Source organism: Hylobates moloch, unplaced genomic scaffold, assembly GCF_009828535.3.
Source record: "Hylobates moloch isolate HMO894 unplaced genomic scaffold, HMol_V3 SCAFFOLD_19, whole genome shotgun sequence".
Classification (NCBI taxonomy): domain Eukaryota; kingdom Metazoa; phylum Chordata; class Mammalia; order Primates; family Hylobatidae; genus Hylobates; species Hylobates moloch.
Window position 1 is genome coordinate 41383176 of NW_026652294.1, and position 72089 is coordinate 41455264.

Consider the following 72089-nt stretch of genomic DNA (forward strand, 5'->3'; position numbering starts at 1 on the left):
AGTGGTGGTAAATTCATCACTATACCTGATAAGTTGTTGGGGGGTATCATGGCAGAGTCCTCAAAATCTCTACCTAAATTTTGGTTTAAATCTTTTCACATTTTTTTCCATGTTTTTATGTATTCTTTTTTGTTTGTTTGTTTGAGACGGAGTCTCACTCTGTCACTAGGCTGGAGTGCAAATGGCATGATGTCGGCTCACTGCAACCTCCTGACAAGACAAGCCTGACCAAGACAAGGATAGATGGAATCAGTTTGAGATCTCCTAGAATGATCCAAGCTAGAATGATGATGAAATTCCCACCTGGAACTGTTAATTGCAAAGCTGTAATACATACATAGGGCTTAGCAGAGAGCTAGCAACATGGTAAACATGCATTCATTCATTCAACATTCATTGAAACCTTACCATATGCTGGGAGGATTTTAAGTACTGGAGAACAAAATGGATAAAGTCACAAACAGATATATCAATTAAAGATAAATGCTCTGAAGGAAAGAAAAGCAGGATAAGGAAACAGTGGCTGTGTTGGAAAGTTTCTCTGAGGAGGTAATATTTGAGCAGACACCTAGTGAAGTGAATGAGTAAGCCATGAAAATATCAAACGGCGACAGTATTTCAGGCAGAGGAAACAAATACAAACGCTCTGGGAGATGGTGGGCCAGTGGGGCAGAGTGAGTCAGTAGTAGGGAATGTAGTGGCAGAGGTAGGCAAGAGCCAGATGGTTTAGAGCCTTGGAAATTAAGGTAAGGACTTCGGGTTTCAAATGTCAGCTGTTGTTATAAAGGCTGTTTTCTTCCTCCTTTTTTTTTTTTTTTTTGAGACGGAGTCTCACTCTGTCACCCAGGCTGGAGCGCAGTGGCGCGATCTCGGCTCACTGCAAGCTCCGCCTCCCGGGTTCACGCCATTCTCCTGCCTCAGCGTCTCCGAGTAGCTGGGACTACAGGCGCCCGCCACCACGCTCGGCTAATTTTTTTGTATTTTTAGTAGAGACAGGGTTTCACTGTCGTCTCGATCTCCTGACCTCGTGATCCGCCTGCCTCGGCCTCCCAAAGTGCTGTGATTACAAGCGTGAGCCACCGCGCCCGGCCTCTTCCTCCTTTTTCTGTGCTGGGTGTTGGATCTGTTATCTGCTCTTTTTCTACTCAATATTGGTTCATTCTGTCCAACAAAATTTATTGAATGTCTGCTCTTCATTCAACAGAACGCCAATGAAGACATTTTTTCAGGAACTGAAGAGAAAGTTTGTTTTCTCAACAACTATGATCTAGTTGTGGGGAGGGAGGGGAGTGGGTCAAAGTGCTGATAATGCGTCAAAAGACGGCAGCAGTGCGCCGAGCGGTGGCTCACGCCTGTAATCCAGCACTTTGGGAGGCCGAGGCGGCGGATCACCTGAGGTCGGGAGTTCGACACCAGCCGACCAACATGGAGAAACGCCAAGTCTCTACTAAAAATACAAAAATTAGCCGGCATGGTGGCGCATGCTTGTAATCGCAGAGGTTGCAGTGAGTCGAGATCGCGCCCTTGCACTCCAGCCCGGGCAACAAGAGCGAAACTGTCTCAAAAAAGAAAAAAAAAAAAAAAAAGAAGATAGCTGCAGTGTGCTTTGAAGGAGACACCCCGGCACTACAGGAGAGAAACGATGTTTTCAATTGTCCGGAGAGGAGGGGAGTCACTTCCGGTGCGTCCCAGGGCATCATGGGAGGGGTCAGTCTGTGGGAAGGAAAGGTCAGAATGACTCCCGCTATAGCTGTGGCAGGCCTGGAGGCCATACTGGGACCTGGCCAGTAAGTGTGCATTTAAGAGTTTGCAAGTGAGCAGGACCTTGTTCGTCCCCGCGATTTATTTGTGCTGTGTAATTCCAGACAGTAGATCCGTGAAGGACTGGGTGGTGGGGAGGGTATGAAATTGAGTGTGGAGAGGGCATTTGAGGGCAAGTCCCATGACTGACTGGGCCAGACAGAAAATTTAAAATTCTTGTCACCAAAGCCCGTTTGAAAATTTTCAGTGCATACATAGCCATATTATTATGTTGTACATGTGGTACACATAAATATTCCTTTTTTTTTTTTTTGAGATGGAGTAGCACTCTTGTCGCCAGGCTGGAGTGCTGTGGCGTGATCTGGGTTCACTGCAACCTCCACCTCCCGGGTTCAAGTGATTCTCCTGCCTCAGCCTCCTGAGTAGCTGGGATTACAGGCACCCGCCACCACGCCTGGGTAATTTTTGTACTTCTAGTAGAGATGGGGTTTCTCCATGTTGGTCAGGCTGGTCTCAAACTCCTGACCTCAGGTGATCCGCCCGCCTCGGCCTCCCAAAGTGCTGGGATTACAGGCATGAGCCACCACGTCCGGCCACACATATATTCTTTTATTTTTTTTTTTGAGACGGAGTCTTGCTCTTTCGCCCAGGCCGTAGTGCCGTGGCGCAATCTCGGCTCACCGCAAGCTCCGCCTCCCGGGCTCACGCCATTCTCCCGCCTCAGCCCCCCGCTAGCTGGGACTACAGGCGCCCGCCACCGCGCCCAGCTAATTCTTCGTATTTTCATATATTCTTATATAAAGTCAGGTTCAGATACTCAAATCCGTGGGTACCAATTGAATTATTTTTCCAAATAGTGGAAAAAGTGATGATTTTGTTGCTCAGAAGGTACTACCTTCCCCACCCATGTTTTAAACATAATTTCTCATAATTTGAGACTTCACACTGCACAGTACCTCAGTTTCCCCAGGAAAGCCACAAGCCATAGTTTCTGTGAGGAGCTGAGAAAATAGTCTGCCCTCTTGTGAAGGTCAGGCTATTGGAATCTAAGAGAAGCCCTGTTTTGGGTGTGTTCCTCAAGGGAGATGTTTTTCTCCTTCACCAGGGAGAGGCTTTCTTTTTCCTTGCGGCTTCCGGAAGCAGCATCTTAGTGGCCCTTGGAACTAGGAGGGAGGAATCAGGCTGGCAAATTCCATCCTTAAGCAAGGTTCTTTCCATCTGCCCACGGCTGATTCTTCAGCTTCTCGCTTTGGAAAATGTGACCGATGGAGTCTGCGGTGATGTTTCCTAGGGACACTGATATGTGGAACATGTGCCCAAACCTCTGCTACAGCCAGGAGGCAGAATTTAAGTTTGCTTACTGACAGCTGCTATGTGTCAGTCCTGGAATGTTAATCCTTACAGAGAGCTTGGGTGACAGGCAACAGCTTTCAGCAGCTGTGCTAATGGTCTCATCCATCAAATGACCCTCCCTTCACCTTACTGTTGTCAGTTATATCCATGTCTTTGATGAGAAGTGGATATGAAATCTTAAGAGGCAGGTTACTTTTATTTATTTTAAAACATGAGCCTTTAAAAGAATTCCAAAAATAGTACACACATTGAAAAATATAATCAAACATACTGAAGGAAAATTTTAAATCGTGCCTAAAATTTTAGCATAGAAGTCATCTCTACCTAAATTTTGGTTTAAATCCTTTCACATTTTTCCATGTTTTTATGTATCCTTTTTTCTTTTTTTTTTTTTTTTTTCAGACGGAGTCTCATTCTGTCGCTAGGCTAGAGTGCAATGGCGCGATCTTGGCTCACTACAACCTCCGCCTGGTGGGTTCAAGTGTTTCTCCTGCCTCAGCCTCCCCTGTACCTGGGACTACAGGCTAGTGCCACCATGCCCAGCTAATTTTTGTATTTTTTAGTAGAAACGGGGTTTTACCATGTTGGCCGGGATGGTATCCATCTCTTTTTTTTTTTAGACGGAGTCTCGCTCTGTCACCAGGCTGGAATGCAGTGGTGCGATCTCGGCTCACTGCAACCTCTGCTTCCCAGGTTCAAGTGATCCTCCTGCCTCAGCCTCCGGAGCAGCTGGGACTATAGGTGCATGCCACCATGCCCAGCTAATTTTTGTATTTTTAGTAGAGATGGGGTTTCACCATGTTGGCCAGGATGGTCTCGATCTCTTGACCTCATGATCTGCCCACCTTGGCCTCCCAAGGTGCTGGGATTACAGGCATGTGCCACCACGCCTGGCCAATTTTTATGTATTCTTAAACACATACACAATTGAGATATCAGTCTGCAAGCACTGTTTTGTGTTCTGCTTTTAGAACACATTTTAAAATTTTCTCATGATATTAACTATTCTTTTAGATTATGATTTTTAATAGTTACATAGTGTACCATGCTTTGAAGATAACATAATTTATATAACAAATTTTCTATTATTGGGCATTCAGGGTGCTCTAAGTTTCTGTTCTTTAAAATATTCTGCTAAATATATATGTGTACATAAATGCTTATGCATATCTTTAATTGTTAAATCTATAGAACAGACTTTCTGGGCAAAGGCTAAAGATAGTTTTCAGTTTGCAATAGTGGGAGTCCCTGTTATTGGAGCCTTCACAATAATGATATTGCATAGGAAAACAAAAAGTATTCACTAATGATCTTGTTGATCATTACATATTGTAAATATACAATTATCAATTTAAGTTGAATGCAAAGTAAAATGAGAAATCTTGGAACAGTTGCAGAATTTAGTGAAGTCAGTGAAAGTAGTAAAAAAAATTGGCTTGAATTTTGCAAAGCTATTTACCAGCGTGCATTCAGCAGTGTTGAACTATTTAACAATTGAAGAATTGAAAATGGACAAAAATGATGACCCAATAGATGTTTCCCGAGAATGAATTCAGGATCAAAGGATTAGGAAGGCTCTTAAAAATATTGATGAAGTCATGTATTTTTGTGAAAAAGGATGTATTTTATTATTGCATTGCAAAACTTAAAGGATGTCATATTATGTTATCACATACGACTGTGAGAAATCTGTCCCTTTTGTCCCAACTGCAACATTTACTCATTCTTTGTTCTAAGAATAGCAGAGTTGCAATTATGATCTAAATCTTAAGAAATACAACAGAAGGCTGGGCACCGTGGCTCACGCCCGTAATCCCAACACTTTGGGAGGCCAAGGCAGGCAGATCACAAAGTCAAGAGATTGAGACCATCCTGGCCAATATGGTAAAACCTTGTCTCTACTAAAAATACAAAAATTAGCTGGGCATGGTGGCACTCGCCTATAATCCCAGCTACTCAGGAGGCTGAGGCAGGAGAATCACTTGAACCTGGGAGGTGGAGTTTGCAGTGAGCCACTGCTCTCCAGCCTGGCAACACAGTAAGACTCCGTCTCAAACAACAACAACAACAAAAAAAAAAAAGGAGAAAAAATCAATTGTTTTTCTGTATGTTAGCAGTGAACATGTAGACAGCAAAATTAGAAATATAATGCCATTTACAGTCACTTAAAAAAAAAAAGTTAGACAGGCCGGGAATGGTGGCTCAGGCCTGTAATCCCAGCACTTTAGGAGGCCAAGGTGAGTGGATCATGAGGTCAGGAGTTTGAGACCAGCCTGACCAACATGGTGAAACCCTGTCTCTATTAAAAATACAAAAATTAGCCAGACATGGTGGTGCATGCCTGTAATCCCAGCTACTCAGGAGGCTGAGGCAGGAGAATGCCTTGAACCCGGGAGGTGGAGGTTGCAGTGAGCCAAGATCGCACCACTGTGCTCCAGTCTGGGCAACAGAGTGAGACTCCACCTCAAAAAAAAAAAAAAAAGTTTGACATAGATCTAACAAAACTTGTATATGGCTTGTATGCTGAAAACTACCAAACACTGATGAAAGAAATAAAAGAAGATCTAATTAAATGAAACAGACTGTAGTTAAGAATTGGAAGACTCAACATAGTAAATATGTCAACAAATTGATAAACAGGCTTCATGCAATTTCTGTGAAAAAGTATAACTCTGGTTTTAAAGTTTGGCATATAGTATTCTAATTATTAATTATTTTCCCAGAGTACTATAATTGTGGTATTTCCCCTAATGCAGAATTTTAGATTTAGGGAGGTATAATTGACATTTAAAACTGCACATATTAAAAGTGCACAATTTGATAGGTTTTTACATACATAGATGCCTGTGAAACCATCATCTCAATCAAGATAATGAACATGTTCATCGACCCCCCCCCAAATTTCCTCCTGCTCCCTTGTAATCCCCTCCACCCTTTCTTTGTGCCCCCCACAAACCCTCCCTCTGCATCACTAGCCAACTACTGGTCCACTTTCTATCACTGTAGTTTTCATTTTCTAGAATTTTATATAAATAGAATCATATAGTATGTACTTTTTGGAGGGGCTGCTGCTTTCAATCAACATAATTATCTTGAGATTCATCCTTTTTTGTGTTAATAGTTTCTTTTGATTGCTGAGTAATATTTCATTGTATGGATATACCATAATTTGTTATCCATTCATTTGTTGATGGATATTTTGGTTCTTCTTTTTGGTTTTTGCCCCTATTACAAATAAATGTGCCATAAACATTTGTGTACAAGTCTTCATGTGGACATATGCTTTCATTTCTCTTTGGTAAATACCTAGGAATAGAATGGCTAGATCATATAGATAATTTGTTAACTTTTAAAGAAGTTGCCAAACTGTTTTCCTAAGTCATTGTAACATTTTACATTATGACTCTTGGCCAACACTTTGGTCTTTTAGTCATTGTAGTAAGTGTGTTGTGGTATCTTACTGTGTTTTAATTGATATTTTTCTCATGATTCATGATGTTGAATGCTTTTTCAGATGCCTTTTTATCATCTGTATGTTTAGTGAAATGTTTGTCTAAACCTTTTGCCTTTTAAAGTATTAGGTTGTTTCCTTTTCCCTGGATTTTTAGATTTTTTTATATATTCTGAATATTAATCTTTCATCAGGGATATAAGTTGTAAATACTTTCAGTCTGTGGCTTGTCTTTTCATTCTCTTTTATAACAGTGTTTTTCAAAGAGCAGAAGCTTTACATTTTGATGATGTACAATTGATCAGTTTTTTCTCTTGTGGCCTGTGTCTTTGGTGTCATATCTAAGACATCTTTGCCTAAGCTAAGGTCACAAAGATTTTTTCTTTTGTTTCTTTCTAGTTGTTCTTATGATTATAGTTTTGATTTCCTCTTGTTTTTTGGAGATTATTTAATATATTTTTTTCTCTTTTTTGTTTTAAACTTTTGTTATTAACTTAGACACATTTGAGATTGTGGTCTACACAATTTATAATGAAAAGATTGAGGCTGATAGGGGTTTAGAGGTTGGGGGAGAGTAAATGTTAGAAGGTAGAAGGAGTGCATAAAGTACAGTCTTTGTCTAGATTTAATTTTTGTTCTGCTGCTTCCTCTCTTTCTGGAGGTTCTACTCCATCAAGCTTTTTTTTGTCTTATTTTCTGTCCCTCTTTTATAAGTTCATTCTTTCTGTCTGTCTCTCATCCAGTCTATCTGACAATCCTATGTATGCTAGCTACCTTAAGTAAATCTGGAATCCACCTACTTCTCTTTGTCTCCTGATGTTATTTTTCTGCCCTAAGCCACTGTCATGGTTTTTGTTGTTGCTGTTACTGTTTGCTGGGTTTTTTTTTTTTTTTTTTTGAGACAGGGTCTCACTCTGTCTCCCAGGCTGGAGTGCAGTGGTGTGATCTTGGTTTATTGCAGCCTTGACTTCCCGGGCTCAGGTGATTCTCCCACCTTAGCCTCCCCCATAGCTGGGACTACAGGCAAGTGCCACTATGCCCTGCTAATTTTTTTCTTTTTTTTTCTATTTTTAGTAGAGATGGGGTTTTGCTGTGTTGCTTAGGTTGGTCTCAAACTCTTGGGCTCAAGTGATCTGCCTACCTCGACCTCCCAAAGTGTTGGGATTCCAGGCGTGAGCCACTGTGCCCAACTGCCACTGTCATCTTTTAACCTTTATTTTTCAGTAGGCTCCTAACTAGTTTCCCAGTGTCCATCATTGCTCCCTTAGTTTATTCTCAACACGGCAGCCAGAGTGATTCTTTTAAAATGTATGTTAATATCACCCTGATCAAAACCCTCCAAAGCTTTCCCACTTTACTCTGAATAAAGGCAAAAGTCCTTAAAGTGGCCAAGGGGCCCTACATGATCTGGCCTCTCCGTTCCTCTCTTATGCCTTAACTGTCTCATCTTGCTCATTCTCTTCCTGCCCTGCTTGGCCTCCTCCCTGCCCCTCTAACATTCCCTACCTGCCCTTGCCTTAGGGCCTTTGTGTTTTCTGTTGTTCTCTGCCTGGACGTGCTGTGTGCCCATATACTCACTTGGTTTACTCTCTTGCCTCCTTCAGGTCACTGCTCAAATGTCTTCTTACCAGAGATGCTTTCCTTGACTACTCTCTATAAAATAGTAAATGCGGCCGGGCACGGTGGCTCATGCCTGTAATCCCAGCACTTTGGGAGGCCGAGGCGGGTGGATCACAAGGTCAGGAGATCAAGACCATCCTGGCTGAGACGGTGAAACCCCGTCTCTACTAAAAATACAAAAAATTAGCCAGGCACGGTGGCGGGCACCTGTAGTCCCAGCTACTCGGGAGGCTGAGGCAGGAGAATGGCGTGAACCCAGGAGGTGGAGCTTGCAGTGGGTGGAGATCGCTCCACTGCACTCCAGCCTGGGCGACAGAGCGAGACTCCATCTCAGTAAAAAAAAAAAAAAAAATAGTAAATGCTTCCCTCCTACTTTTTAATTTCCCATTAGTACTTATAGTCTGGCTCATTACATAGTTATGAATTTATTTATTGCTTTTCTTTCCTTGTGGAATATAAGCTCCTAGAGAGCAGAAACTATATTTTGTTCACTACCGTACCCACAGAACTTAAATAGTGGCTGGCACTATTTATTGACTTATTGTATTGATGCACATAGCGGATGCTCAATATCTGTTTGTGGAATAAATCAATGGGCCCATACGGAGGGCAGCCTCAGGGAGTGTTTTTCTTAGTAATTTGTAACAATCTAGAGAGATATAATAAAAACAAGCTCAGCAAAAGATATTTGTTTGTGTGTTGGGGGGCGTGAAGAGGTGGAAAAGGGACTGTTGGGTGGTGCTGAAGGTATAAAATATTGAATGCTCTGCAAAGCCGTATATAATATTAAGATATTAATAGCTAGGTGAGAACTGTGAGCATAATTAGCTTTGCAAGTGAAAAAATGAAAGTCCGGTTTAATGTATACATTTATTGTAGTTTTTATTTATTCAGCTTTAAGAGGAAAATAAACATCATAAAGCAAGTGACCAAAAATAGCACATTTTGTGCCTTTCTTCAGCCACTTGATGGCATCAGGCAGGTATGTTTACTCTGCACTGATTTTTGTGTGAACCTCTCGGCTCTTCACTCGCAATTTGTTGACCTGGGACTCAGCAATGTCAGCCCGTTCCTCGGCCTCCTCCAGCTCGTGCTGGAGTTTGCGGAATTTAGATAGATTAGCATTGGACTGTTCCTCCTAAGAATAGAGATAAAATTATGAGAATTAGACTGTGTGGTTCTCATTGCACTTATCACCAGACAGGATTAGTTCCTCAAATCAGGTATTTCCTTCTTATGGTCTATTTAGCATATCAGACTTCAAACCTAGACAGAGTTTATAACTTCAATTACAATTTTTACTTTAAAGAATGAGAGGACAGTTTTGAAGTGGAGGAGACAGCTTCATATAAAGCCCATACATCCTTTTATGATGTGTGTTCTGTGTGGAAAGGAGGAAGAGACCTATGTACCCTTACAGACATCAGTAAGTAAATGTAAGGCCAAATTATAATTGGGGAAATATCACTTAATATATATTTTGATTCTAATATATAAAGAAAGGGAAAAGATGGGACTAGGCAGAAAGTCTCCTCTGTTATTTGACTCATTGCCATTTATGCCTCTCCCTTTTTTCTTTCCTTTTCTTCCTTCCTATTTACTTCCTACCTATCACATGTGTCTGGAAGAGTGGAGGGATAACCAGGAAGAGTATAGGTACAGAATCTTCTAACATGTTCTTATACTAGCTACAGCAAATGTGGGGACAAGAGCCCCCACTGATGACACTAGTAGTGAGTGAAGAAGTCAGGTAGGGTAAAAGATTGATGTTTGGCTTTTGAGAACTTGATTTTTTCTATATCTAGAGGGAGAGGAATATTTATGATGGTATTAATTAGAATTTCTACTGTATATCATTTGCAGCTATCAAGTAGTGAGCTGTTTAGAACTTGCCCCCGTCAACCTGTACAAATCGCTTAATAATAAAAATATCTTGGCTGGGTGTGGTGGCTCATGCCTGTAATCCCAGCACTTTGGGAGGCTGAGGTGGGCGGATCACTTGAGGCCAGGGGTTCGAGACCAGCCTGGCCAACACGGTGAAGCCCTGTCTCTACTGAAAATACAAAAACCAGCCAGGTGTGGTGGCGCACGCCTGTTATCCCAGCTACTGGAGAGACTGAGGCATAAGAATCGCTTGAGCTTGGGAGGCATAGGTTGCAGTGAGCCGAGATTACGCCACTGCACTCCAACCTGGCTGACACAGCGAGGCTCTGTCTCAAAAAAAAAAAAAAAAAAAAAAAAAATCTCCTTTTGAAGTCTTATTCTGTAATTTGGATTTGGCGGGACAAATTCATATTTATAAAATCATCCCTCTTAAAATATGAGTGGTAGATTTTCACTTTGTCTTCTTCCTTATTGACACATTCTTTTAAACTACCTTCTACTGCAGAAGAAATTTCCTTCTTTCCTCAAGGGCTTACAGATACTTACAGCCTCCTCAGCTTGTCTCTTATAAGATTTCACCTTCGCCTGTAATTTATCTACCAAGTCCTGCAGCCTGAGAACATTCTTGCGATCTTCTTCAGTCTGAAAGTTTGAAAAAAATAATCTGCATTCATTCCAAAGAGATAAGGCTACTCTGGGTACTAAAATAAAACCATGTGGCATGATGGCAGGTGGGCCTGGGGTAAACTTGATCAACTCTGAGATTTTCTTCATAGAATTAACAGCACTCTTGTTAAATGTTTCCAGTGTGCAGGCACTGTATTAGAGAACTGCACACATCTTCTCTAGTCCTTACTTCCCTATCCTGGAAAATAGATGCTGTTATCCCTATTTTACAGGTGAAGAAACTGAGGTTTAGAGTGTTAAGTTCAAGAAGCAAGCGAGGCCAAACTAGGACTAATACCCAGTTTATCTGCCTTTAAAATCTGTGTTCTTTACTCTCATGCTATTTTCTAAACTTTAGAAATCTGAAGGCCTCTCTAAGTTTTAGTATAGGTCTGTGATAAGCAACTGTCTTTACTCCTTATATGTACCAAGTTAATGCGTATTTATTTGTGAGTGGCATATAAATAAATAGTCATAAGGTTTTCAGTTTCCTTCTGGGCAGTAAGACTGGATATTCTGGAAGGCTATTCCCTTTACCTGGTAGGTGAGTTCTTTTACTCGTCGCTCATGTTTCCGTAAACCTTTAACAGCCTCTGCATTACGTTTCTGTTCATTTTCAACCTCTCCTTCAAGCTCACGTACCTGCAGCCAAGAAAAATACTTACGCAGTCAGTCTTGGGGGATATTAATTAGCCCAAGACCTACTGAAGGCATGGGGTGGGTGTTCCCAGCCCCAGGACAGGATGGGAGTCTTGTGTAGGAAGAGGGAAGGGTGGAGAGAGTGCCCTTTTTCCCTTCCCAGATTTAGAGAGATTGAGACACCCACCCTGGCTTCCAGTTTCTGGATCTGCTTCTTCCCACCCTTCAGCGCCAGCTGCTCGGCCTCATCTAGACGACGCTGCAGGTCCTTCACTGTCTGCTCCAGGTTCTTCTTCATCCGCTCCAGGTGGGCACTGGTGTCCTGTTCCTTCTTCAGCTCCTCAGCCATCATGGCAGCCTATTTAGGAAATAAATTAAGAAAGTAATGAAACTTGATGGTAGCAGGTGCATACGTGTGTCAGTAGGCCAAATGTTCATCTTACATCAGTGATGGCCTTCTTGGCTTTCTCTTCTGTATTGCGTGATTCTTGGATTACTTCTTCCACTTCACTTTGGAGTTGGGAAACGTCATTTTCTAATTTCTTCTTGGTGTTGATGAGGCTGGTATTCTGTTAAAAGTAGTCAGTGGAAATTTACAAAATTTTCAGTTTGCCTTCTTGAGATTTTACAAGTGTCTTACTTGTTGGTTCTTGCAGGGGATCTGCTGGCAACATTTCACTAAACTTTAATTATTTGTTCAGTGGAAAATGTTAATTATTTGCAAGGTAGGAGCTCCTTTCCCCCAACTTCCCCAGTGTCCACCTGATTTATGCATAAGGACTTCTGAGGTTTGAGAATGCCTTTATTGGCGTACATTAGTTAATTGTTCTTTTAATTATATTTCAGCCAGACATCACTAGTTATTCTCTCTCTGGAAGGTTGGAAATAGAAAAGAATAGATTCATTCTGTGAGTGGCAGGCACTGAGAGTTTCTTGCTTAGAAGGAATCTATTCTCTCTGAATTTTCATGATTTGTTCCCTTGGAGAGCACTGAATTTGTCTTATGAAAACATAATCTTAAGATTTCAACTCAGTGTTTCTCAGAGAGAAGCAATATTGTCTCAATGGGTATTTGAAAATGTTTAGGGGCAGATAATTTTGGTTGTCAAAATGACGAGAGGGTGCTACTGCATTTAATGCCTGGGCAAGTCAGGAATGCTAAATGTGCTGTAAGGCATGGGGACAGTGAACACAGCAGTACTAAATGCTTAAGTGCTACCGATGAGAAACACTGCATGGAACATTTTCAGATTTTGGAGGCAACAGGTATCTTTACTCAATATTATTCTACCTCATGGTTTCCAAAATAATCTAAATAGCCAAACCTTATTTTTAAATAAAAAAAAATAGCTTTTTTTGGTTGGGGGGGGCGGGTAGAAACCCGAAGAAAGAAACAGGAACACACACCAAAAAACAAAAAAGCACCCATAATCTAATTACTCTAAGATAATGGCAATGAGTATTTTTGAGCATATCCCCCATCCTTGTTTACATACACATATTTCTACAAATTGAGTACTTTCATGTTATAATTCTAATGCATCACCCTACCAGTACACCAGCAATTTGTTTGATGTGAGGGTCTCACCTGGGTGTGGAGGAGCTGGACACGCTCACTGGCATCCAGGAGCTCCTGTTCTGCGATTTTCCTGCTTCTCTCTGTCTGTTCCAGAGTGGCCCGCAGCTCCTCTATCTCGGCCTGCAGCAGGTTGGCTCTGCGCTCCACGATCGCCAGCTGTTCCTTCAGGTCCTCCTGGCCCTGGAGAGCATCATTCAGGTGGAGCTGGGTTTCCTGATAAGTGAAAAACAGAGAAAGGGCTTAAGGGTTCTGAAGAGGATTTGAAGATCCCAGGAGATGAACTGGGAGATTTACTGGTGCCAGGAACAGAAGATGACCTATGCCTGTTGTTTGAATGCATCTGAGTATGGTTAGGTCATTTGCTTAGGGTGAGAGAGAATTATCAGGAGACATAGATTCTTGTTCTGTTTCTGCCATTAACTGGTTATTGTGTCATGTGTGAGTCACTAAATGGCTGTCATTTGTGGAGCAGTTTCCATATGCTCTATCCAGGACTTGACATCTGTTATTTCATTTGATCTTCACAGTAACTCGGTGAGGTGGGTAGTTTCATTCTTATTTTGAAGAAAGAACAGAGGTTCTGAGAGGTTAAATAACTTGCTTAAAATTAGGCAGCTAGTAGATGACAAAACTAAGACTCAACCTCAGGCCCGTCTGGTACCCAAGTCTGTTCACTTTCTTTCATATCATACTGTAATGCCTAGGCGTCTGTTTGTTCTCCTATATAACATTTTCTTAAAAATAGTATGTTCTATGTGTATTTAATTCAGTTACCTTTGTGTGGCCAGCTGTATAATTTGTTAAGAGAAAAAAAGGATGGTTTAACAAGGTGTTTGGGAAATGGATGACAGGTACTTTCCCTGCTTCATCTGGGAGGCGAATGTGGACCCATTTACCTTCAGGATTCCTTGGGTGTTCCTGTAGTTCCTTAAACTCTCTGCAGCTAAGCGATTGGCATGGTTCAGCTGGATTTCCATTTCATTCAGATCTCCTTCCATTTTCTTCTTGACTCTCAGAGCATCATTTCTGCTTCTAATCTCCGCATCCAGCGTGCTCTGCATTGTCTCCACGACTCTAGTGTGGTTTCTCTTCAGCTGGTCAATTTCCTCATCTTTTTCTGCAATTTTTCTGTCAACTTCAGACTTGACTTGGTTTAACTCAAGCTGGATACGCAGAATCTTTCCTTCTTCATGTTCGAGAGATGCCTTAACAAAACAGTGATCAATTAATAATGGAGAAGAGCCTGAGTATTTGGAGTATATTCCCTCGTGAGCCAAACTCTTGTCAATATCAATTTGTCTAATTTTACAAAGTATAATACAGTAGTTCTGGGAATCTTCTAGGTAAATCATTATTTTGTTTATTTAGTGACAGATTATATAGGGCAGCTCTGCAATAAAGGTGCTTTGTGCTATACAAATATTGTTCATATTAGTACTAATAAAATTATATAATTAAATTCATGTATAGTAAATATAAACTCTCAATCTGTTTTAGAAATTAAAATGTTCTTGTGTGATATACTAGCCCCTGACCTAGAAACTATCCGTTTTAAAATATGTTGATTTTTTTCCGATTACATAATATATGTGCATTGTATAATCTGGAGGCAATACATAAAAACAAAGGAAAACCTAGCTGTTGTTCCCCCAGTAAAGAGATAAACATTTTAATGTGGTGTATTTTTTCTAGTCTTTTTTCCTAGATTTCCATAATTTTCATTTTTACATAATGAAAATTATATTGCTTATGCAAATTTGTGTCTTTAAAATTACTATCATAAAATATTTTTCCAAAATAATCATATTTCATGGCTATATAAAATTTCATCGTATGAATGTTCTGTAATTTGCTTACTTTTGTTCTTAGATTGGACATCTTTGTCTTAAAGCTTTATTCCATTTGACATTTTTTGGGTGATAAAATCTTAGAATTGATAGGTCAGAGTATTTACATTTTTAAGGATTTTGATAACTATTGCCAACTTGTCGTTCGTAAAGGTCCTGTAAGTTTAAATTATCACTAGCCCCACTTTAACTGATGTTTGTCTTTGTTTTTCCATAACATAATACAAGGTAATATGTACCTCTGCTTCCTCTAAAGCAGCCTGAATTTCACATTTCTCTTGTTCTACTTGCTTCTTTATTTTCTCCAATTCATGAATTTGCTTTCCTCCCTCTGCAATCTGCTCAGTGAGGTCAGAAATCTCTTCTGTGGTTGAACAGACAGGAGAGAAATGGTCAGAAAGATGGCAACATGGAAAGGTCCTCCCAGGGATATATGGAGTAGGGAGGACTGTGAGGACTCACGTTGCAAGTTCTTATTTTCTCTTCTTAGCGTTTCGAGTTGATCCAGGGATTCCTCGTAGGCATTCTTCACCTTGAACAGCTCAGTGCTAAGAGAACGGGACTCCTTCTGGGAGGCCTCAAGTTCAGCCTGAGTTTCCTCATACTTCTGCTTCCATTCTGATAGGACCTGAAAAGCAATAAATCATGAGTTGATCCAAGGAGAAAGGAAGACCAAGTAAAACACTCTTAAAGTTTAAGCAGTCTGGGCCACCTTGTCAAAGTTCCTTTGCTTCTTATCAAGAGCTGCACAGGCTGCATTAGACCTTTCCACATCAAGCATGAGGTCTTCAACTTCATTCTGGAGCCGCTGCTTCGTCTTCTCAAGGGAAGCACATTTGGCGTTCACAGCTTCTACATGTTCCTCAGCTTCTTGCAGGCGCTGGGCCAACTTCTTCCTGAAAAGTTAGCCAGGCATTCAGGAGAATGGCCAAGACCAGAAGCAAAGTGATAACCTCCTTGGTCCCTTTTCACAGTCCTGTTTCTTTTCTTTTGTTACTGTTTTGAGAGATGGAGTCTCCCTCTGTCGCCCAGGCTGGAGTGCAGTGGCACGATCTCAGCTCACTGCAACCTCCTGGGTTCAAGCGATTCTCCTGCCTCAGCTTCCCAAGTAGCTGGGATTACAGGCGTGCACCACCACGCCCAGCTAATTTTTGTATTTTTTTTTTTTTTTAAGTAGAGACAGGGTTTCACTATATGTTGGCCAAGCTGGTCTTGAACTCCTGATCTCAGGTGATCCGCCTGCCTTGGCCTCCCAAAGTGCTGGGATTACAGGTGTGAGCCACTGTGCCTGGCCACAGTCCTGTTTCTATACTGGCAAATAGCATATGATTTTCAAAACGGTGGCAGCCAGAACTGCTTTCTAGATTGGTAAACTGTATGGAAAGATCCAAAGTGGTGAAGAGTTGGAAACAAGTCCTTGGAATATAGAATTCTTAGAGGCTGCTGTTGGTGCTGCCATTGTATGTGCTTTACTACCTAAGTAACTCAGGATTTTCAAGACTTCTGATTGAGTATGACTGTGGAAAATTATTAGCCAGGACAATCTTGTTGTTTGACTTATATATCCATTCTCACTCTAATATGGATTTGAGGTTAACTAGATATTTTACTGGCTAGAAATATACTGAGCATATTCATTTGCTTTCTCAGACTTTCCATTCCATTTTATGTATTTTTTTCTCTAGAGAATAGCCAGTTTTTTCTAATCATTATATTCGGACAATCTCTCCAGGGAAAGAAATTGATAGGTAAATCAGGACAATTCATGCAGTTTAAACAAAGGCAGGTTTTTTTTGCCTCCTGAATTCTCTACATTCTCAGTTCATTTTCAGTTGTGTGCCAAGTACACATCCTTATGGTAGAGAAAAACCTTTGGCTTGATGCCCAAGGAGATCTACTTGAAGTTCTCCGTTTGTCTATATGCAGACTAAGGCTTCACTTTATTTAGGCCAACCCTAAACATTATGTATGGTTTGGTGGCCTCCAACGTGAGTTTTAAGAGGTATGTCTTCTACTCAATGCTTAAGAAGGTGGGCTGTAGAATCAGAATGATAGGCTCCAAACCCAGCTGTATCATTTATTAAGCAGATACCTTTGGGTTAGTTGGTTAACAACTTATAGCCTCAACTTCTCGTCTGTAAAATGGGGATTAGAATAATGATAGCAATATAATATTGTTATGAAGGTAAATAAGCTGATATACATACATACATATGTATATATGTAAAATACTTGACACAGTATGCACTCAATAAATCTTAGCTTTTGCTATTTTTATGTTATCATCATCATAAATATCACAGCTGCTTCTGGGAGTTCCTCTTCTAGAGTTCACACAGCACATACTTGGCCTCCTCCAGCTCCTCTGTGCGCTGGATGGCGTCCGTCTCATATTTGGTTCTCCACTGGGCAACCTCACTGTTGGCCTTGGACAGTGCCCTCTGCAGCTCAGCTTTGCCTTCCTGCTCTTCCTCATACTGTTCCCGCAGCAGGTCACAGTCATGGCGGGAGGACTGCAGGGCGTGTGCCAGGGCATTCTTGGCCTGCAGAAGTAGCAGTTCAGTGACATAAATTCATGTATTCAGTGATATTTAACTTACACATCCCAAGTAGACCCTAATTGGGCAGGTTTAGATTTGGTTAGTCAAAAAAATCTTTGGCAAAACTCACTTTAGTTTCTTCCTCTAGTTGATGTTTCAGCTCTTCAATCTGCTGAATAGATGCTTGCTTGCTCCTTGAAAGCTGAGAGACTAAAGCATCTTTCTCATCTAATTGTCGGGAATATTCACCTAGGAATAATAGACATAAGGGAATTTTTTACTGGCATAAAAATAAGCCTAAACCTTTTATATTTATATATATATGTGTGTGTATATATATATTGTATATACCTTACCTGAAATGCCTGGGACCAGAAGTGTTTCAGATTTCAGATTTTTGTTTGATTTTAGAATATTTGCATTACACTTACCAGTTCAGCATCCCTAATCTGAAAATGTAAAATCTGAAATGCTGCAGTGAGCATTTACTTTGGACATCATGTCAGCCCTCAGTTTTGAATTTTGGAGCATTTCAGATTTTTGATTTTCAGATTAGGGATACTCAACCTGTGTGTGTGTGTGTGTGTGTGTGTGTCTGTTTGTGTGTGATGTGTTTAATCTACACTTCATCTGCTTCTAAGTATTTTTTTTTAGCACTGGTTAGAACTGGAGATTTAAAAGCAGCATTGCCATAGAAGTGTTGTAAGTAAACTTGTGTGCTGTTTTGCTTTCTTTCCTTTTTGACCTTCTCAGCAAACTCTGATCATTTGTTTGTCTTTCTCTAAAATGAGAATATTGCTGTTTATTAGAATCCCTAGAATCCTTTTTATGTAGTCCATGGTGTTGGGACCCAGAGAAGATGTCTTTACCCGCTTCTGTCTGCAGGCGCCCTCTCTGTGCTGTGAGGTCATTGATCAGCCGCTGCTGCTCCTCTTCCTTGGTCTTAAGCTCACTCACTTGATCTTCTAGAGAGTGGCACATCTTTTCAAGGTTTCCCTACAGGATATGTAGCAATGAAAGATGAGACATTGAATGCAATAAAAAGGTTAAAACTTGATTCTTAAAATATTTGTAGAGTAAATAAATTCATGTGAAGTGTGAGTAGAAAGTTAGGACATCAACTCTGTGGAACATGCAAGAATTTAGGCACGGTGAGTGCATAGTGTGCCTAAACTGGTCATTGTTGGAGACCATTTATTCCAATGATATTGACACTTGCCTAAAGTGGATTTTGAAGTCATCTTAATAAGCCGGGCGCGGTGGCTCATGCCTGTAATCCCAGCACTTTGGGAGGCCGAGGTGGGCGGATCACAAGGTTAGGAGATCGAGACCATCCTGGCTAACACGGTGAAACCCTGTCTCTACTAAAAATACAAAAAATTAGCCAGGCGTGGTGGTGGGCGCCTGTAGTCCCAGCTACTCGGGAGGCTGAGGCAGGAGAATGGCGTGAACCCGGGAGGAGGAGGTTGCAGTGAGCCGAGATCGCGCCACTGCACTCCAGCCTGGGCGACAGAGAGACACCATCCCCCCCAAAAATAATCTTAATAGATCATAACCAGCATTTAAAAAAATACCATAGAGTGGGATATATTAGGTTAGAAAATATTTGAGTAGTGCTGTTAAATGCCTGCAAACAATGTTTAGTGATAGAGAACAATGGGTGCTCTTACAGATGATTACCTTCATTTAGAGACAGTATTGAGTACCTTGGCTTTGGAAATGGCCTCTGCATTACTGCTGAGGTCATCAATCTCCATCTTCAGCTCACTCTTATCCTTCTCCAGCTTCTGTTTGACCCGCTGCAGGTTGTCAATCTGCTCCCCAAGCTCAGCCATACTGTCTGCGTGCTTCTTCCGAAGAGCAGCCGTCATAGCTTCATGCTGCAGGGTGACCTCCTCCAGGTCCCTGCGCAGTTTCTGAAACTCAGCCTCCCGCTTCTTGTTCAATTCCACCTGAGCAGAAGTTGCCCCACCGGCTTCTTCCAGCCTCTCGCTGATCTCCTCCAGTTCCCGGGAGAGGTCAGAGCGCTGCTTCTCTGCTTTGGCCCGGGAGGCCCGCTCTGCCTCGATTTCCTCCTCCAGCTCCTCAATGCGGGCCTGGGAACGAAAGAAGCACATAAACATAAACTCAACTTCAGTGTTTTTTTGGTGTGCAGAAAAAATAGAGGTGAGATGACTCACCTGCAACTCTTTGATGTTCTTCTGTAGTTGAATTTCTACAGCTTGTTCATCTTCAATTTTGCTTATCAAATTGCTAATTTCAAATTCTTTCCTTTAGACAGAAGAGCAAGACGTATTAATACTCATATGAATTGAAAGATGATATCACATAGAAGTTTTTTTCTAAAAGGCTCCTACTTTTTAAGCTTTTCATCAAGTTGCTGTTTGTCATTTTCTATATCCACTGTGGATTCTTGGGCCAATTTGAGGTCACCCTCCAGTTTCCGCTTTGCTCTTTCTAGATCCATTCGAAGCTTCTTTTCTTGTTCCAGAGACCCTTCAAGCTAATAAAAAAGTAAATATGGTAAAAATTGAAAGTATATATATTTTAAAAAATCTTTCAAAGGGATATTTAAAATGTGCTTACATCATCCACTTGCTGTTCTAGCTTGGTTTTAGCTTTGGTCAGGATGTTTACTTTGTCCTCCTCTGCCTGCAGGTCATCCAGGGTCTGCTGGTGGGTCTCTTGGAGAGCCTTCTTCTCCTTGGACAGTTTTGCAATGGTTTCATCCAGGCCTGCCATCTCTTCTGTAAGATTTTTCACCTACAAAGGTTAAGAAAGAGATTATTTCTCCTATAAAGCAATTTAGTTGGTGGCAGAACCTCTATACAGTATTGTAGAATATGACTGATACCTTGTTCTCTGTGGCATGTTTCTCCTTCTCAACCTTGGCCAGTGTCAGCTCAAGGTCATCAATGTCTTTCTTGAGCTCTGAACATTCATCCTCCAGTTTCCTCTTCTTGGCTGTCAGCTCAGCATTGATCTCTTCCTCCTCCTCAGCTCTTTCAGTCACCTCTTTGATTTTGGCCTCAAGTTGGATTTTGTTTTTAATCAGTTGCTCACACCTTTCCTCTGCATCAGCCAAGCTATCTGCTTCCTATGGAGAGATTCATTCAGATACTTAGAGTCTGTTACTTATTTTGAAACTTGTTTTTTTTTTTTTTTTTGCACAAAAATAATAATGTTTTATTGAATTCTGTTGAATTTTTCAGTATGAATATAAATTTAATTTAATCGAACGTTATTACATGGTCTGGAGAAATGCAGCTTATTGGAAGTGAGACTATAGCTTTAGAAGCAAACTAGTTTGCAAAGTTATTAGATTGGACCTATTGACTATTTAAAAAATAATTTGTAGCAGAGTGGAAAGACCTCTAAATCGGGCAAAAGGAAGCCTGGGTTCTTGTCCCAATATTGCTTGCATATGTATGATTTTGGGCAAATTGCTTTATTCCTTTTATTCTCAACTGTATATATATATATATATATATATATATAAAATAAAATATATATAATATAAAATATATATTATACATTATATATAATATATACTATATATTATATGTTATATATAATATATACTACATATGACACTATAATACAATATTTATATTTATAACAAATTTTTTATATATAATATTATATATAATACAAATTATATTTTATATAAAACAAATATTATATATAAATATTATATATAAAAAATAATAAATTATATATATATAATATAATATATAAATATAATATATATTATAAATATAAATAAATATATATTATATATAATTTTATATATAAATATTATTTTATAATATATAATTTATTATATAATATATAATTTATATATATAATTATATATATATATATATAACATATATAATATAATATAAATTATATATAATTTATTTATTGTTATATTATATATAATATATAATAATTTTTCTATGATTATATAATATAATATAATATATAATATGGATAACATATGATATATAATATAATATATTATATATAATATATATATAAAGGGGGTTGGAATAAATGATTGTCAAGAGCTTTTCAGCTGTAATATTTAAAGATTTTGATTTAGCTAAATTGGTTAGTTTTGGTTTTGATCATTCCCCGTCCCCCTCAAACCACTAATTGCTAGGCTGTATTGAAAAAAGAAAAAGAAGAAAAATAACTTAAATACATTTCCGTGTCATATTTTTTAATACACTAAAACCTTCCTGATAGTTCATACAGTGCTATAATTGTTCAAAATTTACATCTCTATTTAAAGAATTACCCATTAGCCTTAAGATGAATTTTATTTTTTGGAACTTTTACCCCGACTTTTATTTTGAAAACTGTTAAACTTACCAAATGGCTGTATGAATAATACAATAAATTACCATATACCATTTACCTAAATCCTCGTATTTTTAACATTTTACTGTTTTTTTCTCTCTCTAAACACACACAGACACATATATATGCACATGTGCATGTGCGCGCACACACACACACACTCTCCTAAATCATTTGAAAGTAAATGGCAGATATCATATTTTAGCATTTCTCTCCTAAGAACATGAACATTCTCCTATATAACTACAATACTGTTATTACAAATGAAAATATTATCATGATACAATAATATTATCTAATATACAGTCTGTATTCAGATTTCCCCAGTGTAACAAAAATGTTCTTTAAGTTTTGTGGTTTCATTGTTTTATTTTTATACACAACATGGGCAATAGGCCTAAACTGCAACATAATTTTCAGAGAGTTGTACCATTGACTAGGTTAGAGGTTCTTCTGCCCAGGACAGTTCTAGTTAAGGAAAGATCGATGAACTGTTCTTAGTCCTTTCTGCTTTTGTGCTTTTGTTTGCATTTGTTTTCATATTCCCTTCTAAATCTGGTTAATGTGGAAAGTCTATTTTGAGCCCCTGAAATTTTGAAAATGTTCAAACCCATATGTCAAGTTAGGAAAAAAAAAATAGAATGAACAGTGATATGTTATGAACCTATGAGGCCCTCTCCCCTCCCCCCATAATTATCAAAATGGATTTTAGAATATATGAGAAAATGTAATTCTTAGAAACTGTATAGCTCAATAAAGTTTTTATAAGTGACTAATGAAAGGATTCAAATAAAAATCAATCCAGTCTAATTTATTAGGTTACCTTGGCCTGGGGAATATTTTTTAACTTCCCAGTGTTTGTTTTGTTCTTGAGTTTAAGAAACGTTTAAATGGAATATAATGGGAACTTATTGGAGGATTCTTTTCTTTTTTCTTTTTTTGAGCTTTACTGCTTAATGTATTTATTTTTAATAGTGATACACTCAATACATATTTACTCACTGACTAATGATAACTGTGAAAAGATGGTAAGATAGAGAGGCTACGGTCCTGTGCTTTTGGAAAAATGTAACCTTCATATAAATGAAGGTATTAGAAGGAAAAATTGAAAGTTGCTAAAAAAGGTAGGAAAACTATCCTTTTCACAGATTAGTTTATGATACTGTTAGGTTTGTTGAACCAAGGAAATGGGAGGTTACCTTTGACCAAAGTGCTCATGCCAAACCTACTCCCCACCCCACTGCCCCTCCTTCCTGCACCAATAAACAGACGCTAGGAACTAGAGATTTGTATGAGAGGAAGAATCAGGAGGACACATTGCTCTGCCTGACATGCTAGTAGTTCAGTTCCATTAAATACAGATAGATTTATTGAGCTAAATCTTGGGGCTTGGGAAAGGAGATACAGAAAGAAATAAGTTTGAATTTAAATACAATCTCATAGACTTGCATTTAGAAAATAGGGCTATACTTTCAATGCTGGGCTAAAGTGCCCAGGCAAAGGGGTAAAATATTTGACTTGGGGGATTGGCTTTAAGCTACTTCCTTCATGGCTGTTAAATTTTGTGATATTATTTAAACAAATTCTTCAATCTTTCCTTTTCCCATTGTAACTTGGAAATAATTGTGCCTTTTCTTCCCCATAGAATATTAAAAGATAAATGAGGTATTAAAAACAGCAACTTGAGATTTTTTTTCAAGTAGAGATCATTTGTAAATCCAAAGTATATGTGTGTTTCAAAAAGGCTTCCGTAACATGGTGCATTCAGAATATGGAGTACTCACAGATTGAACCTGGAGTTGCAGGTCATTTTTCTCTTTTAAGAGAGTGACCATTTTTTCCTCTAGCTCCTTCCTTTTTGCCTCTGATTTGGCGAGTTCATCTTTGGTTTTCTGGAATTCTTCCTTCATGGTGGCCATCTCTTTCTCAGTCTCTGCACTCTTGAGGAGGGGCTTAATCTTGAAAAAGAGTTTCATCCAGGGCCAGTGCTTGACGTTCATGAAGGCACGGACATTATACTGGATGCAGAAAAGTGCTTCTCTGCGATGACGTGAAAATATCAGTGTAGACTGATCCATTAGAGCCAATGTTATTGTTACTTATCACACACAAATTTCCCTTTTAATGAATGCCCCTCACAAATAAATGTCACATTCTCTATATATTATATTCAGGCTTTACACACACACACACGTGAACACACATTCTCGCGCTCACACTCATGGTCAGTAGCCCTCAGTATAACCACTTTGCTAATATGAGTACTGTTCATATTGAACAGATCTTCTGTGTTCTCAATCCCTATCAAACTAGCAAAGAGAGTGACTTCAGGGGTGAATATTTCGAATGTATGATCAGCACATACCATTTGACATATGACAGTATTAGTATTTGAGAGTGGGCATGGTGATTGCATGTTGATTGTGCTGCCTGTCTGTGGGCATACGGATGAGAACTGAAATGACATAGGTTGCCTTCTGAATGGCCCACCTAAACTGAGCGAATGATTTGTCATCTCTTCCTTGAAGTTGCTCCTCTTATTTTGAACAACACTGAATTATCCACTCTATAAACTTTTTTTGCTAGCTTCTTCAGATAATACACTGGCTTATCTCAAATTCTTTCAAGTGCCTCAGTCTTAACTGATTAATTGGATTGTTAGTATTTGCAAGGCATTCAGCATCTGTTGAGTTCTAAAATTTATTTTATTGAAATAAAGTGAAAAATAGTAATAAAAGGTACCCCTACTACAAACTATAGCCATAGACTGGCTAGGTTTGACTACCTTGTAGCAATGTGTATGTTTCTTCAAGCTTGTTAAAATGGAAATTCTGTCTCTATAGGTCCAGTTTTTAAGACTTATAACTCTGTGAAAGCAGATACCTTGACACAAACCATAACGTTCACACATGGGAAAGACTCGGGAACACTTCCAGTGCAGGCCTAAATGATTACAGATGAGGAAAATGAATGCACAGTGTGTGTGTAAGTAGCGGGAATGCAGTAGTGTTGGGTAGATAAACTGGGTGAGATTAGTTACAGAAAGGGGAAATTAAAGTTTTAAATTGGTAAATAGGTAAATTAGGATGAGGGGAGACATGAGATAAGAAGATAAGCAAATGAGAGAATAGTAGATAAGCAAATTGTTTAGCCTGGCTGGAAAAGGCTGTGTGGTTGGAAATGATAGATGAGGTGGGGAATAGAGAGGGCCTTGACAGGCAAGCAAGAAACTGGCTTGATGAAAATACTGCTTACTGCAAACTATTCCTGTGGCTGTATGTGAGATGACTGGAGGTAGGAGAGAAGTTTTGAAGGGAATCCAAGTGTGAGAGCTGAAGCAAAGGTGGCTGTGTTGTAGGAGTGAGTTCTGAATTGGGTGAGAGGAACTATTAGCCACCAAATGGAAGAATTAATGAATGAAGAAGACTGATTGATAGTCCTTAAGGGACCTTATAGTTTTGATATTCTAAATGATTGTTACCTCCTTTGCAACATCTTCTGATATTCTACCCTCATTAGGAATCCCCTACAGACAGCTTGTGTTCTTGTTATAATTTGGGCTAATTTTTCATCTCTCATTTCTTCCAGAAGACCCAGAAGTCCAGCTTTGAAGAAAACCTGGAGAAAGAGAGAGTCACAAATCATCTCCATACTGCAGGAGATGCAGAAATGGCAGAAGGTACTTGGATCAGGTGTAAATAAATAATGATATACCTTGGTATGTCCAAATTTATATTGAGTATGATCAATATCAATAGATGCAAGAAGTTTCTCAGAAGCCTTCTTGCTGTCAATGAACTGTCCCTCTGGAATAGCACTTGCATTTAAAACCTTGTATCTGCTCAGTTAAAGAAAGAAAGAATGGTTAGGAAAATGTGACCACATGCCAACAAAATGACACCAAAAAGAAATATCAAAAAACATCTGAGAGTAGAAATAAAAGTAGAAAATCCAACTGCAGTTTAAGGACAGATAGTAAAACAATATGATTTTCTGTTGCATGCCTGCTTCCTGTTATCCTTCTAACCTGTTGTATTATCCTACTACCACAAGGCTATATTATTCGACTTCTTAATTTTTTAATATATACTAATTCACAGTGTTAATGAAATACAACAAAGAAGACTGACCTTTGTTTGAAATCACCATATAAGATTCTGCTTGGGAATCCTTTCCTACAGATGCGGATGCCTTCCAGCACACCATTACACCTCAGCTGGTGCAACACAAGTTCATGTTCCATTGCCCCTAAAAATATAGAGCAGTACTTATTACTGGGCATTTAATTTTCAAACCTGTGCCTGTTTGATTATCTCACTCTCTATGTCTTACCAGGAGTTTTGGTTTCATTGGGAATGATACACCGTACGAAGTGAGGGTGTGTGCTCCTCAGATTTGTCATCAATTTATTTAAATTTTCCTAGAAAACCAGACAAAGGACTTGATGAAAAAGTTCTATTTCAGGTTGTTTTTTGTAATTATGTGGAATGAACCTAGACAGTCCTTTAACTACTAGGCATGCATCTATGAGGCTTCAATTGCTCTGTATTTTGAGGGTCTCAAGAGTTCTAGCCTGCCAAATAACAAAAAGGCCAAAGTGCTTGGAAGGAATGCACATCTCCAGGGTACTCCTTTGTAACACGAGGGATCTGTCTTATAAACAAATTGCAATTCAGTAACCTTGTGATGTACTAGGAAGGGTTCTCAACCGAGAATCACAAGACAAAACATGATGGCTTTGCTATGCCACTAATGAATTGCCTGACTGTATAAAATCCCTTTTGTTTCTCTGGGCATTATCTAAGAATAGTTGAGATTGTTTGTGAGGTCTCTTTCATCTCTCTCAGTGCTAATAATTTTCACAGTAGCAGTTTACAGTGGTAATCTAAGTTAGCAATTGTCCTAACTTTTGCCTTTCCTTCCTTGAGTGTAATATTCCCTGGGACCTCTTAACCTCTTGTTTTGTTTTGGTTTTTGAAGAATCTAAAATTGTGAAACTGGCCAGGCATGGTGGCTCACGCCTGTAATCCCAGCACCTTGGGAGGCCAAAGTGGGCAGATCACGAGGTCAGGAGTTGGAGACCAGCCTGGGCAACATAGTGAAACCCCATCTCCACTAAAAATACAAAAATTAGCCAGGTGTGGTGACGGGTGCCTGTAATACCAGCTACTTGGGAGGCTGAGGCAGGAGAATTACTTGAACCCGGGAGGCGGAGTTTGCAGTGAGCTGAGATCGTGTCACTGCACTACGGCCTGGGTGACAGAGCAAGACCCTGTCTCGAAAAAAAAATTAAAAAAATAAATAAAAATAAAATAAAATTATGAAACTATATAACCTTGGGTTGGTGGGTGTTGGGTACCCGAGAGTAGATATACTCTTAAGAAGGCAGATTTTTTTTTTTTTTTGACAGAATCTTGCTCTGTTGCCCAGGCTGGAGTACAGTGGTGCAATCTCGGTCCACTGCAACCTCTGCCTCCTGGGTACAAGTGATTCTTCTGCCTCAGCCTCCCGAGTAGCTGGGACTACAGGTGCGCACTGCTACGCCCGGCTAATTTTTATATTTTTAGTAAAGATGGGGTTTCACTGTATTGGCCAGGCTGGTGTTGAATTCCTGACCTTGTGATCTGCCCACCTTGGCCTCCCAAAGTGCTGGGATTACAGGCGTGAGCCACCGCGCCCGGCCAAGAAGGCAGATTTTTTTCTCCACATCTCAGTTAACCATTAGGAAATGAAGAAAATAAGTAATATGAGTTCCTAATTTTGAAAACAAGTTGACAAAACAAAAGTCTGTTTGGTAAGATAATGCAAATTGGTTGTGAGAAAGAAAAAGAACAAGAGTAGTTTTCTTGTTTAGATCATAGGTCGTATGTCATGTCTGTATTTTAGTTTTATGAGGAATGAGACTTAGCCATACACATTTCGATTAAAAAGCCATTATTAGTCCATATATAAGAACCAGTTTTTAAGCTACATAGGAAAATCACATTACTTTGTAGTGAAATTATTATTCTTTAATCTCAAGAGATATTTCGTATCTTAATGATCCATTTAAATCACTGGGCTTGGCTTTAGATGATTTTCAGCTGTAATGAAAAATTAAATTCACCTCAGAGGACAAAGATATGTTTTGGTAAAAGATGTCATAAAGAGTGTATCTGAGGCTCATTCTCAAAGAGGAACTCAGGAACATTTTCAAAGGGCAACATTCAAAGTGGAATAAGAATATGGCCTTCCACAGGGACAGCTTTGAAGTTTAGCTATACTTCTTTAGAAATCAGCCTCATTATATAATGAGAAAGTTTCTAAGGACATTTTGGCAATCCTGAATACATTAGATAATCATAATAAGGAATAATGGGTAAAGCATCCATTCCTACAGGAGTAGTATTTCTTTGGCTATACTCTGACGAGAGCTGATATTTGAAGTGATTCCTATTAACATTTTATTGCCTCATAATTTTTTCTAAATCCTTAATTATGATAATTCATAGAAACTGAGTAGATATTTCAAATTAAATTTGTACTTTACCCTGAAAAGGGCAGACACAGTCTGGAAAGAAGAGCCCTTTTTCTTAGCACCTTTCTTCGCGCTGCTGTCTGAGGTAAAAAGAAAACCCATCAATAAGAATAGAATACCAGAGGCTTATATGAACATGTATTATAATATTATGTGAAAATGGATTTAATTTAGATTAAGGACACAGAAAGTACCTGCTTCAGCACTAGCATATGTGGAAAAGAGACTGGCTAGAGTCTTCATTGCAGACTTCTGGTACAGCCCAACCACAGTGTCATTCAGGGGGTCCTTATTTTTGTCCAGCCAGCCAGTAATGTTGTAGTCCACAGTGCCAGCATAGTGAATCAGAGAGAAGTGGGCCTCAGCCTTGCCTTTGACCACCTTGGGCTTCTGGAAGTTGGCAGACTTGCCCAGGTGCTGGTCATACAGCTTGTTCTTGAAGGAGGTGTCCGTTGCCTTAGGGAACATGCACTCCTCTTCCAGGATGGAGAAGATACCCAGTGGCTGAATTCAGAAAAGTAACATTGGTGTCAACCTAACTTCTCTCAAAAGATAGAGACACGATGGCTGTCATTTGATTGAATTATGAGCACCCCAATTAAATATATGTATGAAATAAACCAGGGTCACAGCTCAAAGAAGTCCCTTGTTATCACTAGAATGACTTTTCCACTGTTCTTCTCACATTCAATCTGTAGCATTACTTTCAATTAAAAGAATAGCTGGATACAAACTTCCTCAACACTGCATGTTAAAATGTTATGTATTATCACACTTTTTCCCTATTCAGTGAATAAATCGATTGTCAGAGTTTTTCTTCGCTATGAAAAGAGCTTACTGACTTATGATGTTGACTCTATGCAGTAATTAACCAGTATAAACAACCAAATTTTATTTAAGATATTTTGGGTATTTAATTTCTTTAAAATAGATTATAGGCCGAGCACAGAGGCTCACGCCTGTAATCCCAACACTTTGGGAGGCCAAGACAGGAGGATCACTTGAACTCAAGAGTTCAAGACCAGCTTGGGCAACATGGCAAAACACCATCTCTACAAAGAATACAAAAATTAGCCAAGCATAGTGGCACATGCCTGTGGTCTCAGCTACTCGGGAGGCTGAGGTGAGAGGATCGCTTGAGCCTCGGGGTTGAGGCTTCAGTGAGCTGTGATTGTACCACTGCACTTCAGCTGGGGCTACAGAGTGAGGCCCTGTCTCAATAAATAAATAAATAAATAAATAAATAAATAAATAAATAAAATAGATTATGAAGTAGCATATGCAGTTTGACTTCTTGAATTTGAACAGATTAGCTTTTATGAAAGCACTGTGTGATGTGTGCATTAATTTTTATATAGAAAAATATTTTTATTGTGGACATCATGGATCATAATGGAGATAGATCAAGAACTAATGAGGATAGTAGTTGTAGTAAAGCAGAACATCTCACATAGAGTTTTCAGTGCCGTGTTAAAGTTGGATTTGATCCAGTATCAGAATAAGAATGGTTAGAATAGAGTAAAAGTAAACACTGTCAGATCTTTCTTATGTAAAAGTTAAAAAGAGGAAGTAATTTCTAAATAGTAATTTTCCAATTTGTTCAGATCACAAACCATGTGAGATTATGGCAATACTTTCTAGAATTGCTTAAGATTTCTGGAAGGTGATCCTCACAGTCTGCCCTTCTTTGGAAACCAAACCGACCTTCTCAATGAGCTCGATGCAGGCAGCCAGGTCCATCCCAAAGTCAATGAACGTCCACTCGATGCCTTCCTTCTTGTACTCCTCCTGCTCCAGGACGAACATGTGGTGGTTGAAAAACTGTTGCAGTTTCTCATTGGTGAAATTGATGCACAGCTGCTCCAGGCTGTTAAACTACACAAAATAATAGAGATTTCCAACATCAAATGAGTTTTTATAGTAGTAAAATTCATTACTGAAAAAATTCTTTTATTGAAAAAATGTGGAATGTAGTAATGAGATACAATTAAAACTAACTGTTGTCCCTTCAAAAAATGATCATTGGCCGGGCGCAGTGGCTCACACCTGTAATCCCAGCACTTTGGGAGGCCGGGGTGGGTGGATCACGAGGTCAAGAGATTGAGACCATCCTGGCCAACATGGTGAAACCCTGTCTCTACTGAAAATACAAAAAATTAGCTGGGTGTGGTGGCATGCATCTATAGTCCCAGCTACTCGGGAGGCTGAGGCAGGAAAATTGCTTGAACCCTGGAGGTGGAGGTTGCAGTGAGCCGAGATCGCACCACTGCACTCCAGCCTGGGCAGCTGGGCGAGACCCTGTCTCAAAAAAAAAAAAAAAAATCATTATTCACACGAGCCTTTCTCACGAATTCCAGGCATTGTTGAGGGTCCCAGATATCAATGTTAGAACAAGAGTTCTGGTAGAATTTACCTTTTCTCCTCTAAGATTGCATGGGCAAGAATATACTTTAAAAGTTCAACCATGGTCCTGTGTTATGGTTTCGATTCAAAGGTAAAAGGGAAAGGAGTTGATTGGAAAGCCTCACTTCTTTCACCACTCCCACTCTCCAGTTCAAAATAAAGTTCACATTTTCACCTTTGGCTGTTATATTATTAAGGAAAGCTGATCTTAAGACCTTTAATATAAAGGTCTTGATGTATAAAGTGAAATCATTAGGGTAATTTCTCCTCTCTTTATATCAGACATTTAGCAAATCCCCCTTGTCAGGTATGTGAAAGCAGGGACCTGATATAGTATTGCAGTTGAAGATCCAAAAGAGTCTTTGTAATAATTTACTCTTTTATTTTATAGATGATGAACTGATGCCCTGGAGGTAAAATAGTTTATGTAAGATGAATCTGGAAGAGGAGAGACAGACTATCATCTGTTCTAGGCTTCTACCTTTGGGCCTTTTCTTCTCTATGAAGAAGCCTTGTGTATGGATCAAATGCTGTAGATCTGGGTTGCTGTCCTGGATTTGTCTTATGCACCTGTGGGATCTTTAGCTAGTGTTTTGATTTCCCTGCATCTCAGTTTCTTCTATGTAAGTTGAGGGAATATTAGCTACTCCTTGGGTTGTTTTGAAGATTAAATTAGGTAACATTTTGAAGTCCCTAGTGTACACTGCTGGCCCAGTGAGTGTTAGCTATTATTAGTAGTACATTATGTTATCTCCTATTTTGGAGATTACCTTTGTTCTAGGTGCAGTGTTGGAGCAAGTAATATGGACACTATAAATGTGGATGAATAATGATAATACCTAATATATCAAAGCCCACAGTTGCCTCCTTCTTAATTCTTGTTAAGATAACTCACATCAAATATTTCAAAGCCAGCAATGTCCAAGACCCCGATAAAGTACTGCCTGGGCTGCTTGGTGTCCAGCTGCTGGTTGATGCGGGTGACCATCCACAGGAACATCTTCTCGTAGACAGCTTTGGCCAGAGCACCCACTGCGTTGTACACCTTCACAGATAGAGTAATGTTTGTTGGTGTTGTTAAAGACATGCCATGAAGGCCTGAGATGTGTGTGATTCATTGAGGTCATGCACTTACCTGCTGCACTGTCTGGCCTTTGGTGACATACTCATTGCCAACCTTGACCCTAGGGTAGCAGAGGGCTTTGAGTAGGTCTGCAGAGTTCAGACTCTGGAGATAGGCCGCCTTGTCAGCGACTGCAGAGACACAGTTCAGGACATGTTATTTCATGAAGGATATCTTCTTTTACCTGATCTTTCCATTTTTCTCCAATTCAATTTATTATTTAAATAAAAAGCTTAAATAATTCTATAAAAGGCCAAATGAGGTTCTCTAACCTTAGACCATGTGGTTGCCAGTAAATGGTTGGTTATACTGACCTTTAGTGATTTATTACAAGTAGTTTTTAAGAAATTTTTCATCAGCCGTAAACATACGTAGTATTTATTGCTGTCTTGCAGTTTTTTATGAGTAAAAGCCATAGTCCCTGTTTTTAAGACACATCAGGTGTAGTTGGAAGGATAAGATAAATATTCACTGTTAGAGAGGGTAAAAGTCAGAATATTTTGATTCTTATCTTAGTTTTTCACCTCCCTATTAAACCTTGCTGGATTAATTTCTTTATCTAAAAATGTGGAGATTAAATTTTACTGGGTGATTCCTACAGAGTCCCTTTCTAAAATTCTGTGGTGACTATAATGTAAATAAATGCCACATGTCAGGTACACCAGTAACTGATGAAATGTTTAGAGGAAGAAGAAAAAATGTCAATTCGAGGTGGTCAGGAAAGGCTTTAAGGAGCAATAACTATCTTTCTGTGGTAGATTCTGTATATTGCGTGTTCTTTCCATACGTAGAATATATGATCTTTTTTCTCAATTCCTTTTTTTAAATCTTACTTGCTGCCTATATTGTCTATAGATTTATATACAGACAATACACACGTGCTTACAGATGACTCTAGGGGTATCTTTCTCCCCAACCCTGTATTTGGGCAGATTCTCTGCTGTCAGTTCCTAGGGTCTTCCTATCTAGTGCTGAAATAGAGCAGTCTACAGTTATCTCATATACCCACCTTCATTGCCAAGGCCAACCAAGAGCACTATTATACCTCATTCTATCTCATAGTTTGTGCTTATAAGTGGCTACTGGGGTTTGTTTGTGACTTATTTGGGCTGGATGGAAATGATGGAGACATGGAGATGTAAGGAAGGGAGGGGGTGAGGAAAGCATGCAGTGTGTGTAAAAGTGTATATGCCCTTCACAAGTCACAAGCCCAGCCACAAAGGAGATGTGAGTGTAAAATAGGATTTTTTTTTTTTTTTTTTGCTACATTCTCTCATTAAACCCAGATAAAGTTTCATTTGGTACCTTCTGTGCCATCTGGCTCAGCTTGCTCCTCACGCTGCTTTTGCTTGAATTTCATGTTCCCATAATGCATCACAGCCCCTGTGAGTTTATAGATGGACACTTTCTCTTCAGGAGTGAAGCCCAGGATGTCAATGGCACTCTACCAGGAGAAATGAGAGGACAAAGGTTAGGGCTGAAGAGACTAACTTATAAGAGAATTTATACACATCCTAAGGTAACCACACCTATAGTAGGTTCCTGTTGTCATTTCCATACGTAATGGATTTTTTGAATTTGTGTGTTTGACTTACATCAGTGGCCATCAACTCTTCTTGGTCATCAATACTGGGAACTGTGATCTCCCCCTGACTGACGAAGGCATAGTCGTATGGGTTGGTGGTGATCAGGAGCATTTCTGGGTCACAGAATTCAGGGCATACATTTTACATTAGACATTGTTAATAAAAAAACTTCCATGTATGACTTTAAGTTCTTACCAATTAGATCTGGCTTCTTATTGGAAGTGATCTGATAAAAAATATGATAGCTTCTTTCTGCCTTTAGCTGGAAAGTAACTCTGGACTTTTCTAAAAGATCTGGAGAAGGAAATAGATACTGAGTTAGAAAAAAGTATCAATGCTTCTGAGATAGTAAATGAACCTCACGTCTTTGGTCAAATTTGGGGCATTACATTTGGCTCCAGTGAGATTTCAACTTGATGACCAATTGCAGATGGACAGTGATTCTCACTGTCTAAGAGCAGCAACTGAAGCATACCTGCTCTAGGACAAATATATTTTTCACATGAAGGATCCATGACCTCTGTATTTTAGTTGATCCCTAATATCCTCTCCTTTTTTGGATCACCTAGGATTCACTCTGTGGTGATGGGCTACCTTGGAAACATCTACCAAAACTCAGATCAGGAGCAAACCACAGAGATGTATTGGAAACCCATAGGTAGCCCAGTTTTTGTCCTGGAAAAAAACCATAGTTGCTTCTGAGGCAGGAATTTCTCTAGGATGTGTTACAGAACCATCAAGTCTGAGATTGAGATAAAGGGAGCACTCAGTGGATTATGGGTAAGCCTAGCATTAGCTTACAGGCAGTACTGGCAGCAGACTACCCTTTTAACAGGCTTCATGCACAGCAAGGGTGGCAAAATATCCCTGCAAATGAAATCACTTGTCTCTGTTTTGATTTTTAATGGTCCTGTTACTCACATGTTTCTATATCAGCAGATGCCAGCTTCCCCGTAGTACCAAAGTGGATTCTAATGAATTTACCCTTGAAAAGAATATTTAGTATTAGAAAACTGAAACACAAAGAGAGATGCAACTGAAATAATAATTCAGACATGGCTACTCTGGAAGTTAGGGGTTGAGTAGACCCCTTTGTGACCAAGAGACTCACAAAGCGAGAGGAGTTGTCATTCCTCACGGTTTTGGCATTCCCAAAGGCCTCCAGTAGGGGATTGGCGCTGATGATTTGATCTTCCAGAGTCCCCTGCAAAGGAAGGAGCAGTTCTCACATCTGGGACTCCAGATGTTTGAGAGCCTTGACAGAGGCTTTGACTCTGGCTACCAGACCTACCTGCATTTTGCCAGATTCATCCTTCTTCTTCTCTCCAGTAACTGCAATTGTTGCAAAGTATTGGATGACACGCTTGGTGTTCACAGTCTTTCCGGCACCAGATTCTCCACTGTCAAACAGAAATCAGAGAAGAGATCAGAGAACTATGGCCTGCATTGTCAACATCTAAGACAATCCTTGCAAATCAGAGAAAAAAAATATCACATACGTGATCAGGATGGACTGGTTCTCTCGATCTGTGAAAGAATTCAAAATCATCAGTTAAAAAAATGCATATTCAATATGAAGAGTATTGAATCAGTTCAGATCAAACACAGCTTGTTCTTTTTAACTTTTTGAAGATGTCACCTTTGGTTTTGGTTTTGTGTTTATCCTCCAGAATAGCCAATTGCTTCTCACTGTAAAATTTGTGAAAATGAGAGCAAAGAATCATCTATTCCTTTTTGTATTTATTAATTCTTAATTTTGGTAAGATACACATAACATAAAATTTACCGTCTTAACCATTTTTAAGTGTAGAGATCACTGGCCATAAGTACATTCATAAAGTTGTAAAATCATCACCACCCTTCATCTCCGTAACTCTTTTCATCTTGTCAAACTGAAACTCTGTGTCCCTTAAACTCTTAACTCCCCATCTCCTACTCCTCCCATTCCCTGGCACCCACCATTCTACTTTCTGCCTCTGTGAATTTGACTACTCTAGGTACCTCATGTAAGAGGAATCACAGAGTATTTGTCTTTTTGTGACAGGCTTATTTCACTCAGCATGATGTCCTCAAGGTTCATTCATATTTTAGCATATGTCAGAATTTCTTTCCTTTTAAAAGCAGGATATCTTGTTGCATGTATATATCACATTTTGCTTATCCATTCAGCTGTTGATGGACACTTGGGTTGCTTCCATGTTTTTGCTATTGTAAATAATGCTGCTATTAACATAGTTGTACAAACGTCTCTTCCAGACCCTGCTTCCAGTTCTTTTGGGTATATACTCAGAAGTGGAATTGCTGGATCATACTGTAATTCTATTTCTAATTTGTTGAGGAACTACCGTACTGTTTCCACAGTGGCTGAATCATTTTACATGATCACAACAGTGCACAAGAGTTCTAATTTCCGCAGTTCTTGTCAAAATTTGTTATTTTCTGATTATTTGATAGTAAACATCCTAATGAGTGTAAGGTACATATTTGATTAATTTTTAAAACATTTATTATGGAAAATTCAAACATATACAAAAGTAGAGACAATAATATAATGAGTCTCCATATGCCCATCATACAGATGCAATGGCTATTAACATTTGGCCAATTTTATATCATCTATACCCCATCCCAAGCTCACTGAATTATTTTAAAGAAAATCCCAGACATCTTATAATTTTATTTATAGATACTTCAATTAGAATTACAGAATTTTCAAGTCATAAAAGATCTTAGAAATTGCTTAGGCCAACTCTTACATTTAAGGCATAAAGAAACCGAGACCTCTAAAGGAGGAAGTGACTTTTCTAATATTAAGTATATAGCTAGTTAAGGTCAAATATATCCTCCTGGCCTCTTCCCAGCTTTTGATGTCATTAATTTGACTTCTGGCAATACTAAATAAGGAAGGGGTCTGGAATTGTGAATATTTGTGTTCATCTGCTTTTATTTTCCTTTTAATCTTATGTGCATTTCTAAATAATAACAAATGTCACTAATTATGTGACTGATATGTTGTATTTATATCAATTTGCTGATTTGTTAAATCTCTAATTCTATAGTGTTAGATTATAGATTTTAGAGAATTCTAAAACCTAAAAATCTATTGAGGGAAAATAGATACAAATCTGGATGTTATTTAGATGTAGATATAGACATAGACTTTAGAAAACTTTAGCCTTCTCTTCAGGGAAGTTGATGCAGATTTTGCATCCTATTCAGATAGATTTGTTTTCTAGTATAAGCAAAACCGTGGAAGATTATATCACATCTAGTGGGAGCACAGATAAGAAAACAGTGTTCTGGTCTCTTGGCAATGCTAAAATAACATTCACCAGCTCAAAGGCTAGAGCTCTGCACCATTTTGTACAAAAATCATGTTTGGGAGCCATAAGTAACCTTGAATTTGGAGCAGCCCCAAACCCTGGGGAGCGGGGAGCTTGCTGAGTGGGAGGACAGGGGTGGTGTACATAGCTGCGTAAATGCAGCTGTTGAGTATTAAAACCTCTGAAATGAGCCAGCGTTTGGATAATTTCTGGGAGGTAGTTAGCTTCTGTTGACAATCAAAGAACAGTTTACTGGCATAGAATCCTTGTAGAATTGATGGCCAATTTGTAATGGGAGATGCCTGTTTTATCCCTTCCTCTTTATTCTGCCCCTTGAAAAGCCAATTTAAAAACAAGTGCAAAAAAACAAACCAAAAAGAAAGAAAAAACACCTTAGTTTCCAAAATTCCATGGAACAGCAGGAAGCTCAGGAATAGAAAGTATTTCCAAAGGCAGTGCATTTGGTGTGTGACAATAAAAGGTTTTAATGCTGTATTTGGGCCTATAATGCATATCAAAGCTGATTGTTTATGTCTTGGTAAGGCAGGAGTAACAGATTTTGATACAATTTAAACATTTTTCTCAGAAAAGATTTTTTCCTTTCGTTGAAATAGGAAAGTGCTTCAAATCTTTGGGGGGAAAATCTTAGCTTTCTTTACTCATGTTTTACCCTTAAAGGCTGGCAATATTAGCTGTGTCATTCAAAAATAAACATAAGAATTCACAAAGTTTTCCAGCTGTGGCTGATAACTCTTTTTGTTAATTGCTGTGAGCCTGGGTATTTTTAAAAAGTCTATTTGAACATTTTTTTCTATCCAAATTGGAAAGTAAAAAAATATGGAAAACAATAAATATGTTTACAGTGGTCTAGTAATTGTTTCAGCTAGGCTCCCACTTAACTGTCTGTGTTAGCTTGGGAAGGACAGTGAATTCAGTGAGCTTCACTTTACTCATCTGTAAAATGGAGGTAGCTGCTGGGAAGAGCATAAGATGTCACAGCTGTGAAAGTTTTTTTGAAAACGGTAAAGCCCCATGTGGCTAGAATGTATTATTATAATAAAATGAGGCTTGGAAGAGGTCTATCTGTTCCACAAAGATTCTATTTACACATTTCTGTAAATAGATGCCTCACTCACTCACCAGTCAACATGAACTGATAGGCATTGTCAGAGATGGAGAAGATGTGGGGCGGGGCCTCCTGGCGCTTTTTGCCTCTGTAGGCAGCCACTACCTCGGGCTTGTACACTGGCAGCCACTTGTAGGGGTTGACGGTGACACAGAAGAGGCCTGAGTAGGTCTGGGAAGATCAGAACATTTATCATTTGGATCTCGTTTTTACTCAGAGAGAGACATGAAATAAAAAGGTGTTTACAGACACTCACGTAGATCATCCAGGCTGCATAGCGCTCTTTGAGGTTGTACAGCACTCCAGGCTCGTGTAGATGAGTCATCATGGCCATGTCCTCAATTTTGTCAAATTTTGGAGGGTTCATAGGGAAGACTTGGTCTTCCCTGACAGTTAGAGTCTGGTGAGTAAGCAAGAAACCAGTTCGTTTTTGTTTGTTTGTTTGAGATAGAGTTTTGCTTTTGTTGCCCAGGCTGGGGTGCAGTAACGCGATCTCAGCCCACTGCAACCTCTGCCTTCCTGCTTCAAGCGATTCTCCTGCCTCAGCCTCCCAAGTAGCTGGGATTGCAAGTGCCCATCACCATGCCCAGCTAATTTTTGTATTTTTAGTAGGAACGGGGTTTCGCCATGTTGGCCAGGCTGGTCTCGAACTCCTGATCTCAGGTGATCCACCTGCCTCAGCCTCCCAAAGTGCTGGGATTACAGGTGTGAGCCACTGCACCTGGCCGAGACCAAATTTGTTTTAATGGTTGGAGGTAGGGTTTATGTTTGCCTGTATATTTTGGTACAAAACTATAATCACACATACTTCTCATTATATTATTTAATGCCCTCTTAAAAAAGGCATGAAATATATTCATTTCAGAGTTTAATGTTAAGAAAACCTGTTTCCTATGATGAGCTGGGACACTATCTTTTTAAAAGATTTTTTTCCTCCCACATTCTCTTATCCCAGATTTATCAGTTTATATCCTTTTATTCTTATTTTAATAAGCTAAATTTTTATTTTTTTCTTTCATTCATAAAGAAACTTCGTTTTTTTGGAAGTAATGGGGATATTAATACATTATTTAACTAAGTAAATATTTAACTTCTGATAGAAGGAGCTTGTTTTCATTTCTCTCAAGTTTGGAGATTCAGACTAGGAAGTGGGGAATTGAAGGGAAATGGTGAAGGCCATACATAGTGGGGTGAGGTCCTGTGCGAAGTTGGGAAGGGAAGACATGAAGTTACTGCTGTGAATTCCTTTTGCCTTCCACATCTGGTGTCTCTACACTGACTAGAAGGGTGTTTGCATTGGCAACAGGCTTGGAGATTCCCAGTAAGTTAGGCTTCAACTTTTGAACCAAGAAATAAAATGGGGAGTATTTTCTCCCTGTTTTCACTTACTGCTCCACCTTCAGTCTTTACAGTTATCTTCCCTCCTTCTTTGCTTTGTATAGTGCTCTTCACATAGGATTCCTTGGGCTCCGCCACAAAGACAGATGTTTTAGCATCAAACGGCTTGTTTTGGGCCTCAATCCGCTCCTTTTCCGATTTTCGAAGATAGGGAGCAGCTTCGCCAAAAACAGCCATCTCAGCGTCCGAGCTTGCACTCATGGCTGCAATTTATTTAGCAAAGGATTCTGCCTAGGGAGGAAAGAAACGGGAGAGAGAGAAATAAAAAGCAGAAGTCACAAATGTGATTAGGATTTGAAATGAGAGAAATGTTGAACATAGCCTGTGCTGTAACTATTCCTCCAAACTGGCACTCCCCAGTGTTCTAACATAGTCTAAAGGACAAGTTTGGAGTGAGACTGTAATTTGAGATTTCATTTTTAGGACTGTGAATTTCCTTTCCAGGTCACATATCTTGATCCTCAGGGATAGGGTACCCACAATTGAATTAGAATGAAACCTCTACAGCTAAAACTATTGATGGATTGTTTTATAGCAACTGTCATTATTTAATTCCCTCTCCTCTTTCTGCATAATGTTTGTCTATGCCATATGCCAGGACAATCATATCGTGAGAAAGGAAAGTTTGTCTTGTTCAAATGAAGGTTCATATTTTCAAAGCTATCAAAAAACCTTTGCCTTTTAAGATGACCATTTTCTTTCATAAAGCAAATAATTATTTTTAACATCTTTATGTTGATATTTGTTGTTATATCTCTCAGTGGATTGTTAGATGAACATAATACATTCTAATACTCTGGATTTTTTGTCATTTGGCTTGTTCCCAACAGACTTAGCATTGCCTTGATTCCAAAATCTTTTTTGACATGAGAGATTTCAGCTGTCAGTTAACAGATCTAACCACAGAGGAATGAGAGCTTCAGCACAAAGGCCCTTCTTCCCACATAAATTCCATGGGGTTCTTTTCTTTCCACCCAGAAAACAGAGAAAAAAGTTTAAGAGTACGTCACATGCATGCAAGCCATTGTCTTCTGATTAATAGATAGACCTCTGCAATGTGGACATGTTAGATTGGTTGAGTTTTTCGTTTCTTTTCAATTAGTAAGTTACTTAGGGAAGGGCAGGATCTCTTAAATTAGTCATGGTATTTAGTCATGGTATTACACCCCGTGGATGTAACACTTGAGACCTTTTAAGTAAATAATAATAAGTCTTTCTAACAACAAATAATGAATCATCAAAGGTAGCTAAAATATAATGGTTTTAATAATGGTGTTTGTGTTTATATTTTTAGGTAAGGATCTTTCTGGGGTCTTTAAAAGTGTCTATAAAATGTCTTAAGTGTTCAATGCTTTGCCATAGAAGAAGACTGGCGTGGACTAGTCTGTTGCTGCTGGACAGTTCTAAGCACAGCTGAGAACTCACTGTCAAAGCTAATTCTGTCCTAAACTGTCTTTTAATCTTGGAACTCAAATGAGGATAGTCTCTGAGAAGAAGACATTTTGAAAAAGTTATTTTCTTGTATTTATAAACACTCATTCGGAAACAATCTTTCCTGATATGACTGCAAAAACGTGGAAATGGTGTATAATTAAGGATTGTTCACAGCTTCATTAGACTATATCCCCTCTGTCACCAATAAATTAATAAAGCCAAGTCTTACCTCTGGAGTTCCAGATGAAAATGCAGGTTCAGAAGTGTTCCACTCTGTAAAACAACAAGCTTCTTGTTAGTGATGCTCCGAAATTCCAGTATTATAGTTACAGAATTGAAATTATAGTTACAGAATTGAAGTTTCCCTACCCTAAAGCTTGGTTCTATGAAGACAAAAGTTAAGATTGAGAGAGCAGTTTAATGCTCACAGATAGCTACGAGGTCAGCCCTTTTGCCCCACCTGGGGTTTTTCGGGTTCCAAGGCCCTCATCACTTACCTCTGGGTTCTTGGTGGAGATAAGGCACAAGGGTCAGTCCTGCTTATATAGGAACTAATGTGCTGATGCTGCAACTACCTCCTCTTTGTTAGGGCAAGACATTTGGTAACATGAACCCTCAGCATAGTTTGTAGTGACATTTGTCATGTTTGGATATAATTAGAAGTATTCATATCATTTTGAGTATGCAAACCAATCTCCTATAAATAATTTGACAGAGACCGATCTGCCAGCAGAGAATGCTTTCTAGTGTGCTGGGAAGGGAATCTTTGACAGTGCCTGATGGGGCCTCAGAGTAAGTTCTTAAGAGCTATATTCAATTTGGCAAACTCTTTCATGCACGCCTGTGGTAGCCAAATGATCAGATACCCGGGACACATGGCTGTAAGGGCCTTAAGCATGTTTCCTTATTTGTTACCACAGGAACCCCCCACTGCATTCCCTTGGGCCACTACAGACAGCTCACTCTTGAAGTCCAGGCTTAGACAGCAGAGATTCTACATTGAGTCTCCACCATTGGGCCAGTGCCCACTCAACTAACATTGAAAAACATTATTAGTAGAAAATAATATGTGTTTATCACAGAAAAAAATACAGGTAAGTAAAAAAAGTCTCTGTAATCTCTAATGCAGAAATAAGATAGAGGCATATAAGTGGGATCATATTATAGATGCATATATAGTACATGTATGCCTTGTAATCTGCTTTAACAATTAATATATCATCTCACTAATGTAATTTATACCCTATTCTTTAAATAAATTATGATTTTTTAAAATTAAACTCCTTTTTTTAAGGTCAGATATATTGAGGTATAATTTACATAGAGTCAAATTCACCCTTTTAAAGTGACAGTTTTATGAGGTTTTTTGCTTGTATTTTTAAAAATTTTTTAAACTTTATAATAAAATTTACTTCTTTTGTTGTATGGTTCTATGAGTTTTTATACATGTATTGATTCATGTAGCCACCACCACAGATAGGATGCAGAACAATTCCAGGCCTATGAGTTTGGTAAATATTTGCAGTTGTGTAACCTTTTACATTGTGATTACATAAAAATTAAAGCCTTAGAGATTAGGCTAAATTTTCCCTTTGATGAACACTCACAACGCTGGCATCTCCCTTTTCTCCCGAGGTAACTATGGATACCCGTTTGGTTTGTAATATTGCAGACCTTTTCTGTACATTTACATATGTATTTTCTGGGAAAATATAAATTAGTAAAACTGGTCTAAGGAAATTGGCCCATAGAAAATTTATAATATATCATATAGATGTTTAAAATATAGATAGTATTATAGTTTATTTATTTACAAACTTTCTTTTTTCATTCTACACTCTTGGATCATTTGCCATGTTAGTACATAAATAATAATATGAAAAAATTTCAAACGTATACAAAAGTAGAGGGGGTAGCATAATGAACCTAGTATATTCATCATCCAGCACTGATAATTATCAGTCCATGGTCAGTCTTGTTTCACATATGTTCTCACCATTCCCTCTATCGCTGGATTATTTTGATATTACTCATTTTTAAATTTCTGTGTAAAATTCCATAGGTTTAAGATTGTAATAATTTTTTTATACAAGTTCTAAAAAGTTCCTCCTGATTTAATAATGATCTTTACTGTGGGATCTCAGTCTTCTAGAGGTTTTACATCTTTAGGTAGTCAGAGTTATAAAAAGTTTTCTTTTATATTTTTGGTTTTTTGTGTGTATTGCATAAGAAAAACTTTCTCTAACTCAAGAACTCAGAGTCATACATATATTCTTCTGTATTTTCAATCTAATGCTTACAAAATAGTGAGATTTGTAATCTTGTATTTTCAATCTAATGCTTAAAAATAGTGGGATTTGTAATCCAGCTGTGTGTGTGTGTGTGTGTGTGTGTGTAATCTGTTTCTGGATTCCATATTTTGTACTGTATTTCTATGCCGATAGCATAGGTTGTGAAGACCAGTAGGGCCAATTTTCCCTAATTATTCAAAGTTGTCCTGTTAATTTTTACCTTCTACTATATGAGTTTTAGAATCATGTTTTTCAGGTTATGTGGAGAATTCTATTGGGATTTTGATTTTGATTAAATTGATTTAGTAGATTAATTTGATAAGAGTTGATAGCTTTATAAAAGTGAGTCTTTCAGTTCATAAGTATGATATATTTTCCTGTTTATTCCAAGTCCTTTTAAAAAATATTTTTTAGTCATTTTAAAAAGTTTTTTCCATAATGATCTTATATTCCTTGTTAGGTTTATTCCTACAAATTTTATAGTTTTTTGTTGGTATGTTGAGTAGGATTATTTTTTCTATTACACTTTCTACTTGGTTACTACTGGCATGTGGCAGACAAGTTTGCATAATCAGAGTTTCACTTTTGTTTGTGGCAGTAGTATGCCAAACTATATATTATTATATTCAGACTCTCAGCGTAGGGTAACCATATGACACTGTTTTGGCTAATGAAATGCAAGCAGAAGTTGCTGGGTGGAGCTTCCAGAAAAGCTCTTTTCTAAAAAAGGGTAGACTTTGCTCATACTACCTTTTTCTTTCCTATCTCTATCTTTCTCCTACGTAGAACACAGATGTAATGGCTAGAAATACAGCCTTAAAAGAAAGGTCAAGAGATTTTTGGAGACCTTAGCCTTGACACTTGTGAGCTGAATTTCATTGTGTGAAGAAAAAAGTAAAGCACTAATTTTTTGAGGCATTGTTTACTCAGGGTTTTTTTGTTACATACAAACACAATCCCTAACAGATACATGGTGTTTCAGAAAGTTACTGACTTTTCTGTGTTAACTGTTATCTGGGCCCTCTTGCTGAACTCTCTTATCACCTCTAATAATTTATTTGATGCTCTTGGATTTTCAATGTGTCATGCACAAATAATCACAATTTGTGTCTTCTTTCTCTTGTCACTTATATGTTATTTTTTCCCCTTCTCTTATTGCATTGTCTATGACATTTAGGACAGTGTTGAATAGTATTAATATAGTATTAATACTGAGATACTTGTGTAGATATCTTGTGCAAGATAAGGGCATCCTTACCTTGTTCTTGACTTTTATTGGATTGCATCTGATATTTCACCAAACATAATATTTACTGTATACTTTGTATCTAGTTTGCTAATCATTTTGATCATAAAAATGAGTTTAATAGTTCTATTTCTAGGTATATGCCCGAGAGAATTGAAAACATGTTTATATAAAAACTTGTACATAAAGTTCATAGCAACGTTATCTATAATAGCCAAAAAGTGGGAACAATCAGATGTCCATCAGGCAACAGGTAGATAAGCAAAATCCTGTTTATCCTACAATGGAATCTATTAATACAATGAAATATTATTCAGCCATAAGAAGGAATGAAGTTAGATGCTATCATATGGGTGAACCTAAAAATATTATGTTAAGTGAAAGAAGCCTGACACAAAGGGCCCATATTTGATGATTCTGTAGATCTAAAATGCCCAGAATAGGCAAATCCATAGAGAAAGAAAATAGATTAGTGATTGCCAGAGGATATGGAGAGAAGAGAATTGGGGAGTGACTGAAAATGGACATGAAGTTTCTTTTTGGGGTGATGAAAACATTCTGGAATTAATAGTGATGGTTGCATAACTTTGTGAATCTAATAAAAACCACCGAATTATATACTTTAAATTGTGAATTTTATGGTATGTGAATTATGTCTACAAATAATGGATTGGATTTTACCAATTTTTTTAGATCTGTTGAGATTACTGTTTTTCTCCCCTAACCTATCAATGGAGTGAATTATATGGTAGGTTTTTCTCACCTTTACCACCCTAGAATTCATGAAATAAAAGCTATTGATATAATATTGTTTAATTCTCTGCTACTTTCAGTTTTCTAATTTTTTATTGAAATTTTTACGTCTGAGTTCATATATGACTAGGTCAAAGTTTTATGTGCTATCATTTTCTTGTTTTCATATTAGGATCATATTAGTCTTGTAAAATAAACTGAGCAGCTTCCCATTTGTTTGGGTTTGCATTTGAGATGTGAATTATCTGTTCCATGATAGTTTGATAGAGTTCCTCCATGGAATTCTTTTGACCTCTAGCCTTTGTGGAATATAATTTTTTTACTCTTATTGAGTTTTTTTATGATTATTGATTAGTCTTTGTAGAGTTTCTACTTGTCTTTTGGCCCATTTGGATAATTTATATTTTCCTATAAAATTACTTATTTTGTGTGAGTTTTTATATTTTTGGGTCTTTTTTCGTGCGTATCTCTTTATAATAAAAAATCTCAGTTTAGTCATCTATTTCATTTTATTATTTATATTAATGTTGTTCTTTTTATTTTAAATCATATTTGCCAAAGTTTTATCTTTTTCATTTAGTTTTACTGAATAGCTTTTCTTTTGTAATTTATTATTTTCTTTTAGTTTTATCAATTGCTTTATTTCTTTAGATTTGTTTTAATTATTTATAATTAGTTTAAAATTTTGATTCTCGTTTCAACTCCCAAATTATTTAAAGCATTTTGTTTTTTAAACTTCCAGGTGTATAAATTTGGGTGTTGGGCAGGTGGATTTCATCTAGCTGTTAATTATTTTTACCTTTTGTGAGTGTGTGTGATTGTGGTGTGTTCATATCCTAATACGCCCAATGGGAATGAGGATTGTGGTTCCTGTGATTGTGTTCGTGTGTGTGGATGTAAGTAATAAAACAATTCAAATAGTATCCAATACCCCACGAAACTCTCATGATCTTCTGTATTATAACTCATATCTTCCTTCCCTAAAAGGTTACTGTGATTTTATTTTTATGATAATTATTTCTCTGCATTTCTTAATGTTTTAAAATTTGTATATGCATCCCTAGTTTAGTTTTGCTGGTTTTGAACTTCATGTGAATACAACTGAATTTATTTTTTAGTATGTTACTTCTTTTGCCCAAAATTATTGTTGTGAGATTTTTCCATGAAGTTGCATGTAACTGTGTTTTATATTCATTGTGTACAGCATTACATTGTATGATAATATGATAATTTATTTATTCATTCTACTGCAGGCAAATTTTTGGGTTGTTCCCAGTTTTTGGCTGTAGTTTATTGATTGATTGATTGCATGATGAACAGTGACTGTCACCTATATGATATCTCATTCTAGAATTAGTTGACATTTCTTTTGTGGCTTTGTTCATAGATCAGGGTATGTTTTTTAAACATCTTTATTTAGGTAGAATTTTACGTACCTTAAATGTCATCCATTTTAAGTATACAGTTTAATGAATTTTAGTAAACTTATAAAGTTGTGCAGTCATCACCACAATCTAGTTTTAGAACACTTTTATCAATCCAAAAAGTTTCCTTTTGCTCATTTGCTGTTAAGTCCCATTCAACCCCAAACCTTGGGGAACCACTGATCTGCTTTTTGTCTCTATAATTTTGCCTTCTTAAGAAATTGTATAGAAGTGGAATCCTACAATAGGCAATTTTTTGTGTCTGGCTTCTTTCCCTTAGCATTTTCATTTCAACTCCCAAATTGTTTTGTTTTTTAAACTTCCAGGTGTAGAAAGTTGGGTGCTGGGGAGGCAGATTTTATCTAGCTATTAACTTTTTATCTTTTGTGAGTGTGTTTGGTTGTTGTGTGTTCATATCCTAGAAGGAAATTCAATTTTTTGAATTTCATCTATGTTGTTTTATGTGTCAGTAATTCATTTCTTTTTATGAATGTATATGTGGTAGTCCATTATATAGAAGTACCACATTTTGTTTATCCATTCACCAGTTGATGGACATTTGAATTCTTCCTAGTTTTTGGCTTTTATAAATAATGCTGTTATTAACATTCCACATAAGTTGTTGTTTAGACATTTGCTTTTATTGGTTTGTTTTCCAGGAATGGGTGTTGGATATTATAAGAAATGGCCAGACTGGGAAGTAGCAGACAAAAGATATTGCATGTATTCTGGTTGGAGAATTGCAGTAGTGGAGTTCTAAGTAAAAGAAAGCAAGTTTCCAGGAATAAAAAGCTTTTACCACACAATGAATTAACAAGCCATCCTACCTGACATCAAAACACATTTTTAAAATATGGGATTAAAACAATATATAATTAATATAGATAAGTATAACACTAGAACATAATATAGTCCAGAAATGGACTCTTGTATATATAGCAAGTTAGTATAGGATAAAGGTGCATTTCTGATTCACTAGAGGAAAGGAAGAACAATTCAGTGAATTAAAATTGAGACTTACCGTTTGAAAAAATATTAAATTACTTTCTTGGCTGACACCATTTATAAAAATAAGTTCTAGATGAATTAACACCTTAAGCATAAAAACAAAGAGGTATTGAAGAAATTATAGGAGAATATATTGATACTGTTGGAGTAGGGGGAGATCTTTAATAAGGCAAAAAGATCAGACATTTGACCATATAAAAATGTAAAACTTCTCAATGATTAAAAAAATCTACACAAACAAATTGAAAGACAAGTGGCAGGCTTGGACAAACTATTAGCAACTTAAATAAAGAAGTTATGGCCGGGCACGGTGGCTCACGCCTGTAATCCCAGCACTTTGGGAGGCCGAGGCGGGTGGATCACAATGTCAGGAGTTCAAGACCAGCCTGGCCAAGATGGTGAAACCCTGTCTCTACTAAAAAATACAAAAAAATTAGCTGGGCGTGGTGGCGGGCGCCTGTAATCCCAGCTACTCGGAGGCTGAGGCAGAGAATTGCTTGAACCCAGGAGGTGGATGTTGCAGTGAGCTGAGATCATGCCACTGCACTCCAGCTGGGACACAGAGCAAGACTCTGTCTCAAAAAAAAAAAAAAAAAAAAAAAAAGAAGTTATATTCGGCACACACACACACACACACACACACACACACACACACACACACACACACACATCTCCTTCAAATTGAAAAGAAAGGGAGATACAAGCAAGTAGAAAAAATAGCCAAAAGATAGAAATAGGCAATTCATGGAAGATGCAATACATATGACTAATAAACATGAAAACATGCTTAATCTCAAGAGGTACAAAATAAAATAACAAAGAGCTAGCATATTTTACCCATCAAGTTGACAAAAAAAAAAAATAATAATGGTAGCAAATGGTGGTGCGGAGAGGTGAATGTTATATGTTGTGAGTAAAGTTGTAAATTTCCAGGGCAATTTGTTGTATCTTTTGAAATTTAAAATCGCAGTGATTTCACTTCTCACTTTCTTTCCTGCAGAAGCACACTGAAATAGGAAGGATGCTCAAGACTGTGCATTTAACATTTCTTCTAATAGCAAAATTTTGGAAACAACTGTCAATTCAGTCACTTGTAATTTAATTAAGTGGCCACCTGTTAAGTGGTGGTGCTCCGATGATGTGGTCAGTGGTTGAAACTTGAAACTCGCCTTAATCTGAGATTTGGATCAGCATAATGCATTTTCCACTGGTTCTCTTTGAGATATACTGAAAACTGAAAATCTTATTTAAAATAGCAATAAACAATGAAGTAAAGAGTTTTTATAGGTAACATATATAAGAATACTAAACTGTGAGATATATTTTGCTAAAGCCTAATTATTGGTATATTTCAACCCTTCTATAATGTACAGATATCTCTTCCACCATTCTTGTGTGACAACTCATTTATTTTAACTTAGAGTAAAGGCCCTTCCAAGGTCTGGCTTACATCCCTTGTCCTTGCTCTTCTTGCTAGTATCCACTTACAATTAAGCCCAGGGTGAACATTAAGTTACCGTACCCAATGACCCTTCTGCTCTAAGAGTCCTTGCCAGAAATTAGCTTACAATTCCTAAGATTTCCTCTGCCCTAAGAGTTCCTCTATTTTCTCTCTCCAGTGAGTAAAAGCAGATGAATTACAGCCACTTTAAGACATCTCTGCCTTTTCTAAAACTCTGTAATTCTCTTCAACCAAAGGAAACAACTGACCTTTCATGTGACTCATGCCAAAGAGGAATGTTATTTAGATTCATCCACATTCTTGCATGTATCAGTAGTTCGTTTCTTTTTATTGGTGAGTAGTACTCCGTTGTGAGGATGTACCATATTTTATTCATCTGTTCTCTTGCTGGTATATATTTTTTATCTTTTTATAGACATATCTTTCATTTCTTTCGGTTAAATAACAAGGAGTGGAATTCTTGGATCAAGAGGTAGGTGTCTAGTAACTGTACTGTTTTACATCATCGCTAGTGATATATGAGCAGTGTGGTTGCTCAGCGTCATTAGTCTTTATAAATTTAGCCATTCTTGTTGGTTTGTAGTGGAATCTCTTTGTGGTTTTAAAATGTATGTCCCTGGACAATGATATTGAGCAACTTTTAGTTTTGTTATTAGGCTTTCATTACTCTCTTTATGAAATGTCTGTCTTTTGCCCATTTTTGTTAGATTATTTTTAAAGAATATTGTTTTGTTTGTGTTCTTTATAAGTCATTTTTTCAGTATATGTATTGCATATATTTTTTCTGGTAGGTGGCTTGCCTTTTTGTGTTCTTACCAGTATCTTGATGAGCATTAGCTTTAACTTTGAAGAGGACCAGTTTAACATTTTTTCTTTCATATTTAGTGCTTGCTGTGTTCTGTTTAAGAAATTTTGCATGATATTACAAAGATATTCCCCTATATTTTCTTCTAGGAGATGTATAATTTTAGTATTTACATTTAAATCTATTGTCTACCTTGAATTAATTGTTGTATATGCGTTATTTTTTTTTTCCATACAGATGTCTAATTGATCCATCATCATTTGTTGCAGAGACTTTTCTTTCCACATTGAATTGCATTAGCAACTTAGTAAAAAGTCCACTGTATACGTATTGGATCTATTTCCAGACTCTCCATTGTACTCTATTCTGTTCCATTCAAGTATTTTTCTACCCTTACACTAATATCACATTATCTTAATTACTGTAGCTTTGTAATAAATTTTAAAGTCTGCAGAGTAAGTTCTCCAATTTTGTACTAGTTACTTTTCAAGACTGCTTTGGCTATTGTAGGTACTTTGTATACTTACATGCATTTTAATATCAAACTGCCAACTTCTACCAAAAAAAAAAGCTTGATAGGATTTTGATTAGGGTTACACTAAAACTATAGATCAATTTGTGGAAAACTGACAGATTTACAATATTGAGACTTCCAGTCTAAGAACATGGTGTCTCTCTCTCTCCTCTCTCTTTTAGTCCCATTTTTTGACAGAAAGTGTTTACTGTTTTATTATTAAGCAAGATATCTTAGCTGTGCTTTATTTGTAGGTACCTCTTACTAGATTGAGAAAGTTTTCTTTTATTGCTTGTTTGCTGAGAGGTTTTTTTTTTCATGGACGGGTGTTGGATACTGTCAAATGCTTTACTTCATCTGTTGAAATAGTTATATGATTTTCTTTTTTATTCTGTGAATGTTATGAATTACCTGATTTTTGAATATTAAACTTACCTTGCATTCCTGTGATAAATTCCATTTGGTCATGATTTATTAGTATTATTGTTCTTGTTAATATTGTTTTCATACATAGTCATGCACTGCATAATGACATTTTGGTTGACAGCAGACTGCATGTATGATGGTGGTCCCATAAGATTATAATACTGTATTTTTACTGTATCTTTTCTATATTTAGATATGTTTATATACACAAATACCATTCTGCTATAGTTACCTACAGTATTCTGTACAGTAACATACTGTTCGGTTTTGTAGCCTCGGAGCAGTGGGCTATACCACATAGCCTAGGTGTGTAGTAGGCTATACTGTCTAGGTTTGTGTAAGTACACTCTGTGATATTTGTACAATGAGGAAATTGTCTAATGATGCATATTTCAGAACATAGCCCCATTGGTAAGCAACACATGACTGTATTGTTAGACATTGTTGGATTTGACTTGCCAAAATTTTGTTAAGGATTTTTTCATCTATTAGGGATATTGGACTATAATTTTTTATATTGTTTTTCTATTCTCGATTTCATTAATTTCTCCTCTAGCCTCTATTATGTCCTTTCTTCTACTTGCTTTAGATTTCATTTGCTTTTCCCACCTGCTGTGCCTTAGGTGGAAAATTAGGTTATTATTTGAGCTCTTTCTTCTCTCTTTATATAGACATTTACAACCATAAAGTTCTCTCTAAGCACTGCTTTAGCTGCATCCCGTATGTTTTTGTATATTGTATATTGTATCTTCATATTCATTCATCTCAAGGTACTTGCTGGTTTCCCTTTTGATTTTTTCTTTGACACATGATTATTTAGGAGTGTGTTGTTTAATTTCCACAAATCTGTGATTGTCTCAATTTTTTTCCTAGTATTGACTTCTAATTTCATTCCATTGTGGTCAGAGAACATACTTTGTATCATGCCTGTCCTTCTAAGTTTACTGAAGTTTGTTTTATAGCCTAGCATGTGGTCTGTCCTGGAGAATGTTACATTTGAACTTGAGAAGGATGTATATTCTGTTGTTACTGGGTGGTGTGTTCTATAGATATCTGTTAGGTCTATTTGGTTTATAGTATTTTTCAAGTCTTCCTTTTTTTCTTATTGATCTTCATTAATTGTTACACCCATTATTGAAAGTGGGTTATTGACATCTTCAATCATTATTGTGGAATTGTCAGTTTCTCCCTTTATTTCTGTCAGTTTTTGATTCATATGTTTTGATGCCTCTGCTATTAGGTGCAAATATATGTATAAGTATTATGTCTTCCTGATGGGCTTATCCTTTTATTATTTTTCATTATAAAATGTTGCTCCTTATCTCTGGTAACTTTGTTTTAAGTCTGTTTTGTCTCCTATCAGTATAGCCATTCCATTTTATTATGGTTCCTGTTTGCAAGATAATGTATTTTTTCATCTTTTTACTTATATTTGTGGCTTCTGTAGACCGCACATAGTTTGACCATATATTTTTATACATTATGACAACCTCTGGCTTTTGATTGGACTGCTTAATTCACATTCACATTGATTCACATTTAGTGCTGTTATTGGTATAGTTGTAATTATTTCCTATATGTCTTGTGCCTTTTTTGTTCCTCTTTTCTTTCTTACTGCTTCCTTTTGCATTGAAAATTTTCTAATGTAGCATTTTAACTTTTTAGTAATTCTTTCACTATATTTTTATTTTGAAATTTTTCTATAGAGATGGGTTCTCACTTTATATCCTATGCTGGTCTTGAACTCCTGGCTTCCAGCAACCCTCCCACGTTGGCCTTCTAACATGCTGGGATTAGAGGCATGAGCCACCATGCCCACTCCTTTCACTATATTTTTTTAATAGATACCCTAGAGTTTACTATATACTGTAAACCTTAACTTATCAGAACCAGTTTCAGATTCATACTAGTTTTATTCTAGCGACATATAGAAAAGTTACTTCTACATAGCTCTATTGCATTTTTCCCCATTTTTGTCATATTACTGTTACCTATAGCTTTTAATGTTACAAACCCAACAGTACATTGTTAAAGTTATTATTTTACTATTTATAGTCATTTCCTTAGCCCAATACAGCTTTGTTCCCACATAACTCCTTTATGCTATATTGGCAAGTATGTTACACATATATTACATTTCTTTATGTTACAGGCCCAACCATACAATGTATATGTATTATTTTATACAATTGCTTTTTAAGTCAGTTAAGAGAAGAAAGGAGAGAAAATATGCATTTATACTGTCTTGTAATTACATACTTACATTTTCTGGTACTCCTTTTTTTATGTGGATATGAATTGCTGTCAGGAGTTACTTGCGGTCAGCTTGAAGAATTTCCTTTAGTATTTCTTATCAAGCAGGTTTGCTGTCAGCAAATACTCTCAGTTTTTATCTGGGAAACTGTTTATTTCACCTTCACTTTTGAAAGATAGATTTGCTGGATATAAGATTTTTTGGTTGATGTGTGTGTGTGTGTGTGTGTGTGTGTGTGTGTGTGTGTGTCTTTGACCACTTTGAATATGTTATTTATTTCTCCTGGCCTCTATTATTTCGGCTGAGAAGTCGACTGTTAATCATACTGTTCTCTTATAAGTAATGAGTCATTTTTCTCTCACTGCTTTCAAGATTTTCTCCCTGTCTTTAATTTTCAGCATTTTTACTATGATGTATCTATAGATCTATTTGCATGTATCCTACTTGGTGTTCATCGAGTTACCTGGATGTATAGATAATTGTTTTTCAATAAATTCAGGGAGTTTTCATCCATTATACATTTGCATATTTTTTCTGCTCCTTTCTCTTTGTCCCCTCCTTCTGGTATTCTCACTGTGTATATCGGTGTACTTAATTGTGTCCTACATTTCTTTGAGGCTCTTTCATTTTTTATTATTCTTTTTTCCCTCTCTGTTCTTTGGCTTTCATAAGCTTTATCAATCTCTCTTCAAGTTCACTTATTCTTTCTTCTGCCAATTTAAATTTCCTGTTGAGCTCCTCTAGTGAATTTAAAAATTTCATTTATTATACTTTCAACTCGACAATTCTGTTTTTTTAAGATAATTTCTACGTTTTTATTGATAGACATTATTTGATCTGACATTGTCATTATGCCTTCCTTTACATCTTTCATCATGTTCTCTTTATTTTTGTGAAAATGTTTATGATAACTAGTTTGATATCTTTTTCTGTTAAATTCAACATTGCTTGCTGTCACAAGCAGTTTCTGTTGCCTGATTTTTTCAGTGTATGGATCATGCTCTCTTATTTCTTTGCATGTATCATAATTTTTTGTTGGAAACTGGACATTTTAGATAATGTATTATAGCAACCTTGGGTAGTGTTGCCCTCTCCAGGGATTGTCAGTTTTATTTTCTTACTTATTTGTTATTAAACAATTTCTTTATTACCTTTATTATTTTTAAAAATTTTAATTATTTTTAAAATTAGTACATAATATTTGTACATATTTATGGAGTACATGCGATATTTTGATACATGAATACACTGTGTGATGATCCAGTCAAGGTATTTGGGATATCCATCACCTCAAATATTTATCATTTCTTTGCATTGGGAACATTTCCGTTTTTTTATTCTAGCTATTTTGAAATGTACAATATACTGTTGTTAATTAGAGTCAGCCCCCTTTGTTATCAAACACTGAAACTTATTCTTGTCAGCACAAGAATATTTGTTTTTAACTGGCTGGTTTATTTTAGTGAAGTTTGTTTCCCACCCACAGTTTAAAGCTTCTGATACTGCTCCTCAGGGAGGTGCAGCTTTGGTATGCCCACTGCCACCCTGTGATGACAGTGGTTTTGAGAGGGCTCTCTTCCTCTCTTTCCCTGACCACACCCAGATGTCAAACTCCACTACTTGGTGGCCGATAGCTTTATTGATTTTAATAATTCCTTTGGGCATAAATTGTTCTATGAACTAATCCAATCAAATTCTACCTCCTTTGAAAACATCATTTCTGAGGTCAGTGTTTAATATTTGTTTTGATCCCTGGGGGACTTCTCCCAGCTATCTTATTACCTGGTTCTCTCCTAAAAACTAGCTGGCATACAGTTTAGCCTATATCTTTAATTTCATGGCAATTTGTTTTTACCACAATGTACCCTGTTCTTGAAAGTGCACTTGGGTTTTAATTTCTCTGCCTTCTGTTGCAAATGAAATCAGTTCCTTTGGGCAAAGATTAGGAGCTCTGTTTTATGACTCACTTCTCCCCTTAGGCAAAATCTGAGCAAGGGCTGTGGAGCTGGTGGTGGAGACAATTTTAATCTTCTGATTGACACCTGCATTCTGGGAGCTGAGCACTTGGTGGGGATGAGCAGCAGCCTAAGGCCCTCTTGGCTTGTCCCTCCTGGTGTGGAACCTCCACCTCATAAGTCAGGTCAAGGGTGATCAGGGCCCCAATATTCTCAGCACCCAGGGTAGAGCTTCTGTTCCTTGAGTGGTAGCTGGGCAGAAAAGAGAGCCTAAGCCTTTCAATCACACTTGCTCGGGTCTTAGCCTCAGAAACGGGTAGCTGGAGGTGAGATGAAAAATATTAATGTCTTGCACTTTCTAGAAAGAAAGCCCTCTGACTGGGAGCTCAAGGGAAAGGAAATCTGTGGTTGGCTGTAGCAATCTGGAGTGGAGTCCCACCTCTCTGTGCTGGGATGGTAAGAGGCAGGAAGTGATTTTGGTTCAATACCACAGAACCTTACCTTTCTTACTGAATTTGCGTAGATTTTCTTGATAGATGTTTTTTCCTTTTCTGTTTCTTTAGAACCATTTACAGAGACTTTAAATGTTGTTTTGTTTAAGATAATTTTCACCTATTTCACGGGGAAGAGGATCGGTGGAGCTCCTCACGCTGTCATGCTGGAAGTCAATCCTCCCTATAGCACGTGTATGTATGTGTGTATGTATTTCTTTGTATGTCATTTTTAGTAGTTTGCTTTAGGTATTACATTATGTGTGTCTCATCACTGTCTTCTGTTGTCATGTTATCAGTTCAAGTGAAACATAGAAATTTTACCTCCCTGTAAGTCCTTTTACCCTCCCAGTTTGTAATTGTCTTAAATATTTCCTCTGTATACTTTTAGAACCACACCAGAAGGTGATATAATTTTTGTTTCAATCATCAGACGTAATTTAGGAAACTCAAGAACAAAAAACCTTTTCTACCTACTTTTATTTTTGCTTATCATGTTTTTTTCCTCTTTGACGTTCTAAGGTTTCTTTATTCACTTTTTTCCTTTCTGCTTAGAGACTTTCCTTTAGCCATTCTTTTAGGGTAGGTCTGCTGGTGACAATTCTCATAGTCTTGATTTAAGACTTAGGTTTAAGACTTAAAATAGTCTTAATCTAAGAATGTCTTGATCTCCCTTTCATTCCTGGAGCTTATTTTTGCTGGACATAAGATTTTGAGTTGACATTTTTTTTTCAGCTACTGAAAAATATTGTACCATTTATTTCTGTCCTTCATGATTTCTGATGAGAAATCCCCTGTCATCTAAACTGTTTTTCTCCTAGAGGTAAGATGTCATTTTTCTCTGGCTGCTTCTAAGATTTTGCTTTACTTTTAGTATTTAGAAGTTAATGATATGCCTAGGTGTCGATTTCTTTGAGTTTGTCTTGTGTAGATAAACTCCTTCTTGAATCTGTAGGTTTATGTTTCCTAACAAATTTGTAAGTTTTCAGCCATTATTCCTTTAAGTACTTTTCAGCCCCACCCTCTTCTTCCAGCACTTTAATAACATGAATGTTAGATCATTTGTTTTAAGGCTCTGTCTACTATTTTTTTTCATCCACTGCTTTCAGTTGTTCAGGTTGGATTATTTCGGTTATTCTTATTCCAGCTCACTGATTTCTCTGTCCACTTCTTTTTCCTGTTGAGCCCACCCACTGAACTTTTTAATTCAGTTATTGTATTTTTCTGTTCTAAAATTTCCACTTTTTTTAGTGTCTTCTTTTTATTTGCTGAGGCTTTCTGTTTTTCCATTTGTTTCAAGCATGTTCATAGTTGCTCTTTGAAGCACTTTTGTTATGTCTGTTTTAAAATCTTTGTCAGATAATTTGACATCTCTATCATCTTGGTTTTGGCTTTTTTAACTCATTTATCTTCTTTTCATTCAGTGTGAGATTTTCTTGGCATAATGAGTGATTTTCAGTTGAAACTTGGGCATTTTTGTATTGTTCTTGGAATCCGGATCTTATTTAAACCCTTTAATTGGCTTTCTATTACATTTCTCTAATAAGGGAAGTAATATGGTTTGCTGTGTCCCCACTCAGATCCCACTTTGAACTGTAATAATCCCCACATGTCAAGGTCAGGGCCAGGTGGAGATAATCGAATCATGGGGTTGGTTTCCCCCATACTGTTCTTGTGGTAGTGAATAAGTCTCACGAGATCTGATGGTTTTTGTAAATGGGAGTTGCCCTGCACAAGCTGTCTTGCCTGCTGCTGTGTAAGACATGACTTTGCTCCTCATTTGCCTTCTGCCATGATTGTGAGGCCTCCCCAGCCACGTGGAACTGCGAGTCAGTTAAACCTCTTTCCTTTATAAATTATCCAGTCTTGGGTATGCCTTTATTAGCAGCGTGAGGACAGACTAATACAGGAAGCAGGGCTGGTGATGCTACCTTACTGCTTCCTGATAGAGTTGAAAGTCCAGTTTCCCTTCTGTTGGCACTTGAATGGGGAGTACCTTTTCATTACTGTTGCATGGGGGTAAACTCATTACCACTGAGCAACAGTGAAAGTGCTGACTTTCCTCTAGGCCTCCTCTGATGGTGGGAAGGACAAGGGGTGCCTTGTTACTCCCAGTGCGTGGGAGTCAAAGATCCCAATGTTGTCACTACTGATATAAAGTAGGAGGGCATTACTGACCAGCAGGGATGAAAATCCCATTTTCCTGCTTGGTTGGCATCATCATCCTCTAGTGCAGGTGTTGGGCATCTTATAGCCTCATAAAGGCAGAAGTGTAGGCTTTCCACTCATCTTTTGCTGGGGTGGGGAGGGGTCACAGTCTTATTCTCTCTTGTTTGATTCCACTAGAGAAGCTGTTGTCTAAAAAGCTATTGTCTAAGTTTTCTGTCTTGCTAGGCTGCCTGTTTCTTTGTCCAATGGCTAAAGAGAAATGCCTTTGTTGGGCTTTTAAAATCTTCATCTACTTGGGTTTCTGTATTGTCTGCTTCTTCAGTTCCAAGTCTGGGGCGTATAAGTCTAAAAGAAAACTCAGGGAATTTGTGTCATTCCTTGGGTCCTGAGGTCCTGTATGAGTTCATCCTCATGCTGCTAATAAAGACATATCATAGACTGGGTAATTTATAAAGGAAAGAGGTTTAATCGACTCACAGTTCTTCAGGACTAGGGCTTGCACCCTCTGAAGCAACATCCTGAGCTGCACTTTGGCTCTTTTTAGCCATGGCTGGAGTGACTGGCACACTGGGCGCCAAGTTCCAAGGCTGCACACAGCAGGGCCCTGGACCCAGTCCAGGAAACCATTTTTCCCTCAGGAAACTTACAATTGTGGCAGAAGGGGAAGCAAACATGTCCTTCTTCAAATGGTGACAACAGGGATAAGTGCTAAGCAAAAGGAGGAAAACCCCTTAAAAAACCATCAGATCTCATGAGAACCCACTCACTGTCATGAGAACAGCAGCATGGGAGTAACTACCCCCATGATTCAATTACCTCCCTCCCATGGCACGTGGGGATTATGGGAACTACAATTCAATATGAGATTTGGGTGGGGACACAGCCAAACCATATCAGATCCCTGGCTTTTCCATCTTTTCTCCATCTTCCAGAATCTGGAGATTCTGGAATTATTATACAGAATCTTATACATTATACATAAAACTTGTAAGTTTTATGTATAATGCCCAGGGTTTTTTGTTGTACTTAATGAGAGGAATAGGGAAAAGTACAAATACTCTTTCTTCCTGGAAGTGGAAGATCCCTTGTAGATTTTTTTTTTTGTAGTTTCATCAATTACTGAGGAAAAGGTGTTAAAATATACACTGCTTTAGGATTTACTTATGGATAGTATGTGTAAGATACCTAGCACTGTGCATGGCACAGGTTAAGTTCTTATTATTCATTCACCCCATGGATATTTCTTGAGCACCCATTACATGTCAGTCAATGTTCATCAGATATTCAACAGTGAGCATAACAAAGTCCCTGCCCATATGGAACTTATATTTTAGCAGAAGGAGACAGATATTAAACAAATAAATTACTGGTTAAGTGGTGCCATGGACAGATATGATGCAAATCAAGGAGATAAGAAGCATAACTGGCAGGGTAGGGAGAAATGGTTGTTTTTTAATACTGGGTGGCCAGGGAAGGTCTCTCTAATAAGGTGTAATTTAACCAGAATCCTGAAGACATTAAGGAGCAAGCCACATGGATATCTGGGTGAAGAGCCTCTGCTCTGGTGAAATGACAGATTACTGATCTTATTTGTAAGGGAAGAATGTCATCAGAACCTTTTGCTTGTCAGGGTACGGTGGAACTCAGAACAGTGTATTATTTCCAGAAGGAAGAGTTAGATAATCATGCCCTAGGTCTGGCTTTCCCATCTATTAGTCATACAACTTTTGGCAAAGCACAATCTTCTTTATACCTCACTTTCCAAAAGGATTCTGTTTATCTCACATGGTTGTGAGAATCCAGTGACTGATAAATTGCACATGAAAAAGCTCTTTACAAATGAAGCAAAGGGTTCTATAGATATAAGATATTATAATTGCATCATTATTACTGCCAGTGCTATCTAACTTGGAATCAAAAACATTTAGATTAGATTTTAGAGATTATTTTTAGCTCAACCTCCTAATTTCATGGATAAAGAAACAAGCCCAGAGGAGCTGCAGCCTAATTTATAGATGTAAATGTGGGGCTATAGAATATAGCATCTGATTTCTTTGTGAAAGGTAATGGTAATATAAAGCTGTGGTTTTCAGAATGTGGTCCCTGCATCAGCATCACGTAGGAAATTGTTAGAAATACACATTCTTTGGCTCCAATCTATACCTACTGAGTCAGAAATTCTGGAGATCGGGCCCAGCAGTCTGTGTTTTAACAATCCCTCCAGATGATTCTGGTGCTTGCTAAATTTGAGAACCATTGATTGATAGGGAGGTTCACAAACCCCTTCACTCATAAAGAATGACACTGGAGAATTTAATGCCCAGGGTGAGCCTTCAGCAAAATTGTGATTAAATGGCCTTTGTAGGGGCATTTAAAAATCTTCCCTCTTTTCCTGCTTCAGGGTTACCTTTTCTTCAGGCACGTCTCAAGGACCCTTTTTCCTTAGATGCTTTCTTAGTTGTTTGGCCAATAACTCTAGTCAGGGTGTTAGTTGAAATTACTACATTTTCAGTTTAATAAGAGAGTAAATAAAATGACCATCCTTTAGGGTCCCAAGAATTCAGACTCTAATCGGAGATTTGGATATAAAACACATAGAAGAGGTAATGCTCTGGAGTAGAAGGATCCTGAGATTTCTTCTATTCTTAACACCTGTTTGGTTATTTGAACACTTATGAATGGAGTGGAAAGAAGATTTATGATATTTCCAGTATCAGTCACAGAATTTGCTTCTAGTAACCATGGTTTTTATGTTCTCAGAACATAGAGAAAAAAGGGGATTGGCCTTATTACAGATTCTCTTTTTTTTTTGAGACGGAGTCTCGCTCTGTTGCCCAGGCTGTAGTGCAGTGGTGCGATCTCGGCTCACAGCAAGCTCCACCTCCTAGGTTCACACCATTCCCCTGCCTCAGCCTTCTGAGTAGCTGGGACTACAGGCGCCCACCACCACGCCCAGCTAATTTTTTTTATTTTCAGTAGAGAGATGGGGATTCACCGTGTTAGCCAGGATGGTCTTGATCTCCTGACCTCGTGATCTGCCCGCCTCGGCCTCCAAAAGTGCTGGGATTACAGGCGTGAGCCACCACGCCCGGCCAAGATTCTTAGGAGGTTTTATTAGTGTCATGACGCTTGACTTACCAAAAACACTAGGGTATGGTCATCTTTGCCTAGTTCTGTGTGTGTACACTTTAAATAGTTTTATCTGTAAGTTAGAGAAGAAGTCCCTTGCTTTTTTTTTAACATTTCAAAGTCTTTTTCCAGTCTCGTTTTCTTTGTCACACTAAGTGTTAGTGTTACAATCAGGTAGGAATTGAACTTAAACTACCTCTCTTTGTCCTAATTCAGACTTGTGTGTTCTTGGAGACAGCCTCTGCCTTCTCCTTCCATGCATCCTGTTTGGGTTCTCAGATCCAGCAGCACTAGATTATAAACAGTCACCAAATCTCAGTAATACCTCGTATCAATTAAAGGAAAGATGAAGAGCGCTATAAGCTGTCCTAGATTATTACGTGTGGCTTTATTTTAGTAGATAAGAAAATACATCTATAAATCAGCTAGTCTGTGAGGAAGATGAGGAAGAATATTGACCAGAATAACTGTGACTATATATGCTTGCTCCTTTAATCAGGAAACTCGTAATAATTGACCCATATATAATAGAATACACTCTCGACTCTCTACATAAGCAATTATTTAAGTTAGGAGTCAGAATAATAAAGCAATTGCCCAGTGCTTTTGAGGTCAGTAGATTAACTCTACAGAGCTTAATTAAAAAGCGATAATAAATGCTTGCTCTAGGGAGGATATTTCATTAGTCTTCATCATGGCCTAGGTGAAGTATTCCTGATAACTATTTTCTACCCCTTTAAAATTCTCCTCTTATGAAGCAAGCTTCTCACTACTAGTTAGGATTCCCACATTGGCGAAGGAGATTTCCCAAAGCAGCTCCTCCATTAGAAAAGACTAACTTTGAAAAGACAGCACCACTATAAAGAATAAATTGATATTCTCTTATCTTATTTTTGGAAGAAGCAAAATTTTAAATTTTAAGAAAATATCAGAGAAGAACACTATGGCAATGGCTATGATAAAATTTTGGTCATACTTTTTTTGAAATTAAGAATGAAATTTCCTTTATGGTTCCTCCTTAAAATATGCAAGATACTGAGAAAAGTCAGGCTCCTTTTCTGGAGCAAAAATGGACAGAACTTTTTGGATAAATCTTTCTGTTGACCTTCTAATTCTACATACAGTTAGATTTTTGGATAAATCTTTCTGTTGACCTTCTAATTCTACATACAGTAAACGTAACTTCATCTTCATCATGGCCTAGGTGAAGTATTCCTCATAAGTAAGCAGAACGGTATGTAAAATTAGAAGGTCAACGAAAGATTTATTTAAAAAGTTCTATTTTTCTTGGAGAAGGAGAAAGTTCAGAGGAAAATAACTTCTTCCAAAAGGAAATGAAATCTGTACCACAAAGTAACTGGGAGGTTTGAATGCTGTGAAACTGTTTAACTTCTTCCATTCTTTCAAGCCCTTTCTTTATACTGTGTTAGAACTGTGCTTTCATTCTGCATTCTTGTTTATTTCCATCACCATCATCCATTCTTGTTCATTTCCATCACCATCATCTCTAATTTTGACCATTTTAATAGCCTCCTAAACAGTCTTTGAAGGCTTTCATCTTTCCCACCTTACTCATTCCTCCATACTGCTGCCGTAATTGTGTCAACTCTCCTCTTTAAGAAATTGGACCAATTTGATGTGTGTCCTTGTTCCTTAGCACTACATATGAGGCCATACCCTTCACAATCAGGCCTGAACTTCCATATCTGGCCTCATCTGCTCCCCTTTGCTCATGAAGCCTATGCTAAAACTGTGCTGAAATCTCATGCTTGTTTTCTTTTCTTAGAATGATCCATATGTTTTTTTTCTCTTTCACCTGATGACTGTCTGGTCATCTTTTAGGAATCAGCTCACAGTCTCCTTGAGAAGCCTTTCTGGATTTCCAAAGTTAGCAGCTCACTCTATGTTATCGCCACACTTGTTTCTCACACTTATGTCAGAGTATGTATGTTGCACATACATACAGCATATATCTGTTTGAATTGCCGTCTTCCACACTGGATTGAACTCCTCAAAGACAGGGATAACTGTCATATCTTTGGTGTCCATTTCTGTACCAGACATATAGTTGATACTCAGTAAAATTGGTTGAATGGAATTGAGAGTGCATTTGTCACCTTCATGTCTCCTCAGAGCATCTTATTTCATTTACCTTCTATTGAAGTTGGGTTCACTGCCTACGTTCATTTTTGTCATTATCTCTGATTGCACATATTAGGAGCTCCACAAATGCTGAATAAAGGAATTAGTTCTAATAGCACTAAAGAGCTTATAATTAAGAGACAAATGTATTTTTAGATGCAAAATTATCTAAAGATTTTATTTCCTTGATATACAGGACAGTGACAAAGAACTTCACATTTTGTGCATTTCTTTGGTCACATTTTCTTTCGTTAGAATGAATTACTCTTCACTTATGACTTTTGTATGAACCTCCCGACTCTTCACTCTCAGCTTGATGACTTGGGACTCAGCAATGTCAGCCCGTTCCTCGGCCTCCTCCAGCTCGTGCTGGAGCTTGCGGAACTTGGCAAGGTTGACATTGGATTGTTCCTCCTGAGAACAGAGATGCATTTGAGATAAGAAGAAAATTGGACATTTTCTGGTTGTTATTGCTTTTGTTACTTCAGGATTTGCCTCATGAATGAGAAAGAAAAAGGCTCTGTTGTCCAGGTGTGGTGGCTCACACCTGTAATCCCAGCACTCTGGGAGACTGAGGCGGGTGGATCACCTGAGGTCAGGAATTCAAGACCAGCCTGGTCAACATGGTGAAACCCCCGTTACTAAAATTAGCCTGGCGTAGTGTTGGATGCCTGTAATTCCAGCTACTCAGGAGGCTGAGGCAGGAGAATCTCTTGGACCCAAGAGGCAGAGATTGCAATGAGTTGAGATTGTGCCATTGCACTCCAGCCTGGGCAACAAGAGTGAAACTCTGTCTCGAAAAAAAAAAAAGAAGAGAAAAAGGCTTTATTGTTTAGTGACATAGTTATTTGAGAGCAAGGCATCTCACAAACTTGCCTATGTAAATGAATGTGCTTATGACTCTCCTCAAGTCTCTCTCACTTGACTCTTTCTGGCAAACTGAAGAGGCTTCAGTGATAACCGGAAGAACAAAGTAGCAGGGATCTGAATTCAATCTTGTTTCTAAAAAGCAAACTTTAAAAAATAGGTGCAGTAGTGGCATTTGGTGCCAAGAACCTTAAGGAAGGTTTCAGAATTAACAGAATGAAAAAGATAACTGCAGCCGAATTGAAAAAAAAAAGTCCCAAGATGGATTTATCATGAAGTTAAATGAGGCTTAGAATTCATACCCTCATTTGCACAGGTCCATATGAGTGCTGAGGGTTGTAGAATGTTCTAGATAGGGAGGGAAGTAGATTGCAACCAAGAAACATTTGTATGTTAACATGTCTGGAAAATTGCTTAAAGAGGTCTCAGAAGAAATTAAACTCAAATCTCTAAGGCTCCAGTAATTTATGGTTCATTTTTCTCATTCTAAATATTCATGTTCATACGTAATTATGTATTCCCAATTTAAAGAAAGCCCCCTAAATTCTATAAACTTTAGGCCCCACAAAACCTGGATGTGCATCTGAACCTTTGATTTCCACTGTGGAGATACTCACAGCCTCTTCAGCTTGTCTCTTGTAAGCTTTGACTTTGGTTTGCAATTTGTCCACCAAGTCCTGCAGCCTGAGAATATTCTTGCGGTCCTCCTCAGTCTGAAAGAGGGGCAAGTAGATAGTGCCATTATTTTAAAATAACTCATTATTTTCTTGAAAGCTGTAGGCCCGGAAGATATGAAAACACTGGTCACCTGGTAAGTGAGTTCCTTCACTCTTCTCTCATGTTTGCGAAGACCCTTGACAGCCTCAACATTGCGCTTCTGTTCACTTTCCACCTCGCTTTCAAGCTCTCTCACCTGGAAGGGAACAAAGATGTTTACCAGTTTGGCTGTAACTGGTCACATGAGCAGGCTAGGAATTGAGTGAAAGTTGTGGAGACCCACCCTGGCCTCCAGTTTCTGGATCTGCTTCTTCCCGCCCTTCAGGGCCAGCTGCTCAGCCTCATCTAGACGGTGCTGCAGGTCCTTCACTGTCTGCTCCATATTCTTCTTCATCCGCTCCAGGTGGGCGCTGGTGTCCTGTTCCTTCTTCAGCTCCTCAGCCATCATGGCAGCCTAGTTAGCAAATAAAATGCGAAAATAATGAATTCTGATGACAGCAGGCAGCATGCATGTGTCAGTAAGACAAATGCTCATCTTGCTTACATCAGTGATGGCCTTCTTGGCCTTCTCCTCTGCATTGCGGGCTTCCTGGACAATGTCCTCCATCTCTCCCTGGATTTGGGAAATGTCTGTTTCCAGCTTCTTCTTGGTGTTGATCAGGCTGGTGTTCTGTTTCAAATTAATGAAAGAGAAGAGAAGCACATTTAATTACAACAATTCACATTGTCATTTTACCTAGTGTACACAGGCAAAAATTATTGATCATAAGAAATGTTTAGAATAAAAACTAAATTAGAAGATAATTCTAAGTTTATGCCTTTTCTCCTTTCTATATATAGCTCTATTAATCAAACTTCTAAATTTAATTTCTGATATCAAACATACTCAACTATTACTGTTGCCATTTGTAAGCATGAAACACAACCCGCAAAACTCAAAGTGTTGTACTGTGCAGCACCACACCACAGCTCATTTAAAATGAATCAGTAATTTTTAGCTATTAACTCATGTTGGTTGGCTCCGTATTTATAAATGCATAAATAGTAGTCTTGTTGACCCGGCGCGGTGGCTCATGCCTGTAATCCCAGCACTTTGGGAGGCCAAGGTGGGCAGATCACGAGGTCAGGAGATTGAGACCATCCTGACTAACACGGTGAAACCCCGTCTCTACTAAAAATACAAAAAAATTAGCCGGGCGTGGCGGTAGGCACCTGTAGTCCCAGCTACTCAGGAGGCTGAGGCAGGAGAATGGCGTGAACCTGGGAGGTGGAGCTTGCAGTGAGCCGAGATCGAGCCACTGCACTACAGCCTGGGCGACAGAGCGAGATGCCGTATCAAAAAAAAAAAAAAAAAAAAAAAAGTAGTCTTGTTGGGATAAAAATGAACCAAGAATCCCTTCTGTTTTTGGCAAGTTGACGGTATTTGGAATAGTCAACTTCAGATACTGTTAATAAGAAAAATGTTGCATATTAATTTGATTTTAAAAATTATATAAAGCATGTGATTTTAACACTTCTATAATAGTTATGTTTATATAGTACAACTTTCTGAAGTATACAGTAATATATATTTATTGTAAAAGATAGTAGAACATCCAAATTAGCAGACAAGAGACAAAAAATAATTATTGCGCTCTCACCAGAGATAAAGGATAAATTTTTATTTATCCTTCTGGATGTTTCCTATATGTTTATAAGGGAAAAAAGATCACATAGCCTATATTATTTTTAAGTTGCTTTTTTAACTTACTATAATGTAAACATCTTCCCATGGCAATAAATGCATACTACAGTGGTTACATATTAGCCATTGTGAGGATATACCACCATTTATTTAACAAATTCACTACATACAACAAATGCTAACTAGTCTTAATAATGGCCTCCACGAATTTGAACTAAAGAGCTTCTCTTTGTATCCCATGAGGTTAGCATTCTGTGCATATGTGATACATAAATATTATTTAGTGGCTTTTTGTTTTTCTCCTCTTTTATTTGCCTATCTTTTTGTAGCTTACAGTTGCATAAGACAAGACAGCTACAAATGTTGTGTGTATGTTTATTTGTAGGTGGTCTTCTGTGCTTTTTAAATAAAAGTTTCTAGAATTCCAGATTATTTCAACTCGACATGATTATGCCAGCCCATAAATATACTTGTGAACCAGCTAGGTCCCAGTAAATCCTTACAGCACCCTGTACATTTTCCAGAGCTCTAGGAAGGGACGAAGATTACTTTTTACTTTATAAACAAGCTTATCTTCTCAAATTGTCTTCAGCTTCAGGAAGTACATTTTCTAAACTGTAGTCTTGAACCTCACCTGAGTGTGCAGAAGTTGCACACGCTCACTGGCATCCAGAAGCTCTTGCTCTGCCATTTTCCTACTTCTCTCAGTCTGTTCCAGGGATGCCCTGAGCTCTTCAACTTCAGCCTGCATCAGGTTAGCTCTGCGCTCAACCATTGCCAGTTGTTCCTTAAGGTCATCTTGGCCTCTGATGGCATCATCCAAATGTAGCTGAGTGTCCTACACAGAAAGAGAAAAAGTCTCTTACTCATGCTCCACTTAAAGCAAATGCAAACTTATGGTCATGTACACTCTCTGATCTTAATGACTTAGAGTATGATTAGATAGGAGCAATCTGCAAGTACCTTTAATAATAAATTCTTTGTAGCTGAGGGTTGCAGTTCTACTCAAAAGAACATGATGTTTTATTATTTTAGACCTTGAATCATTAAAAAATACCATGGCTAGGTCTACAAAATTTTGGATCAGGAAAGTATCCTTAGACTTCAGCTAGTCCAGTGGTGCTATTTTACATATTAAGCAAATGAAGTCCAGATTAATGAAGTGATTTAAGCAGTGGCATGTAGCCAAACTCTTTCATCACTTCCTCCATCTCCCTACCCCTCACTACAGTGCTTCTCTGCAGATAACAAAGCAAACTCCGTCCTAGACCTTCCAGAATTAAGCTGTTTTTCAGTTGTGTGTGTATAACTTTGAACTTTGAACTGATTACCATGTTGCTTAGGTGATTTATGACACATAGTCCTCGTAAAACATTAAAATTTGAGTTACACAATGGCACTAAGACTGTACAACACTACGTGTATTTACCCCAGCATACCTTCAGTATTCCTTGTGTGTTTCTAAGATTCCTTAGTGCCTCAGCAGCCTGGCGGTTGGCATGGTTCAGCTGGATTTCCATTTCATTAAGATCTCCCTCCATCTTCTTCTTGATCCTCAGAGCATCATTTCTGCTCCTGATCTCAGCATCCAGTGTACTCTGCATTGACTCCACAACTCTGAGATGGTTCCTCTTTAGCTGATCTAGTTCTTCATCTTTTTCAGCAATTTTTCGGTCAATCTCAGATTTCACCTGATTTAGCTCAAGTTGAATGCGAAGAATTTTGCCTTCTTCATGCTCAAGAGATGCCTTAATAAAAGCAACATTTATTTAGGTTACCTAAAGAGCTTTTTATTTCTTTCACATTATGATAATTTCTCCAAGAAGGCATTAAAAACCCCATAAACTATCATATCTCTTAATGTAGCCTATTAGCTCTGCATTCTCAAGGTACAATTCAGTATTTTTCACTGAATTACATGTGTTATTCCCTAAAGATTTGCAACATGATAGTGATCTCAGTTGCTATTAATTTTCAATTTATTTATAATGCAGAGCTAAGCAAATGAAAAATGTACCTCTGCTTCCTCTAGGGAAGCCTGTAGTTCACTCTTCTCATGATCAAGTTGTTTCTTTACTTTCTCCAGTTCGTGGATATGCTTTCCACCCTCTGCAATTTGCTCTGTCAGGTCAGAAATCTCCTCTATAATAATAAAATACCAAATTTCAGTTGAGTAGAAAGAAAAATTGAAAAGATATCTCCCTACCAATTTTGAAATAGAATGATTACAGTGACTCACGTTGTAAGTTCTTATTCTCTCGCTTTAGAGTTTCAAGATGATCCAGGGATTCCTCGTAGGCATTCTTCACCTTGAACAGCTCAGTGCTGAGAGAACGTGACTCCTTCTGGGAGGCCTCAAGTTCAGCCTGAGTTTCCTCATACTTCTGTTTCCATTCTGCCAGAACCTGGAAGTATATAGAAAATAAGCCTTTGAAACCAAGAATGATGTTAGTTTCCCCCGGGAGCTGGTACTGTGGACCACCTTGTCAAAGTTTCTTTGCTTCTTATCGAGAGCTATGCAGGCAGCATTAGATCGTTCCACATCAATCATGAGGTCCTCTACTTCATTCTGTAGCCTCTGCTTTGTCTTTTCAAGAGAAGCACATTTGGAATTCACAGCTTCTACATGTTCTTCTGCATCCTGCAGACGCTGGGCCAGCTTCTTCCTGAAAATTGGGTCAGTATGAGTGACCAAGAGCAGACTCAGAGTCACCACAGTGCCCTTTATAAAGCTGCTGACTAGGAAAGCATATTTCCCCAAGAGTTGTCTACAAGTTGTTGAATTTTTCTAAACATTTTCACTCTCTTAGAATTCTGTTTTCCCTGTTGAGTTCTTATTTTTATCCATCTCAGGTATTGCCAAACATATTTATGAAGCACGTGTGTGTGTGTGTATGTGTGTGTATGAGAGAAAGAGAATATAAGTTAGCACTAGAGCTGAGTGAGCAATGTGAAAATTTGCTCCTCTTTCTTTGTTTTTATTTCACTAAGCTGGTCCTCTATAGTGTGGCACATTTTCTTGAACTTTGCCTGGGGTGAGAAGTAGAAAACAGGAAGAGACAATACATTTCTCTTTTGAAGCCTGGGATTTAGAGATCTGTAACTACTTGTGGAAAAGGGCTGAGTTTTATTTACTTTGAGGAAGAAATGGCAACCATGAACAGGAGGCATATCACCAAGGAATGGTAGCATTGAGTAGTATCTTTAAGCATTTTCTAGTATGGTTCTGTTTATTTTGAAAATGAGGAAACTGCAGCCCAGAGTGATATGTTCAAGGTCATACAATGAATCAGTAACTTTCTGGATTTGGTGGCCTTCGATAATAAATATTACTGCATTATTGCATTTCCCAAATTTCCTTGAAAATCTTATCTACTATTCTTTTCACCAACCTATGTAATTCATGACCTTTCCCAGCCCACACTCTTATCTAGAACTCTCTCTGGAAATGCTTGCTACAAACTCTTTCATCCTGTTTAATTCTAACAACTACTGAGATAAATTAAATTTAGAAAGGCTTCTTTCACTAGGAATATAATGCTTTTTTTCCTTCTATGTGTAAATCTGTAAATCTCATGACTTGTAGTCCACAAACAGTACATGTAATTAGTGAATACATCCATTGATATAGGTTGTTAGTTGAAATAATGACAGCATATGACAACCTTAATATAAACATTCAATACTCCAGGTAAGGAAAAACTGATTATTGTTAATTGTAATACTCATAATAATTTACCAGATAGTCTCAATATCTCAATTTTTCCTTCTATTAAAAGATACTAATTCTATTTAATTCAGAAATAATATTCTGATAATTAATAATCCATCTTGGTGGAAAGAAATTTAAGATGCTCCTGGACCAGAATGGGTGGAGGGATCTGGTGTCATTCCATTCTCCAGTGGACATACACTGGGCTTTAAGAAGAAGAATATGGTGGAATCTACCAACCTATAATAAAATAAGCTGAAGTCTTTCATGCGTCCCCAAGCCTGGAATATTCTCTTTTTTCTATTTTTCCTTCACTGCCTTTACTTTTATTTCTTCCTGCCCCCCTGCACTAAAAGCGCATACTTGGCCTCCTCCAGCTCCTCTGTGCGCTGGATGGCGTCCGTCTCATACTTGGTCCTCCACTGGGCAACCTCACTGTTGGCCTTGGACATTCCCTTCTGCAGCTCAGCCTTGGCTTCCTGCTCCTCCTCATACTGTTCCCGCAGCAGGTCACAGTCATGGCGGGCTGACTGCAGGGCATGGGCCAGAGCGCTCTTGGCCTAGACCAACCAAAAACTATGTGATATAAGTTTATCTTCTGATCATTGAAATTCTCTATGCAAAATTCAATAGTGTATTATGTTGCACGGTTCAAGTGATTGAAAGTATCAGCTAGAGAATTCTCACCTTAGTCTCCTCTTCTAGCTGTCTCTTTAATTCTTCAATCTGTTGTGTAAATGCTTGTTTGCCTCGGGATAGCTGAGAAACCATAGCATCTTTTTCATCTAGCTGTCGTGAAAACTCACCTGTGGAAGACAAAACATCAATGATTTAGTTCTGTTGTCTAGGTAAACAATAATTTAAAGAATGGAATAACATTATAACCCTCTTATTTCATATGATGAAAAAAACCCTCAAGATTTTCAGTGCTGTTGAGAAGGTTATTTCTTGCTTTTTAAAAAATGTATGAGTTTTCTTTGATATTTTAGAATTCGAGAACTTTTGAGTAATGCTGAGGCACAAAAAATCTCCTGAGCCCAGGGAGCTTAATTCTTTTCCCCAATTGTAGCTTAGAATCATTGCATTTTACTGTCTCATAATAAAAAGATGGAGGAATAAGTAAGACATGATAAATGAACGTACAGGGCTTGAGAAATTACTTGTATTTGATAGGTAAAGGCTTGTCTTTCGTTCGTCACCTCTCCAAAGGCTGATGCTATTTATTTACTGACCTGATTCTGTGTGTAAACGTGCCTTCTGGGCTGACAACTCATTTATTAAGCGTTGTTGCTCCTCTTCCTTTGTTTTTGTTTCGCTAAGCTGGTCCTCTAGGGTGCGGCACATTTTCTCAAAGTTTGCCTGGGGTGAGAGGTAGAAAACAGGAAGAGACAATACATTTTTATTCCAGAGGCTGGGATTTAGAGATCTGTAACTACCTGTGGAAAGGGGCTGACCCTCACCTCTCAATACTGGACTACAGGCCCCCCACCATCCCGGTTAATTTTGTATTTTATAGAGACGGGGTTTCCGGCTGGTCTCACTCCCTGCGGCCTCCCAAAGTGCTGGGATTACAAGCGTGAGCCACCGCGCCCGGCCGAAAGGGGCTGATTTTTATTTACTTTTTAAATCAATCTTGCATGGTGGCTATAAAGTAGTAGAGGCATTTAATTTGGCTAAATAATGAACACATGATTATCAAAATTATATTCTCTTTGAAAGTGTGAACATTTAAATTCTGCATCATTTAGAGTATGGTTTTTAGATAAACCTTTTTTGTAATTATATATTTTTTTCATGGTAATAGTATCAAAGGTTAAAGTGTTTTCTACAAAGAAGTTAAGAGAACTTAAGTGATTCAGTACAATAATATGTAGTAGGAGTAAGTTTAAGCTTCAGATGGCATCTAATATTTGTGTAATTTGACTAAAAATAGTCATATATAAACTTGGTCATTTTGAATTGTTGCAAATAAAGATGAAAAGGGCACAAGTTAATGAAGACCTTGGCTTTGGAGACAGTCTCCATGTTACTAGCAAGGTCATCGATCTCCATCTTCAGCTCACTCTTCTCCTTCTCCAGCTTCTGCTTGACCCGCTGAAGGTTGTCAATCTGCTCCCCAAGCTCGACCACACTATCTGCGTGCTTCTTCCGAAGAGCAGCTGCCGTGGCTTCGTGCTGCAGGGTGGACTCTTCTAGGTCCCTGCGCATTTTCTGGAACTCAGCCTCCCGCTTCTTGTTCATCTCAATCTGGGCTGAAGTGGCCCCACCGGCTTCTTCCAGCCTCTCGCTGATCTCCTCCAGTTCCCGGGAGAGGTCAGAGCGCTGCTTCTCTGCTTTGGCCCGGGAGGCCCGCTCTGCCTCGATTTCCTCCTCCAGCTCCTCAATGCGGGCCTGGTTGTGATATGTCAACATTAATGTGAATTTATGTCAATTTTGTTTCCTG

The 72089-nt window shown here is 38.0% G+C and overlaps 2 protein-coding genes across 4 annotated transcripts in view; both read right to left on the minus strand.

Moving 5' to 3' along the window:
* Nucleotides 1–9173: 9173 nt before the first annotated feature.
* Nucleotides 9174–39364, minus strand: MYH8 (myosin heavy chain 8). 3 transcript variants are annotated; one of them, XM_032140038.2, is made up of 38 exons: nt 39155–39364; nt 38022–38165; nt 37780–37936; nt 34816–34843; nt 34608–34716; nt 34428–34520; nt 34238–34301; nt 33512–33610; nt 33326–33429; nt 33036–33174; nt 31743–31861; nt 31503–31652; nt 29909–30079; nt 28399–28708; nt 28217–28284; nt 26020–26107; nt 25818–25935; nt 25402–25525; nt 25169–25305; nt 23472–23727; nt 20195–20437; nt 19927–20103; nt 19698–19843; nt 19521–19611; nt 19047–19436; nt 18210–18336; nt 17471–17589; nt 17147–17343; nt 15513–15696; nt 15263–15428; nt 15040–15164; nt 13850–14158; nt 12963–13166; nt 11818–11943; nt 11562–11732; nt 11273–11377; nt 10616–10711; nt 9174–9323 (listed from the first exon to the last, which is right to left on the minus strand). In XM_032140038.2, exons 1-38 carry the CDS (start codon nt 39362–39364, stop codon nt 9174–9176), a joined length of 5814 nt encoding a protein of 1937 aa, XP_031995929.1. The 3 variants fall into 3 exon arrangements, with proteins under 3 accessions (XP_031995929.1, XP_031995928.1, XP_031995930.1); XM_032140037.1 differs by having other exon boundaries at nt 28390–28708; XM_032140039.1 differs by having other exon boundaries at nt 28217–28270; nt 28388–28708.
* A 23563-nt stretch (nt 39365–62927) lies between these two features.
* Nucleotides 62928–72089, minus strand: part of LOC116458371 (uncharacterized) — a 92007-nt gene continuing 82845 nt past the window's right edge. The window contains exons 74-87 of the mRNA XM_032137991.2: nt 71648–72037; nt 70879–71005; nt 70334–70452; nt 70010–70206; nt 68417–68600; nt 68174–68339; nt 67952–68076; nt 67374–67682; nt 66569–66772; nt 64795–64920; nt 64534–64704; nt 64342–64446; nt 64151–64246; nt 62928–63080 (exon numbers count right to left, since the gene is read on the minus strand). Coding sequence (XP_031993882.1) covers nt 62928–63080; nt 64151–64246; nt 64342–64446; nt 64534–64704; nt 64795–64920; nt 66569–66772; nt 67374–67682; nt 67952–68076; nt 68174–68339; nt 68417–68600; nt 70010–70206; nt 70334–70452; nt 70879–71005; nt 71648–72037 — 2472 coding nt within the window. The remainder of the gene's footprint in view (nt 63081–64150; nt 64247–64341; nt 64447–64533; nt 64705–64794; nt 64921–66568; nt 66773–67373; nt 67683–67951; nt 68077–68173; nt 68340–68416; nt 68601–70009; nt 70207–70333; nt 70453–70878; nt 71006–71647; nt 72038–72089) is intronic.

Excerpts from the sequence above, each read along its gene's own strand:
- MYH8 (XM_032140037.1), bottom strand. The coding sequence starts at position 39,364 with ATGAGTGCAAGCTCGGACGCTGAGATGGCTGTTTTTGGCGAAGCTGCT. Across the intron at positions 34,302-34,427 it reads ATGACAACTCCTCTCGCTTT|GGTAAATTCATTAGAATCCA; the intron begins GTGAGTCTCTTG and ends ATTCTTTTCAAG. Across the intron at positions 25,526-25,817 it reads TATGGTGATTTCAAACAAAG|ATACAAGGTTTTAAATGCAA; the intron begins GTCAGTCTTCTT and ends TTAACTGAGCAG.